The 57,309-nt window shown below is 48.0% G+C and overlaps 1 protein-coding gene across 2 annotated transcripts; it reads right to left on the bottom strand.

Annotated features, from left to right (window-relative positions):
• Positions 1-1,015: 1,015 nt before the first annotated feature.
• Positions 1,016-56,543, bottom strand: LOC120944152 (serine/threonine-protein kinase 11-interacting protein-like). 2 transcript variants are annotated; one of them, XM_040358065.1, is made up of 20 exons: positions 56,363-56,543; positions 56,116-56,255; positions 46,757-46,827; positions 41,446-41,645; positions 40,271-40,345; positions 38,197-38,292; positions 37,358-37,465; positions 35,277-35,348; positions 34,642-34,771; positions 34,398-34,501; positions 33,800-33,886; positions 33,677-33,721; positions 30,037-30,177; positions 29,828-29,906; positions 25,674-26,063; positions 21,261-21,457; positions 18,319-18,429; positions 7,288-7,468; positions 2,644-2,976; positions 1,016-1,220 (listed from the first exon to the last, which is right to left on the bottom strand). In XM_040358065.1, the coding sequence occupies exons 2-20, from the start codon at positions 56,139-56,141 to the stop codon at positions 1,042-1,044; spliced, it is 2,625 nt and encodes an 874-aa protein (XP_040213999.1). In that variant the 5' UTR covers positions 56,142-56,255; positions 56,363-56,543; the 3' UTR covers positions 1,016-1,041. The 2 variants fall into 2 exon arrangements, with proteins under 2 accessions (XP_040213999.1, XP_040214000.1); XM_040358066.1 differs by lacking the exon at positions 56,116-56,255.
• Between the last annotated feature and the right edge of the window lie 766 nt (positions 56,544-57,309).

The raw sequence follows: 57,309 nt of genomic DNA, 5'->3' as shown, positions 1-57,309 counted from the left end.
CATTTTTGGGACCATTGTCATTTTCACAGCGAAAAATGCATTTAAATTGCATTGTTTATTGAGAAAATGACAGTTGCAGTTTGGGAGTTAAACACAGGGGGCGCTGTAACATTTAGGGTTCACCTAGTGTGTGTTTACAACTGTAGGGGGGTGTGGCTGTAGGACTGACGTCATCGATCGAGTCTCCCTATACGTGCCATTCTGTGGATGTAAATAGGCGTGTGGCGGGCGTTAAGTGGTTAAGCGGGGATGCCGATGCTCGTGACCGTTGGTCGCGATAACGGGCACGAGAGGCAGAACAAGGACGCGTGTGTGTAAACACACACATCCCTGTTCTGTGAGGAAAGACAGATCGTGAGTTCCTAATAGCTGAGAACCACGATCTGTCATTTCCTCTAGGTCAGTCCCACCCCCCTTCAGTTAGAACACACATTAGGGAACACAACCTCTTGATCACCCCCTAGTGTTAACCCCCTTCTCTGCCAGTGACATTTTTACAGTAATCAGTGCATTTTTATAGTACCAATCGCTGTATAAATGTCAATGGTTCCAAAAATGTGTCAAAAGTGTCCACCATAATGTCGCAGTCCCGATAAAAAAAAATCTCAGACTGCCGCCATTACTAGTAAAAAAAAAAATACCAATAATAAAAATGCCAAAAATCTATCCCCTATTTTATAGACGCTATAACTTTTGCGCAAACCAATCAATATACGATTATTGCGATTGTTATTACCAAAAATATGTAGAATACATATTGGCCTAAAACCGAGAAAAAAAATTGGGGATATTATGGCAAAAAATTACATTTTTATTTATTTTTTTCCAAAATTGTCGCTCTTTTTTTGTTTATAGCGCAACAAATTGAAATCGCAGAGATGATCAAATACCACCAAAAGGAAAAAAAGAACGTCAATTTTGTTTGGATAGGGCGTCGCATTACCGCGCAATTGCCAGTTAAATCAACCCAGTGCCGAATCGCAAAAAAAAGCCCAATTCTTCCGGGGCGCAAGTTGTTAAACACAAGAAAGAAATTGAATACTATATGGTCAGCCTAAAAGCTGTGCAGAACCCGACCTTACGTCCCCCGAAACAAGGTCTCACCTTCATATAACACTGGAATTCCTCCATTTCCCCAACTAAGATCTCCATATCAAGATACAACTTTAGACGGTGATCCACTAGCCGGAAATCCAGGATCTGATCGGGGCTGACAGAGGCTGCAGAGACACACAGAGAAGTGAGAAAGTATCGGGCACAACAATAAATACAATATCACCATCTTCCCAAGCAAGCAAGCAGATTAGCAATAAGGACATTAAAACAAACATAAAAATATAAACACACAGAGTGGGAATAAAAAGTCTACACACCCCGGGTTAAAATCTCGGGTTTCTGTGATGTAAAAAAACGAGACAAAGATAAATTGTAACGGGAGTCCCTTTTGGGCATAGGATGACTGAGAAATGATAATTCATGTATTGCAGGAGATCATGACATATTGCAGGTGGTTTATTCTGACCCCAACAGGTCAATAAGAGTGTCTCATTCAATGTGTAACATAGACTGTTGAGATGCTAATTAAGTCCACCTGGCTGTGGTGATGGGGCTTGCTGTGATTGATCATAGCACATAGTAACCTATACTGGTGCATGCTGCTCACCTAATTGGATCAATTGCTTGCTCTATTAGTTGCACTTGCACTTTTTACTGCTAAATAATCTATATTTTGTAGCGACTTTTTTCATTAATTAAAAAATATTTTTTGTAAACTTTTGTTTCACGAGTACAGCCTGTTTTTACCTATAGTAGCCCCCTTTGCTCCCGGGATACCTCCCCTCTGGGGGTCTCCCTAGGGCACCTCCTTTTTGTTGGGCTTGCTGTGATTGCATTCTGTTGTCCATTGTGCTAATTAGGTCTGCTCCTAAGATATTTAATTGTGTACGCTAATGACACTGTTTTGTGTGAAAATACTATTGATAATAGCTGTGGAATGTGACTTGTCAGCTGTAGTAATTAACAACTCTAGATTCGGTGCCAGAATGTCTGTCTGGGATGTGGATTGAGGGGGAACTCGTTAAGCCCCCATTGTGTGATGTTTTGGGTGGAGAGTTTCATTGTCCCTGTGATTACTGTAGCATGCTTGTAACTGTATATAACAAGGCTGAGTTACCATTAAAGCATTCATTCGTTTTGGAACCAAAGACAGAGCTGTGTGTGTCTCGTCCTTCTGGGGAATTCTAATGGATCGTGTTTGCTGGATTGTTGGAGTGTCGGATAAGCTGTCTTGGGTTGGTGTAATGGAATATGTGTCTAAATGCTGTAACAACCTAACAAAACGGACCTTAGTTTACAGACTAACTTTACTAGAAATACATTAAGCTTGTGTATTACAGGGGATATTTATATTTAAAAAGTGAAATTGTGGCCGGAACTCAGCTTTAACTTCTATGGGGAAACTTGCTTTGATATGCAAGTGCTTTGGGTTACGAGCATTCTCCTGGAAGGGAATATGCTCCTAATCCAAGGTTGCACTGTACTTTGTGTGCGATGGGATACTACACTTCCCACATCCGTAGCGCTCTAGCATTGCTTTATAAAGCCCACGAAAATATATCATTTTTTTTTTTTTTTTTTACTTACTTGGACTAACTTGCCAGTTGTCTTGGAGCACCATGCTATTGTGTCTGACCGGAGGGGTCGCAGTGCAAGATCTATAACTTCCAGTCAGGCCGGTAACGTTGGCCTCCGAGACGGTCGTGCCGTTCAATAGGCTGTCGCTGCCACCCAGACAGCTGCTCGTTTCTGAACCGTCTCTTTCATCTCCAGCCAGATAGAACTTTTGCCCCCTGCTTTCAGCGCCCTCTGGTGGTAGGTCACTGGGAGAGGATTGTGTTGGCGTGCTGGAGTAGCCGGTCTGGTCTACCGGGGCCAGGATGACGTGGAAACTGCCGCAGGACGGGCAGCCGGTATGATCTGTAGAGAACAATGCAGCCAGTCTCATATAAAATGACAGTTTTGCGCAACCTGTAATTTCCAAGCCTGCAGATAAATAGATTATGTTACTTTTCACAAAGGTGGATCCATAGTCACATGTGATAAAAAGCCGGAACCGTCGCAATTATATGACCCAGGGATAGAAGATAAGAAATGTACAGATCACAGTACAGTATTATTCAGTGGATCATTGCTATTAATAATAATTGCTGGTTCACCAGATGAACTCAGAACTGAACAAACTTTCTTTGTACAATGAAGCAGCAATGAATAACAATCGCTAAAGCTGAACTCCACAATCCGAACCTCTGTGTACTCTCATCTCCCTGTCCCCATGTACATTAACCACTTCCAGACCTTAGGTGTTTTTCAGATTTGGTGTTTGCAAGACTAAAACAGTTTTTTCTGCTAGAAAATTACTTAAAACCCCCAAACATTATATATTTTTTTCTAACACCCTAGAGAATAAAATTGTGGTCATTCCAATACTTTTTGTCACACCGTATTTGCGCAGCGGTCTTACAAGCGCACTTTTTTTGGAACAAATTCACTTTTTTGAATTAAAAAATAAGACAACAATAAATTTGGCCCAATTTTTTTTATATATTGTGAAAGATAATGTTACGCCGAGTAAAATGATACCCAACATGTCACGCTTAAAAATTGCGCCCGCTCGTGGCATGGCGTCAAACTTTTACCCTTAAAAATCTCGATAGGCGATGTTTAAAAAATGCTTGAGATTGCATTTTTTGAGCTACAGAGTAGGCCTAGGGCTAGAATTATTGCTCTCGCTCTAACGATCGCGGCGATACCTCACTTGTGTGATTTGAACACCGTTTTCATATGCGGGCGCTACTCGCGTATGCGTTCGCTTCTGCGCGCGAGCTCGTCGGGACGGGGCGCTTTAAAAAATTTTTTTGGGGGTTTTCTTATTTATTTTTATTTATTTTATTACTTTTTACACTGAAAAAAAAATAAAAAAAATGTGATCACTTTTATTCCTATTATAAGGAATGTAAACATCCCTTGTAATAGAAACAAGCATGACAGGTCCTCTTAAATATGAGATCTGGGGTCAAAAAGACCTCAGATCTCATAATTAGACTAGAATGCAAAAAAAAAAAAAAAAAAAAATTTGAACATTTTTTAACATCCTCCAATCCAGACGGATGTTAAGGAATGCGCCTGGATGCCGGCCGAGGTTTGGAGATTTCCGTTGGCAAGGATTGCACCTGCGCAGTCCTTACAGGAACCATCTCGATAGGGGAACCTTAACGACAGGTCACCGGCTTGGGTAAGATTGTGACAATCGACTCGGGATCCGCCCACATGCCTGGACCGAGCTTCTGAGAGCCTGAGCCAGCCGTTGACACCCTTCCACAGCCCAGTGCTCCAGTGAGCGTGGGGGGGGGGGAGAGCAGAGGGCGGCAACTGATGGTTCTTGCAGCTCCCTGAGCAGAGAGCGGTGACTGAGCGATAGGTGGGATTTGATCCCTCAGTTCTCAGTGCAGAGGCACCAGGGGACAGATGCAGCATCGGACCGATGTTGCATCCACCTAGGCAAGTATGATTCTAAAAAACCCCAAGAAAAACAAAAAGCTCATATATTTTATTTAACCACTTGCTGACCAGCCGCCGCCGTTTTACTGCGGCAACATGGCACGGCTGGGCGATACGACGTTATGTTACGTCACTTCGCCCTGTGGCCACTAGGGATGTGCGCCTGCTGCTCGGGTGCCCCCGGAGCCGATGCGAGTACCCGGCGTGTGCGATGACCAACCGGGCACCCGCGATCGCTCGTGACACAGCGAGAATTGGGATATGTGTGTGTAAATACACAGATCCTGATTCTCTCAGGGGAGAAATTACTGATTGTGTGTTCATACATCTGTCATTTCCCCTAGTCAGTCCCACCCCCCCCTTCAGTTAGAACACAGAGAGGGAACACAGTTAACCCTTTCCCTGCCAGTGACATTTTTACAGTAATCAGTGCTATAAATTTTTTAATTTGCGTTGCTTTTAATGACAATTGCACGGTCAACAAAATTGACGTCCTTTTTTCCCCCACAAATAGAGCTTTATTTTGGTGGTATTTGATCACCTCTGCGGTTTTTCTTTTTTGCACTATACACAAAACAAGAGCAATTTAGAAAAGCAATATTTTTTACTTTTTGCTATAATAATATCCCGAAAAATATATAAAAAAAAAAATCCCCAGTTTAGGCTGATATGTATTCTTCTACATATTTTTGGTAAGAAATAAAAAATAAATAAAAAATCGCAATAAGCAAAAGTTATAGCGTCTACAAAATAGGGGGATAGATTTATGGCATTATTTTCTTATTAGTAATGGCGGCAATCAGCGATTTTTATTGTGACTGCGACATTATGGCGGACACATCGGACACTAACTTTTAACACTATTTTGGGACCATTGTCATTCATACAGTGATCAGTGCTAAAAAAAATGCACCAATTACTGTGTAAATGACACTGGCCGGGAAGGGGTTAAACACTAGGGGGTGATGAAGGGGTTAAGCGTGTCTTAGGGAGCGATTCAAACTTTTGGGGGGATGGGCTACCAGTGACAGGACAGTGATCACTTCTCCCAATTACAGGGAGCAGTAGATCCCTGTCATGTCACTAGGCAGAACAGGGAAATGCCTTGTTTACACGGCGCATGTGCCCACTAAGCTGCGATTTAAAGGGTACGTACCTGTAAACCCATTTACGCAGCCGTGCCATTGTGCCAACATATATATCGTGGTGCGCTGGTTGGCAAGTGGTTAAAGGGGTCGTAAACCCTCAGGGTTTTTCAACTTAAAGCGGATGTGCCACTAAAAAAATATATTAAAAGCCAGCAGCTACAAATACTGCAGCTGCTGACTTTTAATATAAGGACACTTACCTGTCCTGGAGTCCAGCGGCGATCGCAACAGATGACGAGCGATCGCTCGTCACCCTGCTGCTCCCCCCTCCATCCACGGTGAGGGAACCAGGAAGTGAAGCGCTCCGGCTTCACTGCCCGGTTCCCTACGGCGCATGCGCGAGTCGCGCTGCGCCCGCCGATTGGCTCCCGCTGTGTGCTGGGAGCCGAGTGTTCCCAGCATACAATGGGGGACGGACGGGAAGCGGAGAAAAAACCCGTCTTTTGCCCGTATCGTAGGGCCGGAAGTGGGTGCAGATACCTGTCTGTAGACAGGTATCTGCACCCCCCTCCCCCCTGAAAGGTGTCAAATGTGACACCGGATGGGGGGAGGGTGCCGATCAGCGGGACTCCACTTTAGAGTGGAGATCCGCTTTAAAGCGGAGTTCCAGACTTTTTTTTATGTTTATGAAAAGTCAGCAGCTACAAAAAGCATTAGCTGCTGGCTTTTAATGAACATACACTTACCTGCTCCACTGTCCAGCGCCGCGCCGCCCGGAGCTCCGCGCCTCTCCGCCAGCGCTTACATCCTAACTGTGGGCACCCGGCCATGACAGCTTTCGGCTTCATGGGCAGTCTCTCACTGCGCATGCGGCGCTGCGCTACCTGATTGGACAGGTGATAGCCTAGGGACTGTCACGTGTCCCAGGCGATCGCCTACAGGGAGGGTCCGCCGTAGGCGATATGATTTATCGCCTAGGCGGTACCTGGGCGGAAGGGACACATGACAGTCCTCGTGACACGTGACTCCTCCTGAAGCCCCCCCCCCCCCCAAAAAAAAATTACATGCCACTTTTGGGTGGAACTCCGCTTTAATGCATTCAGGTGAAAAACCTCCTGTGCTGCAGCACCCCCCCCAGAGCTCCCCTTTTACTTACCCGATTCCATTTTTTCCAGCGATGGGGATGAGCAAACCAGCTCCAGTCGTTGTCTCCGCCCCATCCGGTCTCCTGCCTCATTGGATAGATTGATAGCAGCAGAAGCCATTGGCTCCTGCTGCTGTCAATCTAATCTAATGACGCAGGAGACCGGATGGGGCGGGGCCATGTCCTGCCATCTGTATCAATGGACGCAGATGCAGGACACTGGAGCGTGCCCACACGAGTGCCCCCAAGAGGAAAACACTTCTCTGTCGGGGCACTCAAGAAGAGGAGGATCCAGGAGTGCCGCTGAGAGATCTCAGAAGAGGAGGATCGGGGCCACTGTGCAAAACCAACTGCACAGGAGGTAAGCATGACATGTTTATTATTTAAAAAAAAAAAAATATTTACTTTACAACTCTTTTAAAAGTGGTTGCAAACCCTTACAAACCACTTTTTCCTACAGGTAAGCCTATAATACTAGATCATTATGCCCATCATTACCTGAGTGATTATTGTCCTGCGTTTGCCCCTCTCCTTCCGCGCTGAAGACAACGCCGCTGTCATCTTGGTGGATGAATTCCGTTTTACACTTGAGACACTTGAGTTTGGGAGGACCTTCTTCCCCCTCGGCAATCAGTCTCAGATTCTCTTCCAGAATGGGATTCAACACATCCAGCAGTGTCTAGGGGAACAAAGCACAATATGGGTTGTAAACCTCAGACATGAAATATGAACAAAGCATATCCCTCTATAGTGTTTACTTGTCTTAATAAAGAGCACTAAAACTGGACAGTGTAAAATTTGGTAGAGTAATACCTCGGATAGTGAGTAACGTGTTTAACGAGCGTTTTGCTATACGAGCCTTTTTTTTTTTTTCTTTTAATCTTGACTCAGTTTGCATGTTGCTTTGCAAAACTAACAAGATTCAAGCCTCTGCGGTGTGCAGTACTGCATTTGGCTAGAGGTGCGGGTTCGCTGGTGACGCTCTGAGTCGTTCGGATGTACTTGGAAACACTTAGAAATACTCAGTTTCCGAGTCTCTCCGGCGCCCCCCTACCTCTGGCCACATTTGGTACTGTTCTGGTTGCTGTTAACCCTTGGTTATCTGCCTGGCCGTTTCCTGCTCAGCTCACCACAGTCTACTCCAGGCTGCTGAACCCTGCCAAGCTGTTCTCCCGGGACCTCCTGCTCCAGGCACTCGTGTCCCTCTTGTCCTTCGGCTTCCTCTGTCTCACCTTCAGCGGAGCCAGGACAGGAGATATAAGAGAGGCCGACCTCATCAAATCAGTCTCCCATCCGATCCCTGACATCTCCAAACTACGGCCCGCCAGTTGTTCAGGAACTACAATTCACATCATGCCTAGTCATGTCAGTGAATGTCAGAGTTTTACAATGCCTTAATGGGACGTGTAGTTCCCGCAACAGCTGGAGGGCCGTAGTTTGGAGATCCCTGTGTAAATAAACAGGTACAACTTATGTAGGAAGATTTGCTTAATCTCTGAGGCCAGTCACCTCACTGGGTAACACTCTGGAAGTCTTATATGGTCTGTCTCACCCTTGCTATAATAAATTTCCCCCCAATTAGAAAAAAAATCAACAGTTTAGGACAATACCATATATACTCGAGTATAAGCCGAGTTTTTCAGCACATTTTTGTGTGCTGAAAATGCCCCCCCTCAGCTTATACTCGAGTCACCCTTTTGCGCCTGATCTCCCGGAATTTGGGGACCCGGTACCGGCCGGCCATAGGTCCCCTGGACCCTAAACTAGACCACGCATGTAGCCCCACTCTTCCTCTACAAGTGTGCAAAGTTTGTTGGCGGGGGAGCACCAATTTTTCAAATCCGGGCTCCCCTTCCATAGACTCCCATGTTAAACGGTAATTTCTCCGGTGTTTTTGGTCCCCCTCAACCTCAAACCTGGCACACATATAGCCCCACTCTTCCTCTACGAGTGTTCAAAGTTTGTTGTCTGGGGGACCGACGGCCGGGGAGCACCGATTTTTCAAAGCCGGGCACCCCTTCCATAGACTCCCATGTTAAACGTCAGTCTAGTCATGGGCACAGTGAGGCATGGGCACAGTGAGGCATGGGCACAGTGAGGCATGCACATGGACACAGTGAGGCATGCAGATGGACACCCTAGGCTTATACTCGAGTCAATACGTTTTTCCCATTTTTTTGTGGTAAAATTAGGTGCCTCGGCTTATATTCGGGTCGGCTTATACTCGAGTATATATACAGTATGTATTTTTTGCAAAAAAAAAAAAATAGCAATAAGCATATATTAATTGGTTTGCGCAAAAGTTATAGCATCTACAAAACTATGGGAAAGATTTATGGCATTTTTATTATTTTTTTTTTAATCTAGTAATAGCGGTGATCTGATTTTTAGCGGCCTAACGACATTGCAGCGGACAGATCGGAGTGACACATGACACATTTTTGGGACCATTGACATTTTATACAACGAATAGTGCTAAAAAAATGCACAGATTACTGTGTAAATGTCACAGGGGTTAGATGTGTGCCCCTCAGTGTGTGTGTTCTAACTGTGTGGGAACTAACTAAGAGAGATGATAGATCGCTGTTCCTACTTTGTAGGAACACACGATCTGTCTCCTCTCCTCCGACAGCACACACACTAGGGGTGCAACGGATCAGAAAACTCACGGTTCGGATCGTTCCTCGGATCAGGAGTCACGGATCGGATCATTTTTCGGATCGGCAAAAAAAAAAAAAAATCTCCCCCACTCCCCCACTGTAATATCCACATCCCCCCTCCCCCCACCAACTATAGTACCCCCTCGGTGCAAACACCCCCCCCCCTCCTCTCAGTACAGTGACCCCCCCTCCTCTAAGTACAGTGACCCCCCCTTCTCTCAGTACAGTGACCCCCCCTTCTCAGAGTACAGTGACCCCCCCTTCTCAGAGTACAGTGACCCCCCCTTCTCAGAGTACAGTGACCCCCCCCTTTTCAGAGTACAGTGACCCCCCCTTCTCAGAGTACAGTGACCCCCCCTTCTCCAAGTACAGTGACCCCCCTTCACCAAGTACAGTGACCCCCCTTCTCTCAGTACAGTGACCCCCCCCCCCCCCCCAGCTAGTACCGACAGACGAGCGGTGTGTCCCACGAGTGCAGGCTCCTCCTCTGTGGGTGTAAACAGAGGAGGGCCGCCGCCGGGTGTACCAAGATGGCCGCGGCTCCGTAGCTAGGCCGAAGCTGCGGCCTTTCCTAATGTTACGGCGGCGGCTCCGGAGCTAGGCCGAAGCCGCGGCCTTTCCTAGCGTTATGGTCGCGGCTCCGGAGGTAGGCCGAAGCCGCGGCCATAACATTAGGAAAGGCTGCGGCTTCAGCCTAGCTCCAGAGCCGTGGCAATCCGCGGATCACAGTGTGTTCCGATCCGAAGGGGGTGACCCGTTCGGATCACGGATCAACTGTGATCCGTTGCACCCCTAACACACACACACAAATTCCTGTGCTGGCTCTTGTGCACGCGATCGCGCCCGCCAGCCACACACATCAGGTCCACCGCTGTGCAGCTGGCGCGCGCCTGTGCCTCCAGCGGCGCTCCCGGGAAAGCTGTATATATACGGGATTCTGCTGCAGTATAGCTGCGTGAGCCGGTCGGGAACCGGTTAACCACTTCCGGACCGCCGCATGTACATATACGTCCACAGAATGGTACGTACAGGCACATTGGCGTACCTGTACGTCCCTGCCTAGACGAGGGTCCGATCAGGACACCCCCCGGTACATGCGGCGGTTCCCGTGGCTTCAGGAGCGATCCGGGACGACGGCGCGGCTATTAGTTTCTAGCCGCCCCCTCGCGATCACTCCCCGGAGCTGAAGAATGGGGAGAGCCGTATGTAAACACGGCTTCCCCATGCTTCACTGTGGCGGTGCATCGATCGAGTGATCCTTTTATAGGGAGACTCGATCGATGACGTCAGACCTACAGCCACACCCCCCCTACAGTTGTAAACACACACTAGGTGAACCCTAACTCCTACAGCGCCCCTTGTGGTTAACTCCCAAACTGCAACTGTAATTTTCACAATAAACAATGCAATTTAAATGCATTTTTTGCTGTGAAAATGACAATGGTCCCAAAAATGTGTCAAAATTGTCCGAAGTGTCCGCCATAATGTCGCAGTCACGAAAAAAAAAAAAACGCTGATCGCCGCCATTAGTAGTAAAAAAAATAATAATAATAAAACTATCCCCTATTTTGTAAACGCTATAAATTTCGCGCAAACCAATCGATAAACGCTTATTGCGATTTTTTTTTACCAAAAATAGGTAGAAGAATACGTATCGGCCTAAACTGAGGAAAAAAAAATGTTATATATGTTTTTGGGGGATATTTATTATAGCAAAAAGTAAAAAATATAGAATTTTTTTCAATTTTTTTTTACGGAAAATTTGTAGAATACGTATCGGCCTAAACTGAGGGAAATTCTTTTTTTTTTTATATATATTTTTGGGGGATATTTATTATAGCAAAAAGTAAAAAATATAGAATTTTTTTCAAAATTGTCGCTCTATTTTTGTTTATAGCGCAAAAAATAAAAACCGCAGAGGTGATCAAATACCACCAAATACCACCAAAAGAAAGTTCTATTTGTGGGGAAAAAAGGACGCCAATTTTGTTTGGGAGCCACGTCGCACGACCGCGCAATTGTCTGTTAAAGCGACGCAGTGCCGAATTGTAAAAACCCCTTGGGTCATTTAGCACCATATTGGTCCGGTCCTTAAGTGGTTAAAGTCCATTCAATTCTGGGAATTAAAAATTGTCACACTTCGCACGTACTTCACCTATGTAATTTGTTTGCCAGGAGTTCAGCTTTCAGGAACTTGGAAAAAAGACCAAATACATCAACAAAATCAATCTACTGCCTTTAGCAAATTTTCTAAAAACGTATATATTTTCAGAACAGAGTTGAAAGGTCCGGGTTCAGGAATATAAATTTTGCAGAGGGTGACATGTCCGGACCGGTCACAGGGATGGAAGAATGTATGCCAGCAGAGAGGTGCGTGCAGCTTTGAACTTCGCATACCACTCTATTCTATATCTTTCTATTCTTCCAGAGGTGGAGGACGGACGTGTAGCGGCTTGTGCGGCATAGCTCGGTGCCTTCACATCACAGCGCACAAAGGTCACCATCTTTCTTCTGCCAGCTAAACGCAACTTCACACTTCACAGATTTATTGAGCGATACCATCAAGTTTAAACAGGACTTATCTGGAGATCTTCATTGGCTGGTCCAGAGGGTTTATGGTGGATTGGAGTGTAAAGGAAGCATTACTGACATCAGCCAGGTTGTTGTTGTTGTAGAAGGTTATGTTTGCGCAGAATACGATTATGTTTTAATCTGAACATGATAAAGATCCTGACAGCCCGCAACTCCTATAGACAATATGATCGCATACATGGGCGTCCGCTGAAATTTTTTCAGGGAGGGGCGCTTCGGCAGCGGCGATACACAGTCGCATTTAACCCTTTATTCAAACACTAGTGGGGGTTAAAAGCGCCCGCTAGCGACCAAATAGCGCAGCTAAAATGATGGTAAAGTGGCCAGCTGGCAGTGTGAAATAGCTCTTGAGATAATTCAGCTTCACTCCATGCCCATATAAATATAGCCTAGAGAATGTACAGACCCCCCTTCAGCACAGATGGACCACACCTTCAGCACAGACTCCCCCTTCAGCACAGACCCCTCCATTCAGCACAGATGGACACCCCTTCAGCACAGACCCATCCATTCAGCACAAATGGACCCCCCCTTCAGCACAGACCCCCCTTCAGTACAGACCCCCCCTTCAGGACAGATAGACACCCCTTCAGCACAGACCCCCCATTCTGCACAGACCCATCCATTCAGCACAGACCCCCCATTCTGCACAGACCCATCCATTCAGCACAAATGGACCCCCCCTTCAGCACAGACCCACCTTCAGCACAGACCCCCCCCTTCAGCACAGACCCCCCCCTTCAGCACAGACCCCCCCCCCCCTTCAGTACAGACCCCCCCCCCCCCCTTCAGTACAGACCCCCCCCTTCAGTACAGACCCCCCCCCTTCAGTACAGACCCCCCCCCCCTTCAGTACAGACCCCCCCCCCCCTTCAGTACAGACCCCCCCCCCCTTCAGTACAGACCCCCCCCCCTTCAGTACAGACCCCCCCTTCAGCACAGATGGACCCCCCCATTCAGCACAAACCCCCCCTCCCACATCCCATTCAGTACCTCAGATCAGCCATCAGCGCGGCACAGGCATAGCAGGTTCCCTCCCCCTGTGTACACATAAACACTGGAGGGGAGGCAGCTTCACTCTGCTCGCTGTGCCTGTGTGACATCCAACCCGGGACCGCTCAGACAGGCCGTAAAACTCTTCAACACCTTCTCGATTTTCCAGGGGGGGGGGGTCAATTGCCCCCCTTGCCCTATGGAGCGGACGCCCATGATCGCATAGCACTTTAGTGAAGTATTAAGACGAGAAACCTTAGTCCAGTGGTTCTCAACCTTTCTAAAGCCGTGACCCCTTGATAACATTTCCCAAGTTGTGGGGACCCCTAACAGTAAAATTATTTTCGTAGCGTGGGTTGTCAGCACCCAAGGCAAGACAAGTAATTTGCGTCCCCAACTCACTGTTTCTCTTTGTTCTCCTTTCTTTGCCTTTCATCTTTCTATATCCTAATTTCTTGTACCCCCATCCCTGTCTCTTGTTCTCTCTCCGTCTTTCTTGTTCTTTCACTTATTCTTTCTCTCCCTTTTTCGTTGTTTCTTCCCTCTCTTTACCTCTCCCTTTCATATATTCTCTATTCTTATACCATCTCTTACTCCTTGGTGGGGAGAATGGGATGAGTGGCAGTGCTCGTGGGGGGGTTTGGGATGAGTGGCAGTGCTGGTGGGGGGGGGTTTGGGATGAGTGGCAGTGCTGGTGGGGGGGGGGGTTGGGATGAGTGGCAGTGCTGGTGGGGGGGGTTGGGATGAGTGGCAGTGCTGGTGGGGGGTTTCGGGATGAGTGGCAGTGCTGGTGGGGGGGGTTGGGATGAGTGGCAGTGCTGGTGGGGGGTTTCGGGATGAGTGGCAGTGCTGGTGGGGGGGGTTGGGATGAGTGGCAGTGCTGGTGGGGGGGGGGGGGGGTTTGGGATGAGTGGCAGTGCTGGTGGGGGGGGGGGTTTGGGATGAGTGGCAGTGCTGGTGGGGGGGGGGGGGTTTGGGATGAGTGGCAGTGCTGGTAGGGGGGGGTTTGGGATGAGTGGCAGTGCTGGTGGGGGGGGTTTGGGATGAGTGGCAGTGCTTGTGGGGGGGGTGTGGGATGAGTGGCAGTGCTTGTGGGGGGGTGTGGGATGAGTGGCAGTGCTGGTGGGGGGTTTGGGATGAGTGGCAGTGCTCGTGGAGGGGGGTTTGGGATGAGTGGCAGTGCTCGTGGAGGGGGGGGTTTGGATGAGTGGCAGTGCTGGTGGGGGGGGGGTTTGGGATGAGTGGCAGTGCTGGCGGGGGGGGGGGGGGGTTTCAGGATGAGTGGCAGTGCTGGTGGGGGGGGGGGGGTTTGGGATGAGTGGCAGTGCTGGCGGGGGGTGTCTCATAGCAGTGACACCTATGCCAAAATCAGGAGATAGGGTCTCCTCCAGCCCCTCCCACTTCACATTCCTAACCTGACCTCTAGTCTCTGCCCCCCAGCCATGCCGTAAACTGAATGGGTGGCTGCAAAAAAGGGTGAGGGGGAGGCCGCAGGCTCTCGGAACGGCCCAACTGGGTGGCAGAAAAAAGGCGGTGGGGGCTTCAGGAACAGCCCAGGATTTGGTGACCCCTGGAAAATCATCATTCGACCCCCGAAGGGGTCCCCGACCCCCAGGTTGAGAACCACTGACTTAGTCGATGCTTCCCGGGAAATGCAGACCGTTCTCTATACACGGAGCAATGTCTTCTGGGTAAATGAAGTTTTAAAGGGCAGTCCCATTGCCTTCAGAGAAGATAAACACGCTTTTAAAAAACACTTCAATACCGGGCACTTATACACCTTCCTGCCCAGGCCAAACTGTCGCAATTTTAATGACAATTGCGCGGTCATGCTACACTGTACCCAAAAAGTTTTTTTTATCATATTGTTCCCACAAATAGAGCTTTCTTTTGGTGGTATTTGATCACCTCTGTGGTTTTTATTTTGCTTCTGTTATTCTTTTTTGTAAATAAGTACGTTTTCAACTTCAATGACGGGCACTAATATGGCTGCACTGTAGGGTACTGATAAGGCAGCACCGATGAGGTGGCACTGATAAGGCGGCACCGATGAGCACCGATGAGGTGGCACCAATGAGGTGCCACTGATAGGTGGGCACAGATGGAGACTGATGGATGGCATTCACTTACCTCATTCTTCCATTTTGCTTTTAAATGTCCTTATGTCTTCTGAGAAATCCTCACTTCCTGTTCTTCTGTCTGTAACTCCACACAGTAATGGGAGGCTTTCTCCCTGGTGTGAGGGGGAGGGGGCGAGCAGGAGGGTCAGGACACTCTCTACTTTGCAGAAAGAGAAAGGAGATGTGTGTTAGTGGGCGTCCTGACACTCCTGTTCGCCCCCTCAAGAGGCTTTCTCCACACCAGGGTGAAAGCCTCGCATTACTGTGTGGAGTTACAGACAGAAGAACAGGAAGTGAGGATTTCTCAGAAGAAATAAGGACATTTAAAAGCAAAATGGAAGGATGAGGTAAGTGAAGGAGGACTGCACTGAGGTAAAGGAAGCTATTTAGGGATTTTTTTTTAACCTTTACAACCCTTTTAAGGTGTTTCACAATGGTGCCAATCAGTGCCCATTTCTGGGCACCGATTGGCACATATTTGGCATAAATTTGCATATGTGGATGGCCATGGGGGGGGGGTGTACCTGGCCATCCACATGCTTGTGGCTTCCCCAGTGGTCCAGTGTGGGCATCCGTGGGGGGGCAGCGCTGAGGAAGAGCCGATCAACAGCTCTATTTACATCGTGATCAGCCGTGATTGGACAAGGCTGATCAAGTGGTAAAGAGCCTCCGCCGGAGGCTCTTTACCGAGATCGGAGATGCAGGGTGTCAGACTGACACCCCGCACCACCGATCGCCGCGCTGCGCACCCCCACGGGCACGCATCGGCATGTTATCTGCTGGACGTCAATAGACGTCCAGTCAGCATAACAGAACCATTTCCCGGGCGTCAATTTGCTATTGACCGGGCGGGAAGTGGTTAAAAGAAGAAGTTCACCTTTGTACAAAAAATAATAAAATGCACCTCTTTTTGCAGGTAAAAAAAAAAAAATTGCATTTATAATTTTTTGTATTAGGAGCATTGCACCCGCAATCAGATCAGAGTATGGGCTTACCCGTACATCCCGGGTAAGCCAATACTCCAACAGGAAGACTCAATGAACTACCACAGCATTAGGGGCTGTCAGCACTTGTAGTTTATTCATACCCAGAGCTCTGTGTGTGAATTACACCTCCGTGTGACGGTTAGTTGGGGAACTTCTCCCTGTACTGCTGCCATGGTGTGGCGGGGACTGTAGCACCTGGGAACATGTTACATGTTCAACCCCAAAATTAGGTGGAACGTCGAACATGTTTCCTTTAACCGCCTGCTGACCACCCGCCGCGTCACAATGGCTCCCCTGCGCAAATCGCTGTACGGCAGGCACTTTAAGGGATATAGGGGGCTCCCGCCGCGTCGCTTAGGAGCCGATGAGCGTGCCTGGCAGCTGCGATATCCGCTGGGCACCTGCGATTGCACCTGACAGAGCCAGAATGGGGATGTGTGTGTGTGTGTAAACACACACATACACACACACACACACACACACACACGCGGTCAGAACGGGGATGTGTGTGTGTGTATAAACACACACACACACACACATACACATACATCCCCGTTCTGACAGAGGTGAGGAGAGAGATCTGTTGTTCCTAATGCTTAGGAACAACGATCAGTCTCTTCCCCCAGGCAGTCCCATCCCCCCTACAGTTAGAACACACACTGAGGGAACACATCCCCCCTACAGTTAGAACACACACCGAGGGAACACATTTAACCCCTTGGTCGCCCCTTAGTGTTAACCCCTTTCCCTGCCAGTTACATTTATACAGTAAACAGTGGCTATTTTTAGCTCCGATCGCTGTATAAATGTCAAAAATCACAAAAAAAAGTGTCTGATCAGTCTTCCACAATACCGCAGTCCCGATAAAAAACGTTGATCGCCGCAAGTACTAGTCAAAAAAAAAAAAAAAAAAGCCATAAATCTATATGGCATTTTGTAGACACTGGCCCGGATTCCGAAAGATCAGCGGATCTTTCTGCGGGCGTAACGTATATCAGATACGTTACGCCGCCGTAATTTAGGGCGCAAGTTCTGTATTCAGAAACAACTTGCGCCCTTAGTTACGGCGGCGTAACATGTGTGTGTGGCGGCGTAAGCCCGCCTAATTCAAATGGGGATGTTGTGGGCGTGTTTTATTTAAATTTCACTTGACCCCGCGTATTTCAAGTTTTTTGTGAACGGCGCATGCGCCGTTCGTGAAAAAATCCCAGTGCACATGCTCGAAATTCCGCCACAAATCGTCATTGCTTTCGACGTGAACGTAAATTACGTCCAGCCCAATCGCGAACGACTTACGCAAACGACGTAAAATTTTCAAAACTCGACGCGGGATTGACAGCCATACTTAACATAGGATACGCCTCATATAGCAGGGGTAACTATACGCCGAAAAAAGCCTAACGTAAACGACGTAAAAAAAAAGGGGCCAGCCGGACGTACGTTTCTGAAACGGCGTATCTACCTAATTAGCATATTCCTCGCGTAACTATACGGAAGCGCCACCTAGCGGCCAGCGTAAATATGCAGCCCAAGATACGACGGTGTAAGACACTTACACCTGTCAGATCTTAGGGAAATTTATGCGTAACTGATTCTCTGAATCAGGCGCATAGATACGACGCCGCAACTCAGAGATAAGACGGCGTATCCGGAGATACGCCGTCGTATCTCGTTTCTGAATCCGGCCCACTAACTTTTTGTGCAAATCAATCAATATACGCTTATTGTGATTTTTATTTTTTTAACCAAAAATATGTAGAAGAATACATATCGGCCTAAATTGATTAAAAATTGTTATTGATTTTTTTTTTAATTTGGTGATATTTATTATAGCAATAAAATTATTATTTTTTTTTCAAAATTGTCGTTGTTTTGTTTATAGCGCAAAAAAAAAAAAAAAATAAAAAAAAAAATCGCAGAGGTGATCAAAACACCACCAAAAGAAGGTTCTATTTGTGGGGAAAAAAAGGACACAGATTTTGTTTGGGTGCCACGTCGCACGACCGAAGAATTGTAAGTTAAAGCGGCGCAGTGCCGTATCGCAAAAAAAATGGCCTGGTCCAGAAAGGGGGTAAATTCTTCCGGGCTGAAGTGGGTAATAGCTGTAACGTGATGTCCAACCCTGCAAATGGTAACGTTGGTTTATAATAGTTTTGCATGGTCTTGCCACTGACTCACCTTTATGGAGATCTCAGACGTGTTGTCCAGCACCACGTAGCGGGCACACTGCTTTTCCTCACACATCGAACGGAAGAACAGCGTCAGCACAGGAAATTCTTGCTCCTCCTCCTAAAAAAAGAGATAAAAGGTTTTTAAAGGAGAACTACAGTGGAAGACCATAACCACAAAAATCTCAGTTCTATGCCCAACGCATCCAGCATGTCAGCTTTCAACGGCTTTCCCCCACAAAAAATCCTGGTTGCCTGCCTATGTATATGTATGATAGGCTAGTGTTAAGCCTGGTACACACCAACGGATTTTCTGCGGACAGAGCGTAGGACTTTTGGCCGAAGGGCGTTGGCCATGAACTTGTCTTGCATACAAACGGCAAATAATTGTCAGCCAACAAACACGAAAACTACACGTTTTTTCAGCTCTTTAGCGCCACCCTTTGGACAACTTCTGCTATTGTTGCGCTATGATGAGCATTGCTTCTGAGCATGCGTGTTTGTACTTTGGAGTTTTGTCCGACAGACTTGTGTACACACGATCGGATAATCCGTCAACACACATTTGTTGTCAGAAAATTTTAAGACCCGGACCTTTAGGCAGCTAAAGGACCCGGCCAGTTTTTGAGATTTGGCACTGCGTTGCTTTAACTGACAATTGTGCGGTCGTGCGACGTGGCTTCCACACAAAATTGGCGTCTTTTTTCCCCCCACAAATAGAGCTTTATTTTGGTGGTATTTGATCACCTCTGCGGTTTTTATTTTTTGCGCTATAAACAAAAATAGAGCAACAATTTTGAAAAAAAAAAATCAATATTTTTTACTTTTTGCTATAATAAATATCCCCCAAAAATATATATAAAAAAAAAATGTTTTTCCTCAGTTTAGGCCGATACGTATTCTTCTACATATTTTTGGTAAAATAAAAAAAAATCGCAATAAGCGTTTATCGTTTTGGTTTGCGCAAAATTTATAGCGTTTACAAAATAGGGGATAGTTTTATTGCATTTTTATTAAAAAACATTTTTTTTTACTACTAATGGCGGCGATCAGCGATTTTTTTCGTGACTGCAACATTATGGCGGACACTTCGGCCAACTGTGACACATTTTTGGGACCATTGGCATTTTCACCGCAAAAAATGCATTTAAATTGCATTCTTTATTGTGAAAATGACAGTTGCAGTTTGGGAGTTAACCACAAGGGGGCGCTGAAGGGGTTATGTATGACCTCATCTGTTTTTCTAACTGTAGGAGCTTCGGACCAGGCCAAGGGCGTTCGCCCGCGACCCACGGCTGGGCACTTAAAGAGGACGTACCTGTACGTACATGTGCCCAGCCGTGCCATTCTGCCGACGTATATGTGCAGGAGGCGGTCCTTAAGTGGTTAAAGCATGCTTTCCCACATTTGTTGGCAGAAAATCCGATAAAAGTCCGATGGAGCGCACAAAAGGTCGGGTTTTCCGACAACAGCCTGCCATCACACAATTCCCATTGGAAAATCCGATCGTGTGTATGAGGCTTTAGATTGTGGAGGTCTATAGATGCAGGGATTTTTAGTGTTACTTCTCCTTTAAGTACCGTATTTATCGGCGTATACCGCGCACTATTTTGCCCTGAAAATCAGGGCAAAATCGTGGGTGCGCGATATACGCCGATACCCGCTTTCCCGCCACGAGTTTGAATACTGCGCCCGCATATAGCGAGCGCAGTACACTCGTGAATCTTCGGGCAGTCTCGGCGCCTCTCGTACTGACGTCCTGACGTCCTGAGCGTACAGGACGTCAGTGCGAGAGGTGCCCGAGCCTGCCCGAAGATTCACGAGTGTACTGCGCTCGCTATATGCGGGCGCAGTATTCAAAGTCGTGGCGGGAAACGAGCGGGAGGACGCCGCAGAAGGACACCGGACCCGCCGAAGATGGACACCGGACCCGCCGAAGATGGACACCGGACCCGCCGAAGATGGACGCCCGACCCAACGAGGCCGCAGATGGACGCCGCGCAAGACACCAAAACTGTAAGTACAAAAAAAACAAAAATCTTTTTTTCCCACAGGATTGGGGGCCACTTTGGGGGTGCGCGGTATATGCCAGAGCGCGTTATACCGCGATAAATACGGTACATAGAAAGGTTCCCGTCAGTAAATAATGGCTACGCACATTTCTTTGGATTTGCACAGACTTTTTAGCAGCACGAAGATTACAGGTTTGAAAAATGATTTTCTACGAGATTAAATTGGCTGTATATAAACTAGAGAAGCCAGGGAGCAACTTAAAGGAGAAGTATGGGAATCGGGGTTACTGCAGTTTTATACTTACCTAGTCCCATGCTGCATCTGTCCCCCGGCGCTGCACTGAGAGCCGAGCGATCGAACATCGGCGATGGCTCGGTTCTCTCTCTGCTCCCCAAGCAGAGAGCTGCTGCCTGTCAATCAGCATCTCTCCTGCTCTGCTCCTTCACGTTCATTGGAGTACTGAGCTGTGGAGGGGCGGGGAGCGGCCGTCTCAGCAACTCGCTGAGACGGTTATCAGCCCAGGCATCTGGTGGATCCTGACTTCATTGTCGGGATGACGCGGTGCCTCGACTGGTTATGTCAGCGGAGAGCGGACTTCAGACCCCTCTCTGCTGAAAACGGGTCACAGGAGTGCAAAACGAATGGCACTCCTGTGACCCAGAGGAGAAGCCCAGCCTAAAAAGCTCAGGCTGGACTTCTCCTTTAACCACCATGAGGTCTACTCTGCATACCTTCCCATAGTCTCCTAAAAACAGATCTGGTTTCCTGTAGTTACATTACGGCCCTGTAGGGTGGCTGCTAAACCATTCTGGATTTTACATGGCTGCGTCATTACCCATAATTCCTGGTTATTAGCATGACACGATAGGTGCCAAGCTGCCACCAAACACACGCCACCTGCAGACTGTGCCCAACCTGAAGCAACCCGCCCCCGCTTACATTCCAGTCCCATTGGATGACGGAGGTCTGAATATCCCGCAAACTTTGAAGCTCCCTCCGGAGCAGAATCCTTCCACGTTCCAGATCGATCTCCAGGAGGTGCTGGCGAGTCACACGCACAAAGACCCATGGCCATTCAGGGTTACGTGGCTTCCCATCCAAAATAGGGCACACGGTTATTGGCAAGCACAGGGCATCTAGGGAGGTAAACATGAGAAGAAAAATAATTAAATTTATCCTTTAAAGCAGCAGTCTACAATTTTTTCTACAGATGGGGGTTTGGGGAGTTAGATACAGCCTGCCGCCAGATATAGTCTGGATTTACACTGACCTGCCATAAAAGGCATGTACATTTCCATCTACTTTATGCGCATTTTAACCACCCTATAGAAGATTTACTGCTGCTACAGGGAGGCCGCTCTGTGCAGAATTGCATACATACACACACACACACACACACATATATATATTACACACACATACATGTATACACACATACATATACACACACACACACATACACACACACACACACACCGTATTTATGTGCGTATACCGCGCACTTTTTTCCCCTCGACATATACCGAGTGCAGTACACTCGGCTACATTCGGCCAGGCTCGGCTTCAGTCGTCACAGAGCGTGAGCACGAGCGAAGCCAAGCCTGGCCGAATGTAGCCGAGTGTACTGCACTCGGTATATGTCGGCGCAGGCGTTCAAACTGAGCGTGGGAAGCGGCGATTCGACGGGGAGACAACGCGGGAGAAGCCGGGAGGACACCACCGAATCCGCAGACAGACCCGACAAGGCCACCGCGCAAGACACCAAAACTGTAAGTACTAAAATGTTTTTTTGTACAGGAATTGCGGGTCCACATTAGGGGTGCGCGCTATACGCCGGAGCGCGCAATACCCCGATAAATACGATATATATATTATACATACACACACAATATATATATATATATATATATATATATATATATATATATATATATATATATATATATATATATATATATACACATATATATACACATATATATACACACATACATACATACACACACACACACACATAGAAAAAAAATATATATATTTCCATTTTGCTATAATAAATATCCCCCAAAAATATATAAACAGTTTTTGCTCAGTTTAGGCCGATACGTATTCTTCTACACATTTTTTAAACATTTTTTTACCAAAAATCGTAAAAAGGGAATTTATTGATTGGTTTGCGCAAAATTTATAGCGTCTACAAAATAGGGGATAGTTTTTTTACTAGTAATGGCGGCGATCTACGATTTTTATCGTGACTGCAACATTATGGCGGACAGTTGACACATTTTTGGGACCATTGTCATTTTTACAGCAATCAGTGCTATAAAAATGCACCGATTACTGTGAAAATGACACTGGCAGTGACGGGGTTAACCTGTAGGGGGCGCTAAAGGAGCCAAGTGTAACTTAATGTGCGTTTCTTACTGAAGGGGGCGTGGCTTGGCGTGTGGCGTCACTGATCGTTGTTCCCTAGGACAGGAAACAGACGATCAGTGACAGGCTCACTAGGAAGCACGGGGAGAGCATTGCTTACACTTACCTCTCCCCGTTCTTCAGCTCTGTGACCCGATCGCGGGACACCAGAGGCGATTGGGGGCGAGGTCACGGAGCTCAGGACCGGGTCTCGAGGGTGACCCATGGCTGGGCTCTTAAAGGGCAACTTACCTGTACGTGCTTATGCCCAGCCGTGCCGCTCTGCCGACGTATATCGGCGTGAGTCGGTCCTTAACCACTTCCAGACCTGCGCACGACGATGTACGTCCTATTTTTAAAGATTGATATCTCGGTAACGGCAGCAGCTGCTGCCACAACCGAGGTATCGATCTTAATGTGCGCGGTCTGGTACACGATAACGGCGGTCTCCGCGGCGGATTCCCCGCGAGATCGCCGTTATCGGTGGCGGGAGAGGCCCCCCCCCTCCCGCCGCTCTCCCGCGCCCTCCGCCGCTTACCGGAGCCGTCGGAAGCGGCGGAGGAGAACGGGACCGTTCGGCAGCTGAGCGGGGACGAGACTGAAGGAAAAATCTCCTTCGCCCGTCCCCCATAGCTCTGCTGGGCGGAAGTGACGTCAAAACGTCAGTCCCGCCCAGCCTCTTAAAGAAACATTTTTTTTTTTGTCATTTGAAAAAATTAGTTTCCAATTTTTTTTTTTTTGCATTTTTGTCTAAATATGAGATGTGACGTCTTTTTGAGCCCAGATCTCATATTTAAGAGGACCTGTCATGCTTTTTTCTATTACAAGGGATGTTTACATTCCTTATAATAGGAATAAAAGTGATCAATTTTTAATTTTATTTTTTTTTCAGTGTAAAAAGTAATAAAATAAATAAAAATAAATAAGAATAAATAAGAAAACCCCCAAAAATTTTTTTTTTAAAGCGCCCCGTCCCGACGAGCTAGCGCGCAGAAGCGAACGCATACGCGAGTAGCGCCCGCATATGAAAACGGTGTTCAAATCACACAAGTGAGGTATCGCCGCGATCGTTAGAGCGAGAGCAATAATTCTAGCCCTAGGCCTACTCTGTAGCTCAAAAAATGCAATCTCTAGAATTTTTTAAACATCGCCTATCGAGATTTTTAAGGGTAAAAGTTTGACGCCATGCCACGAGCGGGCACAATTTTCAAGCGTGACATGTTGGGTATCATTTTACTCGGCGTAACATTATCTTTCACAATATATCAAAAAATTGGGCCAAATTTATTGTTGTCTTATTTTTTTAATTCAAAAAAGTGAATTTTTTCCAAAAAAAAGTGCGCTTGTAAGACCGATGCGCAAATACGGTGTGACAAAAAGTATTGGAATGACCACTATTTTATTCTCTAGGGTGTTAGAAAAAAATATATATAATGTTTGGGGGTTTTAAGTAATTTTCTAGCAGAAAAAACTGTTTTAGTCTTGCAAACACCAAATCTGAAAAACACCTAAGGTCTGTTAGTGGTTAAGCGTTTAATCATAGCCATGATTAAAAGGAGTTGTAAAGGAAAATTTTGTTTTTGCTGAAATGACTGTTTACAGGGTATAGAGACATAATGGTTAACTGATTCCTTTTAAAAATGATTACAAATAGATAAAAAATCAATCATATAATGTACCTACAGTTTCTAGTTTCGTTTTTGCATGTCGTTTCCTGCCTGTGCCACAGAGCCAATACAGGGCAGTGATGGTTTGCAAAACGAAACCGATTGGTGCTGTGGGGTTTTAGACACACAGTAATCACAGCTCCTTGATTAGTGACCACAGAGAGAAAGCTCCCAGCACTGTGGTTATCAGGAAACAGACAACCAGGAAGTGTGGAGATCAGAGAAGAATTACAGCAACTTGAGAGCAAAAACGAACAATGAGGACATGAAAACAGCACTGCATTAAGGTAAAGAAAGCTATTAAGATAAAAAAAAATTCCTTTACAAACCCTTTAAGCACCAAGTTCTAGTGTGAAACAAGTCCGCTTGAATCCCGTTTGCTGTGGCATGTATCCAGCGATTTTATTTTTACAATAAAGCAATATTTTCGGAGTGCGGCTGTCCCTTCATTTTTGCATCACTACATGCATTGACAGCACCCGTGGCTTTAGACCCGGTGAAGAAGTTCATCATTTGCATCTTCTGCCTTGAGCGGTGACTCCCTTTCTCTGACGATCGGCCAGTGTCAGAGAAAGAAGCGAGCCGCCGGCGGTGAGCATGTATGCCCCTACACCAGTGGTTCTCAACCTTCTATTGCCGTGACCCCTTGATAACATTTCCCGAGTTGTGGGGACCCCTAACAGTAAAATTATTTTTGTGGCGTGGGTTGTCAGCACCCAAGGCAAGACACGTAATTTGCGCCCCTGACCCATGGACATTTAGCGCTACCCGAGTCCTTTTAATGGCAACTATAATCACAGGTAGTGTTACTCACTGTGTCTCCGACTTTGTGGTGTCTCGTAGCAGTGACACCTATGCCGAAATCAGGAGATAGGGTCTCCTCCAGCCCCTCCCACTTCACATTACTCACCAGTCAGCTGACCTCTAGTCTCTGCCCCCCAGCCATGCCATGAACTGAATGGCGCCTGCTAAGAGGTTGAGTGGGCGGAGCGGGCTCCAGGAACAGCCCAGCTGGGTGGCTACAAACTCCAGGTATAGCCTTGCTGGGCGGCCGCTAAAAGGCTGGGAGAGCGGGGCCGACTTCAGGAACCCTGGAAAATCTATATTTGACCCCCAAGGGGGTCACGACCCCCAGGTTGAGAACCACTACCCTACACGTTGGTGTCTGATCACGTACACACACACACACACACACACACACACACACGTGCCGTATTGTAGCAGTAAAACTGCTATAGGACGGACCTAAAGTGGTTAATGAGCATGCACACCTTACCTTCTATAATCTCCTCCTCCTCCTCCTCCTCCACTTCTTTATTATCGATGTCTGGCTGCCACAATCCATCCTCCAGGACATCCTCTATCTTCTCTATCAGCAGATCTGCGGCTGCAGTGACTGTAGTGACCTCCGGGGTGGGAGGTCTAGCTGGAGTCGGGTTTGCAGGGACAGGTGACAGGCTGTCCGTTCTGCCAGCGGTCTGCAGTATTATGGGGGATGACTTGCTCTTCGTGAAAGGCTGGGAAGACGCGGGTCTTCTGGGACTCCCATTTCCATTTTTGTCTTTGTTGAGCTCCTCCTCCAGGTGAGAGCGGTACTGCAGCCAATCGTCGCCAAACTGTTCACGGAAGCTATCTGTGCGCTCAATGTCTTTTTGGTGTTGCAGAACTGTACAGGGCGATAAAGAGCATCAATGAGTGGATGGAAAAGCAGGTAAAGTAGTACAACTCATATGGCCAAAAGTTTGTGGAGACTTAAAGTGGATGTAAACGCACTCTCATCCTTTCTAAACTACTGCCATGGTGCTGATCTATAAGGATATAGATGTCTCCTGCATGTATCCTTACCTGTCATATGTCTCCCCTCTGTCTGTTATGAGACCTGAAAAACTGCAGATTCTGTGGGTGGGTCTGTTGTCTGGAGCTCGGTGGGTGGAGTTGTGAGGTCAGTAGACTCCCCACCCTCCTCTACACTCCCCTTGTTAACATGTATTTTGTCCTGTGTATTCCTTAAACTAAAATTCTGCTATGATCACTAACATCCAGTCAAAATCCAGAAAAGTAACCACATGACTTCAGAAAAGGAGTGGGGGTGGGAATTTAAAAATAATGCCCGTCTCCAGGCTAGTGCATGAGATATGTAAATAACCTGTCACTCACAGCAAGGGGGCGGAACGGACTAAGGTTTTCCTCTGTTAGTCCGTTTTATCTCACTGAACAATAAAAGAGGATTGCTCAGAACTGGATTAACTCTTTGTGGCAAGACTGAGCACAGATGATAGGAAATCTTCTCACCTGAAACCTCCCCCTCCCCTCCCTCTGGATCGAGCCATGTGCTCGGAAGCCCCGGCTGTCCCGGGTCTCTCTCTCCTCATTAGCTGAAACACAGCATCGGGAGCTCCCACTACTTTCAATCACAGCCAGTGAGCCAATGAGGAGAGGGCAGGGCAGAGCCATGGCTCTGTGTGTCTTATGGACGCACAGAGTGGGGCTCAGGACCAAGCACGCACCAGTGCCCCCATAGCAAGGGGCTTGAAATGGTGGCCATAGGTCAAGGGAGAGAGGCCAGGAGCACCGGAGGGGGACCCAAGAAGAAGAAAATCAGGGCTGCCTGGTCAAAACCATTACACAGAGCAGGTAATATAATATGTTTATTTTTTTTTAAACTGGAGCTTTATTATCACCTTAATTAACCACTTAAGACCCGGACCTTTAGGCAGCTAAAAAGACTCGGCCAGGTTTTGCGATTCGACACTGCGTCACTTTAACTGACAATTGCGCGGTCGTGCGACGTGGCTGCCAAACAAAATTGGCATCCTTTTTTCCCCACAAATAGAGCTTTCTTTGATCACCTCTGCGGTTTTTATTTTTTGCGCTATAAACAAAAATAGAGCGACAATTTTGAAAAAAAAAATCAATATTTTTTACTTTTTGCTATAATAAATATCCCCCCAAAAAATATATAAAAAAAACGTTTTTTTCCCCTCAGATTAGGCCGATACGTATTCTTCTACCTATTTGTGGTAAAAAAAAAATCGTAATAAGCGTTTATCGGTTGATTTGCGCAAAATTTATAGCGTTTACAAAATAGTGGATTGTTTTATTGCATTCTTATTAATTTTTTTTTTTTTTTACTACTAATGGCGGCGATCAGCGATTTTTTCGTGACTGTGACATTATGGCGGACACTTCGGACAATTTTGACACATTTTTGGGACCATTGTCATTTTCACAGCAAAAAATGCATTTAAAATACATTGTTTACTATGAAAATGACAATTGCATTTTGGGAGTTAACCACAAGGGGTTATGTATGACCTTATATGTGTTTTTAACTGTAGGGGGGTGTGGCTGTAGGCGTGACGTCATCGATTGTGTCCCCCTATAAAAGGGATCACACGATCGATGACGCCACCACAGTGAAGAACGGGGAAGCCGTGTTTACATACAGCTCTCCCCGTTCTTCAGCTCCGGGGACCGATCGCGGGACTCCAGCGGCGATCGGGTCTGCGGGTCCCGGAGCTTCGGACCGGGTTGCGGGCGCGCGCCCGCGACCCACAGCTGGGTACATATACGTGCATGTGCCCAGCCGTGCCATTCTGCCAACGTAAATGTGCAGGAGGCGGTCCTTAAGTGGTTAAATCATTTGCAGGCCATATACAGGTAGTAGGTGTGAGGGTCAGGTGTCCATATAGTATATATAAAACGTTACAAAACAAAAAAATTGACAATATTTGCTAAAGAAAAGAACTCCAGGACACCTTCACTAACTTTTTTTTATGAAAATGCCAACTGCCTGGCTCTCACCCTGATCCAATAGGTCAAGTACTTTCAGAATCAAAAGACTTAAAGTGTTGGTAAACCAACACAGTAAAATCAGTCTGTATATGCACATTTTTGCTTAATTGCGCATATTTGCACGCATGAGGCGTAAATTACTGTCCAAAAATTCAGATTTTTTTTTTTTTTACTGAAGAATGCACAGCGCTTGTTTACATGCCTGTGTACAAGGGCACATTACAATTAATGGGCTGTATTTTAGCTGAGTAAAATAAAAATAAAAAGCTATACTGAGCTTTTTCAAGCTGCAGCGTGCCAAAGAAGCCTACGATGACAGCATTCTATCAACCCAGAAGATGGAGGACATCTAGTGGTGAAAAGAGATTACTACATGAAGCAGGATCATAGAAGCAAGTCAATATTGCAGCAAGAGTTGCCGTTTTTAAAACTCCTTGAGGAACCCCATTTGAAAAGAAAATACTCCAAAGATCGGCTTAAAAGCAATCATGTTTATGTTCCATGCACAAGCATTTCTCTGCTTAGAAAATTGGTTTAAGCTACAAAAGGTACTTTTCAGTGCAGCTTGACATGAGCCATTCCAATAGGTGAACTACAGCAGATAGAATATTAACCACTGTTTATACAGAGCCTTAACCAAATAATAATATAACAAAAAAGAAAAGGAATCTGCCAGCACATTTATTGCCTATAGACTGAAACGCTATACACCTCAGGCACAAGAGGGAGCACTGAATGAATGAATGAATGAATGAGTGACTTGTATAGCGCTTCACATGCGAAGTGAATCGCCTCTGGGCGCTTTTTCCAGCCAGTGTCTGCTTGGCTGGTGCGGTCATTTTACCCTGTAGGATCTCGACATGCTTGGGACACACAGTCATACACACAGATATACATATATATATTGGGCCAATTTGGACAAGATCCAATTTACCTACCAGCATGTCTTTTGGAGTGTGGGAGGAAACCGGAGTCCCCGGAGGAAACCCACGCAGGCACAGAGAGAACATGCAAACTCCAGGCAGATGGTGTCGTGGTCGGGATGCGAACCAGCGACCCTTTTGCTGCTAGGCGAAAGTGCTACTCACTACACCACCGTGCTGCCCACTGGCACAAGTACAGTGGAACCTCCGATTACGAGCATAATCCGTTCCTGGAGAATGCTCGTAACCCAAAGTACTCGCATATCAAAGCGAGTTTCCCCACAGAAGTCAATGGAAATGAAAATAATTAGTTTCGCATTGACTTCTATTGGCATGCAATACCACTTGTGGCCAGGGGTGGGGGCGAAGAGCCTCGGAAACACCCAAAAACAGCTCGGATGAACTTGGAAAACCTCGGATAGGCTCGGAAACAGTATTTCCGAGGTTTTACGAGCATTTCTGAACGGCTCCGATCAGCTCCGTTCGGCTCTGCTCAGGCGCGCCACCCCACCCCCCCCCCCCAACTCAGGCCAAACGCGGTACTGCACACTGCTTTGTCTTGAATCCTGCTCGTCTTGCGAGACAACACTCGCAAACAGAGTCAGGATTTTTAAAAATACACAGTGCTCGTATTGCGAAACGCTCGTTAACCGCTTTCCTCGCAATCAGAGGTTCCACTGTATACAGAAAGAGCATTGTGAGATACACATACCCACTACTGGCTGACTCCGCAGCTCCCGCTCGCACTCGCTGTCGCTGGGTTCCGAGATGCTGGCTCTGCGGACTTTAATCTGAGTTAAAGAAGAAGAATGAAGTCAGCTGGAGCAAAAATAAAAAACGGATCAAACACATTTATAGAAATGCTGACAGTAACATAGTCCACGTTGCTGCTTTGTCGTCATCACCACTGCGACGCCTCACCTTGGATTTTTTGCGGGGGATCCGGTTGGCGATCCTCTCGGGGACGGAACAGCTGTCGCTCATTTCCCCGGTGCAGGAACTCTCTGTGGCTGAATTGAAGCATTGTGGCAGCATTATCCGCTCTCTATACACATGATCAGTCTGTGGGGAAAACGGGAGCGATTTTAGAGCAGAAGCCAGCAAAAATGGGCACAGGACTGATTATAGAAACAGGAGCGAGTGTAGAAACGGGACCGAGTGTAGAAACGGGACCGAGTGTAGAAACGGGACCGAGTGTAGAAACGGGACCGAGTGTAGAAACGGGACCGAGTGTAGAAACGGGACCGAGTGTAGAAGCGGGACCGAGTGTAGAAGCGGGACCGAGTGTAGAAGCGGGACCGAGTGTAGAAGCGGGACCGAGTGTAGAAGCGGGACCGAGTGTAGAAGCGGGACCGAGTGTAGAAGCGGGACCGAGTGTAGAAGCGGGACCGAGTGTAGAAGCGGGACCGAGTGTAGAAGCGGGACCGAGTGTAGAAGCGGGACCGAGTGTAGAAGCGGGACCGAGTGTAGAAGCGGGACCGAGTGTAGAAGCGGGACCGAGTGTAGAAGCGGGACCGAGTGTAGAAGCGGGACCGAGTGTAGAAGCGGGACCGAGTGTAGAAGCGGGACCGAGTGTAGAAGCGGGACCGAGTGTAGAAGCGGGACCGAGTGTAGAAGCGGGACCGAGTGTAGAAGCGGGACCGAGTGTAGAAGCGGGACCGAGTTTAGAAGCGGGACCGAGTTTAGAAGCGGGACCGAGTTTAGAAGCGGGACCGAGTTTAGAAGCGGGACCGAGTGTAGAAGCGGGACCGAGTGTAGAAGCGGGACCGAGTGTAGAAGCGGGACCGAGTGTAGAAGCGGGACCGAGTGTAGAAGCGGGACCGAGTGTAGAAACGGGACCGAGTGTAGAAACGGGACCGAGTGTAGAAACGGGACCGAGTGTAGAAACGGGACCGAGTGTAGAAACGGGACCGAGTGTAGAAACGGGACCGAGTGTAGAAACGGGACCGAGTGTAGAAACGGGACCGAGTGTAGAAGCGGGACCGAGTGTAGAAGCGGGACCGAGTGTAGAAGCGGGACCGAGTGTAGAAGCGGGACCGAGTGTAGAAGCGGGACCGAGTGTAGAAGCGGGACCGAGTGTAGAAGCGGGACCGAGTGTAGAAGCGGGACCGAGTGTAGAAACGGGACCGAGTGTAGAAACGGGACCGAGTGTAGAAACGGGACCGAGTGTAGAAACGGGACCGAGTGTAGAAACGGGACCGAGTGTAGAAACGGGACCGAGTGTAGAAACGGGACCGAGTGTAGAAACGGGACCGAGTGTAGAAACGGGACCGAGTGTAGAAACTAGTCTGATCCTCACAAAAAGGGGATTTTGATGTTCAGAGACGAGTAAACACAAACTAATTTACACACAGCTCTTCTCGTTCTTCAGCTCCGGGGACCGATCGCGGGACTCCAGCGGCGATTGGGGCCGCGGAGCTTCGGACTGGGTCGCGGGCGCGCGCCCGCGGCTGGGCACTTAAAGCGGACGTACAGGTACGTGCTTGTGCCCAGCCGTGCCATTCTGCCGACGTATATGTGCAGGAGGCGGTCCTTAAGTGGTTAAAGCGGAGCTCCACTTTTACGATAAACCATTAATAAGCAAGAGGTATTTGAATTCAAATAGAAAGAATCTCCAGCTGTTGATATAGTAGCCAAAATTAACAAAAGATGAAATAATTACACAATTTAGATATGCACACTTAGTAATTATAACAAGGGAAAAATGCAAACGTAACCCGCGCTTCGTTTACAGGCGGTTTTTGTTTTTGGCTATTTAAAAAAATTATTAATTTTAACTACTAGTTATCCAAAACAATTCTATTACATTATTGCAAAAACACTAATGCTGCGTACACACGACTGTTTTTCATGACGAGAAAAATGCAATTTTTTCAATTGGTTGTTAAAAACGATCGTGTGTGGGCTCCAGAGCATTTTTCTCGACGTGAAAAATGGGCATTAAAAATTTAGAACATGCTCTATTTTTTCACGACGTTTTTCTCCAAGTGAAAAACGGTCGTGTGTAGGCTATAACGATGGGGGGGGGAACATACATGCTCAGAAGCAAGTTATGAGACGGGAAATTAGCATAATCAGCCCAAAGGGTGGCGCCATTCGAATGGAACTTCCCCTTTATAGTGCCGTCGTACGTGTTGTACGTCACCGCGCTTTGCTAGAGCATTTTTTATCACGATCGTGTGTATGCAAGGCCGGCTTGAGAGGAATCATGCCGAGAAAAATTGTGTTTTTTTCCCATGACATGAATAACGGTCGTGTGTACGCAGGCATTAGACTAGATCTGCAAGTTCATCAATGGTTAAAAACATTTAACCATTTAAAAGGACCGCCTCCTGCAGATATACGTCGGCAGAATGGCACGGCTGGGCACATGTACGTACAGGTACGTCCTTTTTAAGTGCCCAGCCGTGGGTCGCGGGCGCGCGCCCGCGACCCGGTCCGAACCTCTGCGGCCGCGAGACCCGATAGCCGCTGGAGTCCCGCGATCGGTCCTCAGAGCTGAAGAACGGGGAGAGCTGTGTGTAAACACAGCTTCCCCGTTCTTCACTGTGGCGCTGTCATCGATCGTGTGTTCCCTGTTATAGGGAAACACGATCAGTGACGTCACACGTCCAGCCCCGCCCCCCTACAGTTGGAAACACAGATGGAGGTCACACTTAACCCCTTAAGCGCCCCCCTGTGGTTAACTCCCAAACTGCAATTGTCATTTTCACAGTAAACAATGCATTTTTAATGCATTTTTTTTTGTGAAAATGACAATGGTCCCAAAAATTTGTCAAAATTGTCCGAAGTCGCAGTCACGAAAAAAATCGCTGATCGCCGCCATTTATAGTAAAAAAAAAAAATATATAATAAAAATGCAATAAAACTATCGCCTATTTTGTAAACGTTATAAATTTTGCGCAAACCAATTGATAAACGCTTATTGCGATTTTTTTTACCAAAAATAGGTAGAAGAATACGTATCGGCCTAAACTGAGAGAAAAAAATATGTTTTATATATTTTTGGGGGATATTTATTATAGAAAAAATAAAGCTTTATTTGTGGGGAAAAAATGACGCCAATTTTGTTTGGGAGCCACGTCGCACGACCGCGCAATAGTCAGTTAAAGCGACGCAGTGCCGAATCGCAAAAACTGTCCGGATCCTTTACCTGCCTAAGGGTCCGGGTCTTAAGTGGTTAAAAACAACTATAATTGTCTCCAGCCTCAACCCACCAATAATAAAAGTATTTGGAACTATGATCACTAGATCAAATAATCAAAAACTCTAGAAATGTCACGGCCAATATTATGGAAGACATAAAAATTCTTTAGTCCCCCCCCCATCTCCGTATCCACAGAGATATCTTGCACAGGAACCAACCAGCCAGTTTATTAGCACTGCCAGGAGCTCTGAGGTTAGAAGCACTCAGAAGAACTCAGAAGCACTCAGAACATCAGACAGATTTTTCCAAAGAAATTAGGAATTGGCTACAAGCCTGGAGAACATTATCGTATGGCTCGGGCAACCTAAAATTTTAGGTTTAATTACATATTATAACAAAATGTTCAAGACTCACCATTGCTATCTCCAATATGGTTATCTGCTCCCCATCCAGTAAAACCTGACAAGACCAAAAAAATTATTAAGTACAAGAAGTTTTCTATCCACAACCCCACTAGCAGCATTCTCCATCACTCACCTTGTCAAAGGCTTTATGGGATAGGTGTTGGGCGATCAGCGCTCGATGCTCTGGGACGTAGCACAGCGGGTTTCCCTTCAGGTGGAGCTGCAAAGCAAACAAAACACAGTCAGCGAGGAGTTTTGTGCCTTTATCCATTTCTGGTTGTACCATCTCTGCAGTTTGTCTAACTCCACACAGTAATGCGAGGCTTTCTCCCTGGTGTGGCGTGTCGTGCTCACCCCTCCCTTGGACTACGGGAGAGTCAGGACGCCCTCTACGTTGCAGATAGAGAAAGGAGCTGTGTGTTAGTGGGCGTCCTGACTCTCCGGTAGTCCAAGGGAGGGGGCGAGCGCCGAGCACGACACTCCACACCAGGGAGAAAGCCTTGCATTACTGTGTGGAGTTACAGACAGAAGAACAGGAAGTGAGGATTTCTCAGAAGAAATAAGGACATTTAAAAGCAAAATGGAAGGATGAGGTAAGTGAAGGAGGACTGCACTAAGGTAATGGAAGGTATTTAGGGGAACAATTTTTTGGTTTACACATTAAAGGGGTTGTAAAGGTAACAAGTCATATTCAAAAAACAACCCGCTCAATGCAAGTGTATCCATCTTACCTCTTTTAGGTTATGGAGGCGAGTTAAACAAGTGAGCTGTACGGGATGGGCCAGCAAGTTATAGGACAGGTTTAAATGCTGAAGGTTTGAGAGATGTTCCAGTCCTGTGTATGGAAACACAAATCAGAGAACTTTCATGAATGTGCCTTTATCACACACTCTACGCACACACTCTACACACACTCACTCTACACACACGCGCCACACACACACACACTCTTCACACACATAGATAGAGACTGACCTCTGGTACTGGACAGCCTGTTGTGACTTAGGATAAGGGTGTGGAGCTGTACACTGGACTGTAAGCTGAGTTCCGGGATGGACTCCAGTAAATTATACCCCAGATTCAGTTCCTGGAGCTCAGACAGAATCTAGAACCCAAGAAGACGTGTTAAACTTTTCTAGCCATCCAAAAGTGATATTGATAAACAATGGCAAGTTAAACCATTAGCTTGGCTTGTTCTAGATCAGTGATGGCGATCCTTGGCACCCCAGATGTTTTGGAACTACATTTCCCATAATGCTCGTTGCTCACCTACACAGCAAAGTGCATGAGCATCACTGGAAAAGTAGTTCCAAAACATCTGGGGTGCCAAGGTTCATCACTAGATCTCTTGGGGATTTTGGTGGTAACATTCCTTTAGGAAGAGCTCTTTCACATGGGCCGACTCCCTCAGCATGTCCGTCCCCTGATCTCCGCTGAGCAGGCGGATGACAGGTCTGTGTCCACTTCGCCTATGCAGAGCAGACACGGACCTCAAGCTAGTTCAAAGAATTTGCCACATTTGTGGGTTTCTCAACACTTATTTCTAGCCGATTGCAATTCAGATAAACCAACCTCTTAAAACTTTGCAGAAAAAGGGTGACATGCCGTACCTTTAAATGTGGGCCGCAGTCTTTGATGAAATTGCGACTTAAGTTTAAAGACCGAAGGATGTTCAACAATTCCTAAATAAAAGAACATAGTGTTATAAGAAATCCATTACACGAAGGATAGACAAAATTAAGAGTTAAAAGGATATCTTAGTTTTTTAAAAAACAAACAAAAAAAAAACAAACATGTCATACTTACCTCCTCTGTGTTGTTGGTCTTCTGGGGTCCGTCAGCGGCGCTCCTCCTCTTCCCGAGTGCCCCATTGGAGAGCCACTCCCGTGTCCTGCTGCATCTATTGACACAGACAGCAGGACCCGGCCCCGGGTCATTGGAGGGCGGGGCCGAGTCCTGGTGTGCTCGTCCCCGTCACCGGAAAGACCATTGGTCGTTCGCGTGGGAGCCCCAGGGTTGGAGCGATCCTTGGGAGGACGGCCGGACCTCCTTGGATGCGACAGCAAAGCTTCATCAAGACGCTTTTTTGTACTCTTTTACTGGTAATGATTGATTTTAATCAATCTTTCTTATATCACCTATATACTGCAATGTTTTCCTTCCTCCACCCCCACCCCTTTTGCAAATTAAAGGTGTCTCTACACATATGGAGATTAGGGTGGATTAAAATATGCGAATATGTTTAATATAATTTTTTGCAATTTTCTTTCAGTCACAACCTAAATACCTCTGAAGAAGACCATTATGGTTGAAACGCGTCAGTTTTTTGTCTATATATGCAATGTTTATTGTATCTAGCTGTATACATCATTTGTTGTGTACTGTAAATATTATGTGAATTTTTAATGTCCTTTGTAATGTTACAACTCATATCCTATTTATACCCCCCCAGTCCCTCTTTGATACATGTGAATAAATACTATTTTCACAAATTGCATCTAACTCGTCACATTAGCTGCCTAAAAACCCCACTTGGGAAACTTTCTCTGTTAGACTGGGAAATAATACCCCTCTGAAAGCTGCTGATCCCTTAAGAACGCTCCCACCCTACTGAAACCGACAGGTGCTGTCTGCACAGGTGCACGAGATGAAAAAGAATCCTGGACGGCGCACTTTGTTCAATGACGTCTTTATTGGATAAAATCAATCAAAAATAATCCAAAATTGTACAGTCACAATGAAGGTGAACAACAAGATAAAGGTGGCTAACGCGTTTCAGATCACGAGATGCTTATTCATAGCTGGTGAACAATGACAAACATTTTGCTTAAAAAGAAGGTGGATTTTTAAGCACAATTTTTCTAGTCCAGGATTCCTTTTCATCTCACTGGAAAGACCGGGTTCAGGCAAGTAAAAGGGGGGCTGCTGCATCACAGAAGGTTTATAACCCCTTTAAAGCCCAACTACAGCTTCTAAATTTTAATAGCTAGATTCACAAAGAGTTACGCCGGCGTATCATTAGATACGCCGTCGTAACTCGGAATCTAAGCCGTTGTATGTTTAAGTGTATTCTCAAACTGAGATACACTTAAAGCTAGCTAAGATACGACGGCCTGCGCCGTCGTATCTTAGCTGTCTAGTTCCACCGGCCGCTAGGGGCGTGAACGCTGATTTACACCTAGAATGCGTAAATCAGCGAGATACGCCGATTCACGAACATACGTGCGCCCATCGCAGTAAAGATACGTCGTTTACGTAAGGCAATTCCCGGCGTAAAGTTAGTCGAACAAATAGCTGGCCTAGTCAATGTTAAGTATGGCCGCCGTTCCCGCTTCGAAATTTGAAAAATGTACGTTGTTTGCGTAAGTCGTCCGTGAATGGGGCTGGACGTAATTTACGTTCACGTCGAAACCAATACGTCCTTGCACACTGGGATATGTCCACGGACGGCGCATGCGCCGTTCGTAAAAAACGTCAATCACGTCGGGTCACGAGTAATTTACATAAAACACGCCCCCCTCATCCTCATTTGAATTGGGCGCGCTTAGGCTGGCCCATTTACGCTACGCCGCTGTAACTTAGGAGGCAAGTGCTTTGTGAATACAGCACCTGCGTCTCCACAACCTTCTCCAGCTCATACATTTTGATGGAACACTCTTTTAATAGCCATGCCCAGTATTGGAGTACTCACCAGGGACTGGTCCAGGCTGTGGATGTTGTTGTTGCTTAAGTTGAGCGTGTGCAGTTCCAACCAGGGTAGGGCTGAACTCAGATCCCCACCACAGGAAGAGATTACCTCCTGCCAAGTGATACAAAGATACACAATATGTATTAAAGAGTAAATTCTGGGAAGCAATCAATGTAAGAAACACCATCAAGGAAACACTGCATCAGTGCTAAAAACAGAAAGTCCATTTGGCTTATTCTAATTCAGAGGTCATCTAACAGGGTCAGCGAGCATATATGGAAACCTGCGCTATGTAGCTCTCTCCATCTCAGTTTTCTGCCCACAGTTAATGTTTGCACTACTCAGTGACCCACAGGGGGGGAATATGCACATCTAAAGGGATGCCAGGGATGTGTTCTTTCATATAACACTCAGAATCAGACCAGGGGAAAACAGGAGCATGTGTAGAGAGAGTGGCAATGCTAAAGATGGAGAATTGGTTGGAACAGCATTGCCACTCTGAATAAGTTGAAAGAAACTACAGGATCAACCAGGTATTCACCATTTAAGAATATAGTAATGAAAGAAATGTCGAGCACATAGTAAGAGCAAATGATTTAGGAGCCAATGACAAAAAATAAAATAAAAGCTTGGTTTAGATATCTTAAAGGACTACTAGAAGAGAAAATATAATTTTGGTAACTGAATGGGGTTAATCCTTACAATGATAGTATTAAGTATGAATTTATTAATTTCACAGGCTTTAAATTGATATTTTACTATACATATGGATCTATGGATGCTAAAATCAGACTTGCACGTATATTTAAATTTATCCCAGAGACAGTGTGCCCCCCACTTACCTCTATGCTGGTGACACATTCTGAGAAGATGAGTACCTCCAGCTGTGAGTAAACCCCTCGCAGCCCCCTCAGGCAGTGTGGGGGGAGACATCTTACCTGCAATATGAGATAATAATCAGCACTTGGCTAATGACAATCAAGCTCAGCGGCTCCTACATTTTTTATCTTGATAAGTTCCCTTTAAAGCTCATCTCTGGGCAAAAAGAAATGTGATTACCGTATTTATCAGGGTATACCGCGCGCCGGCGTATAACGCGCACCCCAAACCTTAGAAAGGTAGTTTAAGGAAAAAAAAGAAAACTTACATTTTTGCCCTGCGTCCATCGGCGGCCATGTCTGTCGTCCATCGGCGGCCTTGCGCGGCCTCCATCCAGCGTGTCTGTCTGCGAGTCCATCCGCACCTTGCCCGGGGGTGATGGCAGGGTGTTTATTTTTGAACTTGGCGCCGAGATCGAGAGGAGGCGGATTTCATGTGTGTTCGGCTCCTCTCGCATGGCTGCGGGCGGGGCCGATCCTAGCCGAGTGCGCAGTACGCTCGACTCGGCTCTAGGCTGCCATGTACTTTTGACACAGAGACAGCGGGGATCGGCGTATATCGCGCACCCACGATTTTCCCCTAATTTTAAGGGGAACAAAGTGCGCAGTATATGCTGATAAATACGGTATATATTCAGCTCAGCTATTCTCAACCGGGGTTCTTTGTAATCCTAGGGGTTTCCCAGGGGTTCCTGAGGGCTCCTTGAGCTGTGCCCGATCGGCCTACAATCGGATAGTGCCTGCATAGTTTCAGGGTAAGTGACATTTGGCAGAGCCAACCGAATGATACCAATGCTCTTTTTAGCAACCTGTAAGGGTGGCATTCTGACCTGGAAAGAAAGAAAGAAAGAAAGAAAGAAAGAAAGAAAGAAAGAAAGAAAGAAAGAAAGAAAGAAAGAAAGAAAGAAAGAAAGAAAGAGAAAAAGAAAAAGAAAGAAAGAAGAAAAGAAAAAGGAAAAGAAAAAGTAAAAGAAAAGAAAGAAACAATTTTTTTTTATTAAAATACACACACACACACACACACACACACACACACACACACACACACACTCTAATATTTTATTTATATAAAATAAATATTTATATTTATTAATTAGTGCATGATCCTATGTCAGCTCTCGGCAATGGCTGGAATGCCTAGGAGTGGTGACTAATGCTGCGTACACACGATAGGTTAGTCTGATGGATCGTTTTCATCAGACCAAACCGATCGTGTGTGGGCCACATCAGTTATTTATCCATAGGTTAAGAAAATAGGAACTTGTTTTAAAATTATCTGATGGATAAACAAGAGAAAAAAAAAAACGATCGTCTGTGGGTACGTCCATCGGTTAAAAATCCACACATGCTCAGAATCAAGTCGACGCATGCTCGGAAGCATTGAACTTAGTTTTTTTCAGCACGTCGTCGTGTTTTACGTCACCGCGTTCTGACACGATCGTTTTTTTTAACGGATGGTGTGTAGGCGCGACTGACCATCAGTCAGCTTCATCGGATAACTGATGGAAAAATCCATCAGACCGTTTTCATCAGACTAACCTATCGTGTGTACAGGGCAATAGGCTCTCTGTGGTCCATCCTTTGTCGGTGATTTCCCCAAACCCCCCCCTCAAGCTCTCGCTGGTTGACACAAGGGAGCCGGATCATGTAACCAGAGCTGGCTGAAAATAGGTATATACATATTTTTTACACAGGTTAGTCAGCATAGGCGACTATATATATATATATATATATATATATATATATATATATATATATATATATATATATATATATATATATATATATATATATATATATATATATATATATATATATATATATATATATATATATATATATATATATATATATATAAAAAAAGACTAGTTAGGTTGAGGCTGGAATTCGGCTTTAACTGAAATTGGTGATTTTCAACCATTTCTGAGAAACGTATATATTTTACCAACATGAATGCATTGCAAAATCCTGCAAATAGAAATCTAGTTTTTCTGGTTTTCTTTGGAAGGATGAAGGAATGATCATAGGAAACACTCACCTCTAAACATTTTAAGGACTTAAATGGAAAAATATTCACATCACACTGTTGGGGACATTCTGCAGGGTGGATAAGCTGGAAGGAAAAATAAAAAAAATAAACAAAAAATAATTCACAAATCATTTCCACTGGCATGCAACAGGAATAAAACACATTCTTAAGTGGTTAAGCGCACCAAGAAAAAAAAAAAATCACACTTATACGATGTGGGAAACGCAGCGAATCCTGTGCGTTTTCCGCATCGAATTGCAATCACAAGGTGTTCACGTGGTCTGCTGCGGGTGTCAATGTTATCTTAACGACACCTGGAAACAGATCACAAAACGCAGTGCGATTGCCAGAATAGCATTGCATGGGTGGGAAGGTTCTGCACCATTTTGGTGCGGATGCGATTTCAGCCATACAAAATGTAATGCGGTGTGACTCCTGCGCGAATCGCATGCAGTTTCTGCATCGCACGAGTGTGAACCTAGGCTTACAGAAATAACTCTGTATACCCCTCCGGTCTTGGCTGTACTTGCCTCCTGTGGGTGATGAGCGGTCAGTGATTTAAAAAAAATCGCCAATCTCTTCATTCTCTAGAACTTACGGAACGGATCAGATCGGCTGGCACTGACCAATCAGAAGTGCCCTGACCTGTCCCAGAAGCCCTGCAGAATGAAGAGGGAGAACAGCGGGGATTTTGGGACTGCAACATCAGATGTGTGGACACACGAGTAAAGCGGTTAACAAGCATTTTTAAAAGACGAGAAACTTTTTTTTAAATCCTTTAAATCAGTTTGCAAGTGTTGTCTCACAACACGAGCAGGATTCAAGCCACAGCGGTGTGCAGTACCACGTTTGGCCTGAGGTGGGGGGGGGGGCACCAAAGTCATATGGAAATGCTCGGAAAGACTCAGAAATACACCGTTCCCAAGCCTTTTCGAGGTTTGCCGAGCTGTCCTCGGGCCTTTCCCTGCGTTTCCGAGGCTCTCTGGCGCCCCCCAACTCTGGCCACATGCGGTATTGCATGCGATTAAAGTCAATGTGGAACAAAACCAGGGGATAAAACCAGAAGAAAGGAAAGCCTCCCATAGTGCTGAACTACAGAACACCTCTCTCAAGGATATGAAGTATTTTCCTGTACTTTTTTATAGACAGATATATATATTTTTTTAAGTGAACCATGTTTTTACCTTCAGACCTGGCGTTTTCTGCACGAGATCGAGCACAAACTGTGAGCCCAGAACGGCACCGCTATCCGTAGGGTGGGCCGGAAGTGCCTGGAACCCGGATCCTGGGCCCCGTGGGAAGAGCTGCTCAAACAGGCGGGTGACAACTTGCAGGCTTGGGGTGAGAAGGGTCAGGCTGTGGCTCCCGTCCAGCACACCGTCCCCTGAAACAAAAAACAGATGATATCAGATCTTCAGCACAGCACTGCACCATGTACCCAACAACCAATCAGTGTAAGGGGAAGTAACCCACACCCACCTATAGGAATTATTCTACTAAAGCCAACCTCAGACCTTCCCTTCAGTCTTGGCACAGTTGTTTAAGCTCCTCTCTTGTACTGACACTTCACTGCACACCGTGCATTAGAAGTTACAAGTCAATACAAATTGCCTTATTGCCTGGCTGGAGGATTCCCAATATCCTCTAGCCCAGGAGTCTCCACACTTTCTAAACAAAGGACCAGTTTACTGTCCTTCAGACTTTAGGGGGGTCGTTGGGAGGAATGGTGTCCCATTGTTGGGGGGTCATTGGGAGGAATGGTGTCCCATTGTTGGGGGGTCATTGGGAGGAATGGTGTCCCATTGTTGGGAGTCATTGGGAGGAATGGTGTCCCATTGTTGGGAGTCATTGGGAGGAATGGTGTCCCATTGTTGGGAGTCATTGGGAGGAATGGTGTCCCATTGTTGGGAGTCATTGGGAGGAATGGTGTCCCATTGTTGGGAGTCATTGGGAGGAATGGTGTCCCATTGTTGGGAGTCATTGGGAGGAATGGTGTCCCATTGTTGGGAGTCATTGGGAGGAATGGTGTCCCATTGTTGGGAGTCATTGGGAGGAATGGTGTCCCATTGTTGGGAGTCATTGGGAGGAATGGTGTCCCATTGTTGGGAGTCATTGGGAGGAATGGTGTCCCATTGTTGGGAGTCATTGGGAGGAATGGTGTCCCATTGTTGGGAGTCATTGGGAGGAATGGTGTCCCATTGTTGGGAGTCATTGGGTGGAATGGTGTCCCATTGTTGGGAGTCATTGGGAGGAATGGTGTCCCATTGTTGGGAGTCATTGGGAGGAATGGTGTCCCATTGTTGGGAGTCATTGGGAGGAATGGTGTCCCATTGTTGGGAGTCATTGGGAGGAATGGTGTCCCATTGTTGGGAGTCATTGGGAGGAATGGTGTCCCATTGTTGGGAGTCATTGGGAGGAATGGTGTCCCATTGTTGGGAGTCATTGGGAGGAATGGTGTCCCATTGTTGGGAGTCATTGGGAGGAATGGTGTCCCATTGTTGGGAGTCATTGGGAGGAATGGTGTCCCATTGTTGGGAGTCATTGGGAGGAATGGTGTCCCATTGTTGGGAGTCATTGGGAGGAATGGTGTCCCATTGTTGGGAGTCATTGGGAGGAATGGTGTCCCATTGTTGGGAGTCATTGGGAGGAATGGTGTCCCATTGTTGGGAGTCATTGGGAGGAATGGTGTCCCATTGTTGGGAGTCATTGGGAGGAATGGTGTCCCATTGTTGGGAGTCATTGGGAGGAATGGTGTCCCATTGTTGGGAGTCATTGGGAGGAATGGTGTCCCATTGTTGGGAGTCATTGGGAGGAATGGTGTCCCATTGTTGGGAGTCATTGGGAGGAATGGTGTCCCATTGTTGGGAGTCATTGGGAGGAATGGTGTCCCATTGTTGGGAGTCATTGGGAGGAATGGTGTCCCATTGTTGGGAGTCATTGGGAGGAATGGTGTCCCATTGTTGGGAGTCATTGGGAGGAATGGTGTCCCATTGTTGGGAGTCATTGGGAGGAATGGTGTCCCATTGTTGGGAGTCATTGGGAGGAATGGTGTCCCATTGTTGGGAGTCATTGGGAGGAATGGTGTCCCATTGTTGGGAGTCATTGGGAGGAATGGTGTCCCATTGTTGGGAGTCATTGGGAGGAATGGTGTCCCATTGTTGGGAGTCATTGGGAGGAATGGTGTCCCATTGTTGGGAGTCATTGGGAGGAATGGTGTCCCATTGTTGGGAGTCATTGGGAGGAATGGTGTCCCATTGTTGGGAGTCATTGGGAGGAATGGTGTCCCATTGTTGGGAGTCATTGGGAGGAATGGTGTCCCATTGTTGGGAGTCATTGGGAGGAATGGTGTCCCATTGTTGGGAGTCATTGGGAGGAATGGTGTCCCATTGTTGGGAGTCATTGGGAGGAATGGTGTCCCATTGTTGGGAGTCATTGGGAGGAATGGTGTCCCATTGTTGGGAGTCATTGGGAGGAATGGTGTCCCATTGTTGGGAGTCATTGGGAGGAATGGTGTCCCATTGTTGGGAGTCATTGGGAGGAATGGTGTCCCATTGTTGGGAGTCATTGGGAGGAATGGTGTCCCATTGTTGGGAGTCATTGGGAGGAATGGTGTCCCATTGTTGGGAGTCATTGGGAGGAATGGTGTCCCATTGTTGGGAGTCATTGGGAGGAATGGTGTCCCATTGTTGGGAGTCATTGGGAGGAATGGTGTCCCATTGTTGGGAGTCATTGGGAGGAATGGTGTCCCATTGTTGGGAGTCATTGGGAGGAATGGTGTCCCATTGTTGGGAGTCATTGGGAGGAATGGTGTCCCATTGTTGGGAGTCATTGGGAGGAATGGTGTCCCATTGTTGGGAGTCATTGGGAGGAATGGTGTCCCATTGTTGGGAGTCATTGGGAGGAATGGTGTCCCATTGTTGGGAGTCATTGGGAGGAATGGTGTCCCATTGTTGGGAGTCATTGGGAGGAATGGTGTCCCATTGTTGGGAGTCATTGGGAGGAATGGTGTCCCATTGTTGGGAGTCATTGGGAGGAATGGTGTCCCATTGTTGGGAGTCATTGGGAGGAATGGTGTCCCATTGTTGGGAGTCATTGGGAGGAATGGTGTCCCATTGTTGGGAGTCATTGGGAGGAATGGTGTCCCATTGTTGGGAGTCATTGGGAGGAATGGTGTCCCATTGTTGGGAGTCATTGGGAGGAATGGTGTCCCATTGTTGGGAGTCATTGGGAGGAATGGTGTCCCATTGTTGGGAGTCATTGGGAGGAATGGTGTCCCATTGTTGGGAGTCATTGGGAGGAATGGTGTCCCATTGTTGGGAGTCATTGGGAGGAATGGTGTCCCATTGTTGGGAGTCATTGGGAGGAATGGTGTCCCATTGTTGGGAGTCATTGGGAGGAATGGTGTCCCATTGTTGGGAGTCATTGGGAGGAATGGTGTCCCATTGTTGGGAGTCATTGGGAGGAATGGTGTCCCATTGTTGGGAGTCATTGGGAGGAATGGTGTCCCATTGTTGGGAGTCATTGGGAGGAATGGTGTCCCATTGTTGGGAGTCATTGGGAGGAATGGTGTCCCATTGTTGGGAGTCATTGGGAGGAATGGTGTCCCATTGTTGGGAGTCATTGGGAGGAATGGTGTCCCATTGTTGGGAGTCATTGGGAGGAATGGTGTCCCATTGTTGGGAGTCATTGGGAGGAATGGTGTCCCATTGTTGGGAGTCATTGGGAGGAATGGTGTCCCATTGTTGGGAGTCATTGGGAGGAATGGTGTCCCATTGTTGGGAGTCATTGGGAGGAATGGTGTCCCATTGTTGGGAGTCATTGGGAGGAATGGTGTCCCATTGTTGGGAGTCATTGGGAGGAATGGTGTCCCATTGTTGGGAGTCATTGGGAGGAATGGTGTCCCATTGTTGGGAGTCATTGGGAGGAATGGTGTCCCATTGTTGGGAGTCATTGGGAGGAATGGTGTCCCATTGTTGGGAGTCAATGGGAGGAATGGTGTCCCATTGTTGGGAGTCAATGGGAGGAATGGTGTCCCATTGTTGGGGGGGGGGGGTCATTGGGAGGAATGGTGTCCCATTGTTGGGGGGGGGGGTCATTGGGAAGAATGGTGTCCCATTGTTTGGGGGTCATTGGCAGAAATGGTGTGCCATTGTTGGGGGGTCATTGGCAGAAATGGTGTGCCATTGTTGGGGGGTCATTGGCAGAAATGGTGTGCCATTGTTGGGGGGTCATTGGCAGAAATGGTGTGCCATTGTTGGGGGGTCATTGGGAGGAATGGTGTCCCATTGCTGGGGGTCATTGGGAGGAACCTTTAGGCAGGTAAAGGACCCGGCCAGTTTTTGCGATTCGGCACTGCGTCGCTTTAACTGACAATTGCACGGTCGTGCGAAGTGGCTCCCAAACAAAATTGGCGTCCTTTTTTCCCCACAAATAGAGCTTTCTTTTGATGGTATTTGATCACCTCTGCGGTTTTTATTTTTTCTAACAAACTAGAGCAGGGATCCTCAAACTACGGCCCTCCAGCTGTTGCTTCCCATGAGGCATTGTAAAGCTCTGACATTCAGAGACATGACTAGGCATGATGGGAATTGTAGTTCCTGAACACCTGGAGGGCCGTAGTTTGAAGACCCATGCCCTAGAGAATAAAATGGCGGTCATTCCAATACTTTGTCACACCATATTTGAAAAAAAAATACACTTTTTTGAAAAAAAAACACAACAGTAAAGTTAGCCCAATTTATTTTTAGATTGTGAAAGGTGTTATGCCGAGTAAATTAATAGCCAACATGGCACGCTTGCAAAATTGCGCTCGCTTGTGGAATGGCGAGAAACTTTTATCCTTAAAAATCTCCATAAGGTTGCCATGGTGGGGAGACACTTATTAATGGGTTCAAGCCTCTGCTGATGCGGAGGAGTAGTGCTGATGTAAGGATGTCGGCTCCACTCTGCATCCTTACATTGGGAGGTAGGTTCATGACACCCTGCACTCTTGGTATATAGGCCTCGTCATTCAACCCAGAAGATGCCTGAGGGCATCTAGTGGCAGAAAGGCTAAACTGCAGTGGGCAGCAGTGTAGTGGATGTTAGTTTTGCAGCGTGTGTATGTAAGAAACCCAAAAGGAAATTACCAGCAAAAACAAGGGAGTCTGGCACTGGGCTTTAAAACCACCCCGCTTCATAATGCTCACCCTCTGCTTCTTCCCCCCCATCTCAATACCATGGTATCAGTGCTTGGTGGGAGCTGGGACGGCACCCTTCTGTCGCGTCATAGTGCTTGAGCCTATTGACTAGACACAAGTGCCATCATAGAAGGGGGCCCATGTGCTACTTCCACTCTGAAGTACCAGGTATTTGGTGCCAGCAGCTATAGAAGAACGATTGATCCAAGAGCGGAAAGTACTTTTGTCGATGGTCCGGAGCTGGAATCCTTTACTAGTATAATCTATGTTTAGATACCATACTGGGTCCTTAGGCACAGGGAACGCTCGTACTCACCATGGTCCTGCAGAATATGAGCAAGAGCTTGAACCATTGACTCTAAATCCTCAGTCCTCATTGAGCGGAAGCTGGAAATGAGCAAAGAACAGAATTAGGATTCACAATGGAAAACGCTTTCTTCATATACTCATGTATAGGGTTGTCCCGATACCACTTTTTTAGGACCGAGTACAAGTACCGATACTTTTTTTCAAGTACTCGCCGATACCGAATACCGATACTTTTTTTAAATGTGTCCCCAAATGCAGCCATGTCCCCCCACAGATGCAACCATGTCCCCCCACAGATGCAGCCATGTCCCCCCCACATATATGCAGCCATGTCCCCCCCACATATATGCAGCCATGTCCCCCCCACATATATGCAGCCATGTCCCCCCCACATATATGCAGCCATGTCCCCCCCACATATATGCAGCCATGTCCCCCCCCACATATATGCAGCCATGTCCCCCCCACATATATGCAGCCATGTCCATCCACGTATGCAGCCATGTCCATCCACGTATGCAGCCATGTCCTCCCACGTATGCAGCCATGTCCTCCCACGTATGCAGCCATGTCTCCCCATACCTAGATGCCGCCACCTAGTTAATCAGCGTGCGGGGAACATTACAGCTTTCATTTGAATAGCTGTGTGTTCCCCGCCGCGCCGCGTATAGACACTCCCCCTTGCTCGGGAATGGACGGGTGATCTGCACCTTGATAGACAGATCACCCGTCCAATCCCGAGCAAGGGGGAGTGTCTATACGCGGCACAGAACAGACAGCTATTCAAATGAAAGCTGTAATGTTCCCCGCACGCTGATTAACTAGGCGGCGTTGCGGTATTCGGCGGCTTTAGTATCGGATCTAGCATCGGGGGCATTTGCGGGAGTACAAGTACTCCCGCAAATGCTCAGTATCGGTCCCGATACTGATACTGGTCTCGGGACAACCCTACTCATGTATGCATCCAACAGCCTTATATGGAAGTGCTTGTTCTGATTTTACTGAGCAGTGAGATCATTTTACATGTAACTGACTAAAAAAAGGTTACAGGCCTCTGCCAAGCAAATCTACCTATCAAAGCAAGGATGGTACACCGAGATCCAGGGTGGATATAAATCAATGATTAAAAAAAAAAAACACCACACACACACATTTTTTGGGGGATTTTTTTTTATCAAATTTATGTTAATAAAATATTTTTGGAGTAAAAGACAAATCGAAAGATAGTTTCATATTTACATTAATAATTTAGTTTATTCAGCATGCAGTGGAGCTTAGTTATGTAGCATGAGGGTGTATATTCTGCAATATAAAAAAAAAAAAAATTGGTAAACTAATTTATTGAATCCAAGCTGAGATAACATGCACTGACTGCATTCACACAATTTCACAGTAACCGTGAGATACAACAAAAGTTCAGGAATACTTCTTTATCCCATTGTTGATTAAACTTATGTACATTACAAACCGTATAATTAAATCGGTTCCGATATCGCCGTTTTACTTACCTGACAGCTTATTATTCTAAATAGCAAATCTTCATTTTGTTTGCAAATATTAAAGATTCTAAACACTGTAGCTGCTGACTTTTAATAAGGACACTTAAAAGGAGTTGTAAAGGAAAAATTGTTGTTTGCTGAAATGACTGTTTACAGGGTATAGAGACATAATAGTTAACTGATTCCTTTTAAAAATGATTAAAAATAGATAAAAATCAATCATATAATGTACCTGCAGTTTCAGTTTTGCATGTTTCCTGCTTCTCTGCTGCACAGAGCCAATACAGGGCAGTGATGGTTTGGAAAACGAAACGGATTGGTGCTGTGGGGTTTTAGACACACAGTAATCACACCTCCTTGATTAGTGACCACAGAGAGAAAGCTCCCATGACTTTTTTCATCAGGAAACAGACAACCAGGAAGTGTGGAGATCAGAGAAGGATTAGAGCAAAAACGAGCAATGAGGACATGAAAGCAGGACTGCAGTAAGGTAAAGGAAGCAATTTAGCTAAAAAAAAAAAATTCCTTTAGTGACCCTTTAACTGTCCTAGGCACCCACGATGTCGCCCCACAACCCCCCCACGAGGCCGATCCCTCGATCCTGGCAGCTCCTGGCGCCACCATACTTACTGAGGGAAACAGACAGTGGAGCCTTGCGGCGTCACTGTCCGTTTCCTACTGCGCATGCGTGAGTCTCGCGCCGCTTTTGTGAATGGGCGGCTGCTTTCTGGGATACACACAGTTCCCAGAAGGCAGCGTGCCCCATTCTCCAGAAGACACCGCGAGGAGGAAGAAGACCTGCCGCGGACTATTCATTCAAGTCTGACTTTTCACACTCGGGCGGTGCGCTTACGGGTCGTTCCAAAAAGTCATGCAAGAAGTGGGTTGGGAGCGCTGTATTTAGTGCTCCCAAAATGCCCTGCCCATTGGAATGAATGGGCAGCGCATGAAATGCGATTAGAAAGCGCCGCAACACAGGAGTTTAACCCCTTTGGCCTAAAAGCACTGCTTAAAGCGGAGGTTCACCATAAAACACATCTATATACCATTACATCCAGCATACTTCCGACATCTACAGTATGCTTTTTTTTTGCCGTACATACCGTTTTATTGTTATTTTCCCCCCGGCTTCCGGGTTCTCGCTCCCGTGGAAGTTCCTATTCAGAGGTTAGATGATCGACATCTGGTGAAAAACTTCCCCTGGCGCATAAGGTGCGTCACAAGTTTTCCGAACTCAAGTCGGCTCTATATGGCGCCTGCGCAGTCAGCTCTACACGGCGGTATAGCGCCGTTTAGAGCCGACTCGCAGGTCGGCTACTTACGGAAAACTGGTGACGCGCCTTCTGCGCCAGGGGAAGTTTTTCACCAGATGTCAATCATCTAACATCTGAATAGGAACACCCACTCCCGCTGGAGCCAGAACCCGGAAGCCGGGGGGAAAATAACAATAAAAAACAGTATGTACGGCAAAAAAAAAAAAAAACAGCATACTGTAGATGTCGGAAGTATGCTGGATGTAATGGTATATAATTGTTTTAGGGTGAACCTCCACTTTAAACAGCTGTAAAGCGCCACTAGAATGAGCGGCGCTTTACCACAAATGCGGCCGAAGCCCCAGTGTGAAAGGGGTCTTAGTTGACCTTTTATTTTTCATGAAATGGTGACCTTACCATTTGAGGCAAATTGCCTTGTTCTTGCATTGGGATTGTGTTGGGCAACACAGGCCTGTGCTACTGATGGGAATGATCGATCAACCTGGGTACATTCAGCCTGCTCATACAGCGGTGCTCATAAGTTTACATACCCTGGCAGAATTTATGATTTCTTGGCCATTTTTCAGAAAATATGAATGATAACACAAAAACATTTCTTTCACTCATGGTTAGTGTTTGGCTGAAGCCATGTGTTCAGCTGTATTTGCTTTTTTTAAATCATAATCACAACAGAAACTACCCAAATGACTCCGATCAAAAGTTTACATACCCCAGTTCTTAATACCGTGTATTGCCCCCTTTAACATCAATGACAGCTTGAAGTCTTTTGTGGATGAGGCTCTTTATCTTCTCAGATGGTAAAGCTGCCCATTCCTCTTGGCAAAAAATCCTCCAGTTCCTGTAAATTCTTGGGCTGTCTTCCATGAACGGCACGTTTGAGATTTCCCCAGAGGGGCTCAATGATATTGAGGTCAGGAGACTGAGATGGCCACTCCAGAACCTTCACTTTATTCTGCTGTAGCCAATGACAGGTGGACTTGGCCTTGTGTTTTGGATCATTGCCATGTTGGAATGTCCAAGTACGTACCATGTGCAGCTTCCTGGCTGATGAATGAAATGTTCTTCCAGTATTTGATAACATTCTGCATTCATCTTGCCATCAGAATTGACCAAATTTCCTGTGTCTATGTAGCTCACGCATCCCCAAAACATCAGCGCTCCACCTCCGTGTTTCACAGTAGGGATGGTGGACCTTTCATCATAGGCCTTGTTGACTCTCCAAATGTAGCGTTTGTGGTTGTGGCCAAAGAGCTCAATTTTGGTCTCATCACTACAAATGACTTTGTGGCAGAAGGTTTGGAGTCTTGTCTCTGTGCTGTTTGGTGTATTGTAAGCGGGATACTTTGTGGCATTTGTGTAGTAATGACTTTCTTCTGGCGACTCGACCATGCAGCCCATCTTTCTTCAAGTGCCTCCTTATTGTGCATCTTGAAACACCCACACCACATGTTTTCAGAGAGTCCTGTATTTCACCTGAAGATATTTGTGGGTTTTTCTGTGCATCCCGAACAATTTTCCTGGAAGTTGTGGCTAAAATTTTAGTTGGTCTACCTGACCGTGGTTTGGTTTCCACAGAACCCCTCATTTTACATTTCTTGATCAGAGTTTGAACACTGCTGATTGGCCTTCTCAATTCCTTGGATATCTTTTTATATTCCTTTCCTGTTCTATACAGTTCAACTACCTTTTCCCGCAGATCCTTTAACAATTCTTCTGCTTTCCCCATGACTCAGAATCCAGAAACGTCAGTGCAGCACTGGAGGAAAGATGCAAGGGTCTGTCAACTCATTGACCTTTTATACACAAACACTAATTACAAGCAAACAGATCACAGGTGAGGATGGTTACCTTTAATAGCCATTCAAAACCTTGTGTGTCAACTTGTGTGCACGTTATCAGGCCAGGATATGTAAACTTTTGATCAGGGTAATTTGGGTAGTTTCTGTTGCGATTATGATATAAAAAAAATAATAATAAACACAGTTGATTGATAACAAATGGCTTCAGCCAAACACTAATCATGAGTGAAAGAAATGTTTTTGTGTTATCATTCATATTCTCTGAAACATGGCCAAGAAATCATAAATCATAAAAGATTTGAATGGTCTATGGCCGGTGTCCTGTCGAGAAATGCCCCTTATCGAAAAATGCCTGGACGGAACTGTGCATGCGCAGAACGGAGCCATTGACAGGACACCGGCTTTAGAGAAGAGGAGGTCACTGGGTACAGACGGCGGCTAGACAATCTCTCCAACACTATCCTCCCTCCGACTCCCTCTGCATACACCATAGACATCTATGGTCGGGGGTCAGCTTACTTCTCGAAATGTCACCGAGTTTGTTGATTAGGAAGCACACAAAGCTTCATCACACAGATAACAACGGGCTCTGTTTTTTTAACACCAACTCATTAAAAAAAAAATGCAGAAAAACAGAACTTTGCCTCCCTTGGCAAACACCTCATTTATCCAAGGAAGTGCTGAGGGATCAACTAGCTTTAGAAAGAAGACGAGCTTCTCCGACAATGAACTCAGATCACCTCCACAACCGGCTCAAAACTTTGAGGATCAAACCTTTTATGGGCCCATCACAAACTTAAGGAACCCAATACAATTCTGCCATATTTATAGAGCTTGCTCTCTTAATTTGGATATTTCTATACCTGTCCACATATTATGTACCTGTAAAATGTGTCATTATATATCTCCTCCGGGTATTCTGTCCATCGCTGGCGCCAGCATCAGGAGTAGAGCCCCCCCATCGCTGGCGACAGAAGGAGTAGTGCCCCCATTGCTGGCGCCAGCATCAGGAGTACTGCCCCCCATCGCTGGCGCCAGCATCAGGAGTAGTGCCCCCCATTGCTGGCGACAGAAGGAGTAGTGCCCCCATTGCTGGCGCCAGCATCAGGAGTACTGCCCCCCATCGTTGGCGCCAGCATCAGGAGTAGTGCCCCCCATTGCTGGCGACAGAAGGAGTAGTGCCCCCATTGCTGGCGCCAGCATCAGGAGTACTGCCCCCCATCGCTGGCGCCAGCATCAGGAGTAGTTCCCCCCGATTGCTGGTGACAGAAGGAGTACTGCCCCCCCATCGCTGGCGCCAGCATCAGGAGTACTGCCCCCCCATCGCTGGCGCCAGCATCAGGAGTACTGCCCCCCCATCGCTGGCGCCAGCATCAGGAGTACTGCCCCCCCATCGCTGGCGCCAGCATCAGGAGTACTGCCCCCCCATCGCTGGCGCCAGCATCAGGAGTACTGCCCCCCCCATCGCTGGCGCCAGCATCAGGAGTACTGCCCCCCCATCGCTGGCGTCAGAAGGAGCAGTCACAACAATAGTTCTCCAGACTCGGCACTCACAGGACATGTTAATTCTCCTTGTTATTGGAAAATACAGATTACCCCCCAGTGCTTACATATTACTCTGTACAGCACTACAGAGGTCATTGCAATATAAAAATAATACAAACTTTGCACATGAGAGTCTCAGGTGATCCCAGCACCCCCTCCTCTCACCCGATCCCGGCGCCCCCACCTCTCACCCGATCCGGGCGCCCCCTCATCTCACCCGATCCCGGCGCCCCCTCATCTCACCCGATCCCGGCGCCCCCTCATCTCACCCGATCCCGACGCCCCCTCATCTCACCCGATCCCGGCACCCCCTCATCTCACCCGATCCCGGCACCCCCTCATCTCACCCGATCCCGGCACCCCCTCATCTCACCCGATCCCGGCACCCCCTCATCTCACCCGATCCCGGAACCCCCTCTTCTCACCCGATCCCGGCGCCCCCTCTTCTCACCCGATCCCGGCGCCCCCTCTTCTCACCCGATCCCGGCGCCCCCTCATCTCAACCGATCCCGGCGCCCCCTCCTCTCAACCGATCCCGGCGCCCCCTCCTCTCAACCGATCCCGGCGCCCCCTCCTCTCAACCGATCCCGGCGCCCCCTCCTCTCAACCGATCCCGGCGCCCCCTCCTCTCAACCGATCCCGGCGCCCCCTCCTCTCAACCGATCCCGGCGCCCCCTCCTCTCACCCGATCCCGGCGCCCCCTCATCTCACCCGATCCCGGCGCCCCCTCATCTCACCCGATCCCGGCGCCCCCTCATCTCACCCGATCCCGGCGCCCCCCTCATCTCAGCCGATCCCAGCGCCCCCCTCATCTCAGCCGATCCCAGCGCCCCCCCCATCTCAGCCGATCCCAGCGCCCCCCTCTTCTCAGCCGACCCCAGCGCCCCCCTCTTCTCAGCCGACCCCAGCGCCCCCCTCTTCTCAGCCGACCCCAGCGCCCCCCTCTTCTCAGCCGACCCCAGCGCCCCCCTCTTCTCAGCCGCCCCCCGCGCCCCCCTCTTCTCAGCCGACCCCAGCGCCCCCCTCTTCTCAGCCGACCCCAGCGCCCCCCTCTTCTCACCCGACCCCAGCGCCCCCCTCTTCTCAGCCGACCCCAGCGCCCCCCTCTTCTCAGCCGACCCCAGCGCCCCCCTCTTCTCAGCCGACCCCAGCGCCCCCCTCTTCTCAGCCGACCCCAGCGCCCCCCTCTTCTCAGCCGACCCCAGCGCCCCCCTCTTCTCAGCCGACCCCAGCGCCCCCCTCTTCTCAGCCGACCCCAGCGCCCCCCTCTTCTCAGCCGACCCCAGCGCCCCCCTCTTCTCAGCCGACCCCAGCGCCCCCCTCTTCTCAGCCGACCCCAGCGCCCCCCTCTTCTCAGCCGACCCCAGCGCCCCCCTCTTCTCAGCCGACCCCAGCGCCCCCCTCTTCTCAGCCGACCCCAGCGCCCCCCTCTTCTCAGCCGACCCCAGCGCCCCCCTCTTCTCAGCCGACCCCAGCGCCCCCCTCTTCTCACCCGACCCCAGCGCCCCCCTCTTCTCACCCGACCCCAGCGCCCCCCTCTTCTCACCCGACCCCAGCGCCCCCCTCTTCTCACCCGACCCCAGCGCCCCCCTCATCTCACCCGACCCCAGCGCCCCCCTCATCTCACCCGACCCCAGCGCCCCCTCATCTCAGCACCCCCTCATCTCACCCGATCCCAGCGCCCCCTCCTCACCCGATCCCAGCGCCCCCTCATCTCACCACCCCCTCATCTCATCCGGTCCCAGCGCCCCCTCATCTCACCCGATCCCATCGCCCCCTCATCTCAGCACCCCCTCATCTCACCCGATCCCAGCGTCCCCCTCATCTCACCCGATCCCAGCGCCCCTCATCTCAGCACCCCCTCATCTCACCCGATCCCAGCGCCCCCCTCATCTCACCCGATCCCAGCGTCCCCCTCATCTCACCCGATCCCAGCGTCCCCCTCATCTCACCCGATCCCAGCGTCCCCCTCATCTCACCCGATCCCAGCGTCCCCCTCATCTCACCCGATCCCAGCGTCCCCTCATCTCACCCGATCCCAGCGTCCCCTCATCTCACCCGATCCCCCCTCATCTCACCCGAGCCCATCGTCCCCTCATCTCACCCGAGCCCAGCGCCCCCCTCATCTCACCCGATCCCAGCGTCCCCCTCATCTCACCCGATCCCAGCGTCCCCTCATCTCACCCGATCCCAGCGCCCCCTCATCTCACCCGATCCCAGCGCCCCCTCATCTCACCCGATCCCAGCGCCCCCTCATCTCACCCGATCCCAGCGCCCCCTCATCTCACCCGATCCCAGCGCCCCCTCATCTCACCCGATCCCAGCGTCCCCTCAACTCACCCGATCCCAGCGTCCCCTCAACTCACCCGATCCCAGCGTCCCCTCAACTCACCCGATCCCAGCGTCCCCTCAGCTCACCCGATCCCAGCGTCCCCTCAGCTCACCCGATCCCAGCGTCCCCTCAACTCACCCGATCCCAGCGTCCCCTCAACTCACCCGATCCCAGCGTCCCCTCAACTCACCCGATCCCAGCGTCCCCTCAGCTCACCCGATCCCAGCGTCCCCTCAGCTCACCCGATCCCAGCGTCCCCTCAGCTCACCCGATCCCAGCGTCCCCTCAGCTCACCCGATCCCAGCGTCCCCTCATCTCACCCGATCCCAGCGTCCCCTCATCTCACCCGATCCCAGCGCCCCCTCATCTCACCCGATCCCAGCGCCCCCTCATCTCACCCGATCCCAGCGCCCCCTCATCTCACCCGATCCCAGCGCCCCCTCATCTCACCCGATCCCAGCGCCCCCTCATCTCACCCGATCCCAGCGCCCCCTCATCTCACCCGATCCCAGCGCCCCCTCATCTCACCCGATCCCAGCGCCCCCTCATCTCACCCGATCCCAGCGCCCCCTCATCTCACCCGATCCCAGCGCCCCCTCATCTCACCCGATCCCAGCGCCCCCTCATCTCACCCGATCCCAGCGTCCCCTCAACTCACCCGATCCCAGCGTCCCCTCAACTCACCCGATCCCAGCGTCCCCTCAGCTCACCCGATCCCAGCGTCCCCTCAACTCACCCGATCCCAGCGTCCCCTCAGCTCACCCGATCCCAGCGTCCCCTCAGCTCACCCGATCGCAGCGTCCCCTCAGCTCACCCGATCCCAGCGCCACCTCATCTCACCCGATCCCAGCGCCCCCTCAGCTCACCCGATCCCAGCGCCCCCCCATCTCAGCCGATCCCAGCGCCCCCTCACTCACCTTGTTTCTGGATTTACAGACAACATTTGGATTTATTGCTGTGATGCCATTAGACTCCCAGTCCTCCCCCAGCTCAGGCCAGGAATATGTGAACACAAACATGCAGATCAATCCCATGCCATGAACGCTCCTGAGCAGTCCTGTGATGGATCACATGACAACACAGGACTATGGTTTCAGTTTCAGTAACACAGAGACAAGCCATAAAGCACAGAAAAACACAGACATGGAGCTTACAATACCTTACCCAGTGCCACAAGTTGTCCAGCTCCCACTCGGGTCACCTGCTGCTTCCTGTTTCTCTAATTTCTTTCCCTTCCCCCCTAAGCTACTGGGCAGCCCACTGGGTCAGTGTATGTTTGCCAGCACTCCCCACTTCCGGGTCCCAAGTCTAGTGGAGGGGAGTGAAGCCACAAGGCATTACTTCCGCCTCTCAGTTACCAGAGAGCAAGAGGAGGAGACAGAGAGGCGCTGATAAATACCACAGAGATGACTGTGAGGATCAGGTAGCAATGAATTGGAGGACTGGAGGTTGATTTGTATCCTGCAACTGTTAGGCTGGCCATACAATAAACATTTTTATTGTACAATTTTCCTTCATGCTTCCCTCTGCTGTGCAGCTTTATGGAGATGCTGATGTAAAGGGGTTGTAAAGGAACCTCATCCTTCACTTACCTCATCCTTCCATTTTGCTTTTAAATGTCCTTATTTCTTCTGAGAAATCCTCACTTCCTGTTCTTCTGTCTGTAACTACACCCCGTAATGCAAAGCTGGTGTGAAGAAAGCCTCTTGAGGGGGGAGGGGGCGAGCAGGCAAGTCAGGACGCTATCTACTTTGCAGATAGAGAAAGGAGCTATGTGTTAGTGGGCGTCCTGACACTCCTGCTCGCCCTCTCCCACCAGGAAGAAAGCCTTGCATTACTGTGTTTAGTTACAGACAGAAGAACAGGAAGTGAGATATTGAATTTTGGGTTTTCGCTAGCTGTAATGCCGCGTACACACGATAGTTTTTCAGGTTCTAAAAAATTAAGTTTTTAATGGTCCAGAAAAAACAACGTTTTTTTCAACCCGATCATTAAAACGTCCTTGCCTCCACACGATCGTGAAAAAAAAATGCTCTAGCAAAGCGCGGTGACGTACAACACAAACAACGGCAGTATAAAGGGGAAGTTCCATTCGGATGGCGCCACCCTTG

The sequence above is a fragment of the Rana temporaria genome, chromosome 6, assembly GCF_905171775.1.
Source record: "Rana temporaria chromosome 6, aRanTem1.1, whole genome shotgun sequence".
NCBI lineage: Eukaryota > Metazoa > Chordata > Amphibia > Anura > Ranidae > Rana > Rana temporaria.
The sequence above is the reverse complement of the archived record's forward strand: the minus strand, read 5'-3'. Positions and strand labels throughout refer to the sequence as shown.

Coding starts and splice junctions, on each gene's coding strand:
- LOC120944152 (XM_040358065.1), bottom strand. CDS start 56,141: ATGTTGTCTGTAAATCCAGAAACAAG. Junction 46,828..56,115: donor TCTGTAAATCCAGAAACAAG/GTGAGTGAGGGG, acceptor GCTCATTTCCAG/CTTCCGCTCAATGAGGACTG. Junction 40,346..41,445: donor AGAAAACGCCAGGTCTGAAG/GTAAAAACATGG, acceptor TTTTCCTTCCAG/CTTATCCACCCTGCAGAATG.